General features: G+C 50.3%; 4 protein-coding genes across 4 annotated transcripts in view; 3 read left to right on the top strand and 1 right to left on the bottom strand.

Moving 5' to 3' along the window:
• Positions 1–4,276, top strand: part of USE1 (unconventional SNARE in the ER 1) — a 19,199-nt gene extending 14,923 nt beyond the window's left edge. Inside the window, exons 5-8 of the mRNA XM_043979286.1 lie at positions 631–649; positions 2,500–2,530; positions 3,315–3,477; positions 3,925–4,276. Of these exons, the coding sequence (XP_043835221.1) occupies positions 631–649; positions 2,500–2,530; positions 3,315–3,477; positions 3,925–4,107 (396 nt within the window). The 3' untranslated portion in view covers positions 4,108–4,276. The remainder of the gene's footprint in view (positions 1–630; positions 650–2,499; positions 2,531–3,314; positions 3,478–3,924) is intronic.
• An 8,259-nt stretch (positions 4,277–12,535) lies between these two features.
• Positions 12,536–20,849, top strand: OCEL1 (occludin/ELL domain containing 1). Its single transcript, XM_043990398.1, is given in 13 exon segments — positions 12,536–13,046; positions 13,048–13,163; positions 13,166–13,251; positions 13,253–13,285; positions 13,287–13,334; positions 16,372–16,491; positions 16,494–16,553; positions 17,231–17,392; positions 19,110–19,186; positions 19,258–19,297; positions 19,777–19,840; positions 20,015–20,107; positions 20,110–20,849. Coding segments are annotated over 13 exon segments (1,122 nt in total). The 5' UTR covers positions 12,536–12,849; the 3' UTR covers positions 20,136–20,849.
• Positions 20,850–29,928: 9,079 nt separating this feature from the next.
• Positions 29,929–43,612, top strand: LOC122737050 (occludin-like). Its single transcript, XM_043979474.1, is given in 12 exon segments — positions 29,929–30,585; positions 31,355–31,498; positions 31,501–31,817; positions 31,819–31,861; positions 31,864–31,986; positions 31,989–32,035; positions 35,405–35,563; positions 39,743–39,885; positions 39,995–40,165; positions 40,480–40,651; positions 42,908–42,949; positions 43,204–43,612. Coding segments are annotated over 11 exon segments (1,449 nt in total). The 5' UTR covers positions 29,929–30,585; positions 31,355–31,368; the 3' UTR covers positions 43,306–43,612.
• Positions 43,613–44,859: 1,247 nt separating this feature from the next.
• On the bottom strand, positions 44,860–59,063 carry NR2F6 (nuclear receptor subfamily 2 group F member 6). The gene is made up of 4 exons (XM_043969953.1): positions 58,787–59,063; positions 50,229–50,323; positions 46,173–46,709; positions 44,860–45,824 (listed from the first exon to the last, which is right to left on the bottom strand). Exons 1-4 carry the CDS (start codon positions 59,059–59,061, stop codon positions 45,550–45,552), a joined length of 1,182 nt encoding a protein of 393 aa, XP_043825888.1. The 5' UTR covers positions 59,062–59,063; the 3' UTR covers positions 44,860–45,549.
• Between the last annotated feature and the right edge of the window lie 10,422 nt (positions 59,064–69,485).

The raw sequence follows: 69,485 nt of genomic DNA, 5'->3' as shown, positions 1-69,485 counted from the left end.
CTACTACCCACCAGATGGAATTCTCATGATAGGGTGTCTGTCAGCCTGGCACTAACTGGGCTCTGTTCAGAGTGATTCATTATCGAGTTGACCCCAGGAAAAGGAATATTTTGCACACAGCAAGCCTAGAAGACCACCTACTTAATCTACAGACGGGCTGCAATCTGCACCAATGAATGAAATAGCCACACTGATGAACTTTCAGCTTCTTGATGTATAGACTTGTTGACCTTTCCCCATTTTTCTTTTCAGAAAGACCTCATTTCAGAGGTGCAGCCTATATTTGGGGGAAGTCTTTGTTGGGACCAATAGGGTAAATGTTTATGGAAGTGGGTTAAGTGACGGAAGCTCAGGGCCTGCCTGGATGGGAGGATAGCCAGAGTGAAAGCAGAGATGGGCTTTTGTGCACCTGGGACCAGAATTCCTCCTTCCCAGGGCCCTCTGTTAAGCCTTATGCTGGCCCCAGCTAAGGCCACACCTCTCCAGAGGGACCTTGGCCCATCAGCAGCAGAAGTGGAGGAAGGAGACTCAGTCTTCCCCCTCTGACCAACTTCTCAGCCTGGGCTCGGCGCGAGGTCAGTCAGTCAGGTCATGGGGTGCACTTTCTCATTGTAGCTTTTCTCCCCTTAGGAGTCCTCGTCAACCAGTGGTGAGTAGACACAGTCCCTCCAAACTGTTTGCTTTGGGCCCTGGAACGGAAGCCCCAGGCCATTCAGCCCAAGCTGCCCGTCTTCATTGCTGAGATGGAAAGTCTCCAGCTACCTGGAGCTGGCACCATGGAGAAATGGAAAGAACACTGGCAAAGGAAGCAGGTTCAGATCCTGGCCCTGCTGCCTGCTGCTACCTGTGCGACCTTGAGCAGGCCACTTCCTCTCTCAGGGCCTCCTGTGCTCACGGGCCAAACAAGGGGTCACAGCAGAGGCTCTCAGAAATCCGGTTCTAAATTCTTGGTCTTGTGACCAAGCACGGGTACCAAAAAGCAATTCCCAGCAGTCTCTCTGCCTGGATTGTTGCTCTCCCCTCAGAGAGGGACAAGAAATGACCACTGTCTTCTCAGTCCTAGAGAGCCCCACTTCTGGCTCTTCCCTTTCAGGCTCTCAAAAGCCAACAGCAGGGGGAGCCTTGACCCACTCAAGGGACTGATTGAGCCTCACTGGAGACCAGTCTCACGGAAGAGAACAAGCAGACTCTGAGGAGCCTTGCTGTGTGACCTAGAATCAGGCATCTCCCTTTTAAACCCACAGGGTTGCACTTAAAGCCTTCCCCTGATACCTCACCATGAGGGGGGAAGTAACCAGGATCTTAAAATCCATACTGGCCAAGCAACCAGTCAGGCAATCAGCCAGCATTTATGAAACATTTACCATGTGTCCAACACTGCGCTGGGCACTGAGTGTACAAGTACAAAGGAGGAAGCCATCCCTACCCTCAAGGAGCTCACATTCTAATGGAGGAGACAAGTGTGATGGGGGGGGGCATCAATATAAAGGGCAACTGTGTGACCCTGGGCAAGTCACTTAACCCTCATTGCCCCACAAAAATAAAATAAAATAAAGGGCAAAAGCTGTGGCCAGTTCTAAATTCTAGTCTGTGTCCTGTGGCCAAAGCCCCACCTAGTTTAGGGCACAGAGGCCCGTCACCAGGTTGCCTTCAGCCTGATGATTTTTTTTTTTTGGCCAAAGCATCTCTCTGTTTATTAAGTCACTGAGGGGTTGGGATGAGCTCTGGTGGAGCAAGTACACACTCTGATGAAATCATAGATCCTTCATGTGGCAGGATGGGAGGGAGGGTTTGGTCTCTATATGATGTCCTGGTTCCTAAGGCCCAGAATGTCAGAGCTGGGAGGGCCTTTAGAACCTAGAATGTCAGAGCTGGGAGGGCCCTTAGAACCTAGAATGTCACAGCTGGGAGGGCCCTTAGAACATAAAATGTCATCACTAGAAAGTACCTTAGAGATCATCTAGTTTATCCCCCCTCATTTTGCAGCTAAGGAAGTTGACCCAGAAAAGAATCAGCTTACCAAATGTCACCCAGGTAGCAAGTGGCAGAGCCATGATGAAAACCCAGATCTTTGTACCCTCAACCAGGGATCTTTCCAAAGCAGGAAAGGCCAAACAAAGGCTGTGAGGGAGACAGATGAAGAGGGCTCCCTGGCGGCTGAGTGAGCTTTCATGACAAGGGGCTAGACAGAGAGGAGGTCAGGGAAAAGCCCCACTGGGGTCTCAGGCAGTGTCTACCTAGCACTTAGCATTTTGCAAATGGTTTGAGCAGAAACAATAAGTGAGGAAAAGGGACGGCACTGTAATTGGGGCGGGCTGAAGTACACTTAAGGTGTGCTTAAAGATTAGGATTTTCTGTGGGCCCCAGACTGTAGAAATTGCAGGAATACTTGGGAACCTTGGAATGAACTTTATCTGAAAGCTTCGCAAGGACGAACCCCGTCAGTGTAAGAGAACAGTAAAAGCCTGCAACTGACAAATGTCTCTATTTTGGCTCCAGGTTCTGGGGACCTAAACTTAAGGAAACGAACGTAAGTGACTCATGTTTGGTACTGTCTCTTCATCTCATGTTGTGGGGGCCCCTAGAGTTCACAGATGGATGGAGCCTTGAAGGCCATCCAGTCTAACTCTCATCTGAAACACGAATCCCATCCCTACAACAGATCCAACAGATGAACAGCCCGCCCAACTTTGCTACCTTCAGTGCTGGGAAACTCACTATCTCCCAAATTAGCCCATCGCACTTAAGGACAGCTCTCACCTCTAGAATATTTTCCCTCCTATCCAGCTGAAATCTGCTTTCCCTGTAGCTTCTACCCATTGTGCTGCCTTTTAGAGCCGAGCAGAACAAGTTAAATTTCTCTTGCCCTAGACAGCCCTTCCAATACCAGTGGACAATTCTTACTTGGCCCCTTAAGTCTGGTCTTCTTGAGGCTCGGCATCCCCAGTAACTTTAACCAATGTTCTGGCTGGAACTCTACCTTTGTCAGCATCCTACTTATCCCTCCAGAGAACTAGAGAAAGTGACTTAACTGATGCAAATCCTGTCCTGAACAGATGCTTGGAATCTATTGTTGCTGTATATAAAAAGGCCTGTGGCTATTATGCAGAAGCCTTTTTCTGCTTACATATGTGGAGTCCAGGCCATAGTGTTCACTCTGGAGCTATGCCAGTAGCCAGGAATAAATAGCATGATCACCTGTCTCAGGGGCAAAGGGAACAGGCAGTTTTTCCTTTCTGCTGGTTTGGATCTTTGCTCTTTCCAAACAAACTTCCCGCCCCACCCCCACTCACCCACCTCCTCTGCACACCCAGGGGCCTTGGGACAGATGAGAAGCAATCAGCTGCTGAGCTCGATGCTGTGTTACAGCATCACCACAATGTCCAGGAGAAGCTGGCCGAGGAGATGCTGAGTTTGGCCCGAAGTCTGAAGAACAACACTCTGGCGGCACAGAATGTTATTAAACAAGATAATCAGGTAGAACGACAAGAAACCCGAGATGCCCAGCTGGCGTCTCCAGCTGGTAGAGCCACAGAGCAGCAGCTTGGAGGGGGAGGGGAGTACTTAGAACATGACAGCTGGGAGGGCCCTTAGGAGACAGAATGTCAGAGCTGGGAGGGCCCTTAGAACACAGGATGTCAGAGCTCCTTAGAACGCAGGATGTCAGAGCTGGGGGGGCCCTTAGAACACAGGCTGTCAGAGCTGGGAGGGCCTTTGGAGATCATCTACTCCATTCCCCTTTTTTGATAGATGGGAAAATGAAGACCTCTGAGGAAAAATTATTTGCCCAAGGACATAGAGCTTAGCAACAGGGCTTGGACTAGACCCTAAGAGGTCGGGGTGGGGATGGCATGGCCTCTAAGCTTCCCTGGCTGCTGGGACAGAGCTAGCCCCTCACCCTGTTCTGCCTGTGCTTTCCCACAGACGCTCTCCCACTCCATCAAGATGGCGGATCAGAACTTCGAGAAGCTGAAGACAGAGTCGGAGAGGCTGGAGCAGCACGCCAAGAAGTCAGTCAACTGGCTCCTGTGGATTGTGCTCATCTTCGTCTGCTTCATCTTCATCAGCATGATCCTCTTCATCAGGATCTTCCCTAAGTTAAAGTGAAACCAGGGGCTGGCCAACTGGCACATGGACAAGAGCAGGGAAGCAGTGGGGACAGGTCTGGGCTTAAGAAACAATCATTCATCTCCTGCAGTTTCCTTCCAAACACTAGGGAACATAGGGCAGGATGGTCTTCCTCAAAGGGAGGAGAATAAAATGGCATTTCCATTGTTTGGATGAATGGTCTGTCCTTGGTCCTGCCACTTTCTCACCGTATGGCCTAGAGCAAGCCGCAGCCCTCACTCTGGTCCCACCTCCTCATCTGTAACATGTTCTGCAGCTCTGCTGATTCTGTAGGCTACGGGTGAAGTCCTAGCTTCAGGTCCATACCCAAGGAAAGCCTGGCTCCAGCCTTCTCAGTGCCTTTGATGAATTAAGCTCAGCAAACTGTGATTAAAGGCATTTAAGGTACAGGACCCAGTGCTCAGCACAGGGGACTCAGACACTGAAAAATGACACAGTCCTTGCCTTCAAGGAGCTTACAGTCCAGCTGAGGGGTAAGATGTGCCCAAGCACAATACACCATGGAAGATCAGGCAGAGACAAGCATGGCGAGTGGTAGAGGGTGATGGGGCATCAGAGGTCAAAAAGAGGGATGAGGGGTTGGGAAGGGAGGGATTGTTTCTGGCCAGGGCACCAGAGAAGGCTTCGTGGAGGAGGTGACAGCAGAGGCACCGGAGTGGCTCTGAACCCCACAAAAAAGTAGAGTGATGCAAAAGGCATTCTTCCCTCTCCCCCATCCCCAACCTACCTACCCAAAATCCACTCACATAATCTCACCCTAGATCAGGCCCTTCTCACTTCTTATCTAGGCTATTTCCTTCCTTTGTCTCTCTCCATTTCAGTCCAGCCGATGCCAAGTTAATATTCCTAAAACCCAGAACTGACTGTCCCTCCATCCCTCAAACAACTCCACTGGAACCCTATGGCCTTTTCCTGAATTTGGAAAATCCATTTATTCCATCATAAGCACTTACACAGTTAGTCATGGACAGTAACAGTCTGCTGGCTGGACAAGTTACTCCAAAGCACATCATATAAAATGAGTAAGCAAGGACTAATTGGTGTGGAGTTTGTTGGGGGGGAGGGATGTTTTTAAAGAAAGAAAAAAGGAAGAAAAGAAGCCATCCAGAATTAATTTTAAAGCACATGTCAGCTACTGACTATTCTGTTTTCAGATTACTGGGCAGTCTATCAGTGGTACATCTGTCAGGTAAAAACATACACTTTCGGGGCAGCTAGGTGGTGCAGTGGATAAAGCACTGACCTTGGACTCAGGAGGACCTGAGTTCAAATCTGACCTCAGACACTTGATGCGCACTAGCTGTGTGACCCTGGGCAAGTCACTTAACCCCAACTGCCTCACAAAAAAAAAAACCATACACTTTCTTTATAACTTGAGGGTCCCAAGTTTTTTTTGTTTTTTTGTTTTTTTGTTTTTTTACTTTTCGGCGGGGCAATGGGGGTTAAGTGACTTGCCCAGGGTCACACAGCTAGCAAGTGTCAAGTGTCTGAGGCCGGATTTGAACTCAGGTACTCCTGAATCCAGGGCCGGTGCTTTATCCACTGCGCCATCTAGCTGCCCCGGGTCCCAAGTTTTTAAAAAAATTTATAGAAAGGAAAGAAATAATATCAAAACATGGCTCAAGAAATCCACTAGACAGCAAACCTATATGGGAAGGTGAACAAAAATATTTTGTAGATATGTAACATTTTACATGGCCGTTTGACCCTTACTTCTAAGGGCCTTCCCAGCTCTGACTTTCTGTGTTCTAAGTGTCCTCCCAGCCCTGACATCCTGTGTTCTATGAGCCCTCCCAGCTCTGACAACCAGCAGGTAAAATAGAAGTTGAAAGGATTCACCAATCACCTCCTAAAAGAGATCCCCAAATGAAAACTCCCAGGAATATTACAGCCAAATTTCAGAGCTCCTAGGTCAAGGAGAAAATATTGCAAGTACCCAGAAAGAGGTAATTCAAATATTATGGAGCCACAGTCAGGATAACACAAGATCTAGCAGTTTCTACATTAAAGGATTGGAGAAGTTGAAATATGATATTCCAGAGGGCAAAAGAGCTGGGATTACAACTGAGAATTACTTACCCAGCAAAACTGAATATAATCCTTTGGGGGGGGGGGAGTGGACATTTAATGAAATAGAGGGATTTCGAGCATTCTTGATGAAAAGACCATATAGCTGAATAGAAAATTTGACTTCATACAAGACTCAAAAGAAGGATAAGAAGATAAGTCTAAAAGATAAATCATAAAAGATGACATAGGGGGCAGCTAGGTGGTGCAGTGGATAAAGCACTGGCCCTGGATTCAGGAGGACCTGAGTTCAAATCTGACCTCAGACACTTGACACTTATTAGCCTGGAATGCGCACCTTCTTCCCTTCTGCTCCTTAGAATCCCTAATTGCCTTCGAGGCTCCACATACATGCCACCTCCTACATGAGGCCTTTCCTAAATCTCTTGGTTGTTGGAATTGATAACCTCTTCCTCAAATTACCTTGTCTATATGTATCCCTTAATACATTAAATCTCCCAAGTAGAAGATAAAGTCTGACATGTTGGTAACTCTTTTTACTGAATCACTGGGGCCTTGCACATCACACAGTAAGGGGTTAATAAAGGCAGATGGGCCTGTATTGAATTGAAACTTAGGGCAGTGGTCAGAGCATTCACTGACTCTTTTATTTGTTTGTTTTTGTTTTTTGCAGGGCAATGAGGGTTAAGTGACTTGCCCAGGGTCACACAGCTAGTAAGTGTAAAGTGTCTGAGGCCGGATTTGAACTCAGGTACTCCCGAATCTAGGGCCGGTGCTTCACCACTGCGCCATCTAGCTGCCCCTACTGACTCTTATAGTAGCCTTGCCACTAATTAGATGTGTGATCTTGGGGAAGTACAACGTGGCAGGAAACACTAGGGCCTAGGAGGTTATCACGTTCTACCTCAACTGCTTCATAGTCAAGTGGTCTTGGGCAACTCACCTTACTTCCCTGGGCCTAAGTATCCCCATTTGTAAAGTGCTCTTTGTTCTAAGGTCCCTCTAAACTCTGACATACTATGTTTAATGTCCTAAGGGCCCTCCCAGTTCTGATATCCAGTGTTCTAAGAGCCCTCCCATCCTTGACATTCTTTTTTTTTTTTTCATCCTTGACATTCTGTGTTCTAAGGGCCCTCCCAGCTCTGATATCCAGTGTTCTAAGGGTCCTCCCAGCACTGACACTCTGTGTTCTAAGGGCCTTCCCAGCTCTGACATTCCCTGTCTAGGGGATCTCCCAGCTCTGACATCCTGTGTTCTAAGGGCTCTCCCAGCTCTGACATTCTCTGTTATAGGGGCCCTTGTAGTACCCAGTTCTGTCTCTCTTATGCTCTAAGGTCCCTTCCAGTTCTGATCGTGTATAAATCTGAGTCACTTCCTATGTCTAGGCCATGGACCCTCTACCACTAATCACTTTACTGTCACTATCTAGATAGCCCACTAGGGGGCGTCTCTTCCTCTCCTGTGGAGCCCCTCTGCCTCCCAACTGCTCCCTTTCCTGGGACCCTTGACTATTAGTAGAAGTTTTAGGAAGAAGTTTTTGCTACTCACAAAGTGGCTATATTTTACCTCATCTAAGTTATAATAAATTCTTGTGGGACTTCCTAACCTCATCAGCTCAGAATCCATCTTTTATGGCTCTGCCTGATTTAGAGACCCTGAAGGCCCCTAGGTAGCCTACTATGAGGCCACTTCTGGCCTAGGAAAGACTACTTGTCTTGGGCAGAGGTTCACAAAGCCTACTTCCTCAAGCATGTCAAAAGCTGCTAAGGGGTTATCCCAGACCCTCAAAAACCAGCAAAGTTTTTAGTTCTTTCCCCACAGTCTTCCCTGTACAGGCTTTCTGAATTGTCTTCCCAAAGCCCAGCCCTGGACACATCCCTGTCATGCTCAATTACCTTCAATGGCTCCCATGGCCAAAGGATAATGTCCAAATTTCTCAGCCTGTCTTTGAAGACCCTCCACAAAACCCTCTAATTTCTTCTACCATTGTATTGCCTACTTCTTACTCTTCAAATACCCTACACTTTGATTCCTGGTTCCCCAAACAATAGCCTTTCTTCACAGCATTCTGAATGGATTCATAACTAGATTGCCTCCCCTACCATCTCCATATATTAAAATCCTACTTGACGGCTATCAAATGCTCTTTCTTCTATGATTCATCTCCATTCTGAGCCCTGATAAACTTTTTTTTTTTAACTTGCCCAGAGTCACAAGGCTGGTTAAGTGTTTGAGGCTGGATTTGAATTCAGGTCCTCCTGATTCCCATGCTCCATCTACTGTGCCACCTAGCTGCCTCAGAGAATTTTATTTAGTAGTATTTTTTTCAGTTATATCTGACTCTGTGACCCTATTGGGGTTTTCTTGCAAAGATACTGGAGTGGTGTTGTCATTTCCTTCTCCAGAGCATTTTGCAGATGAGAAAACTGAAGCAAACAGGATTAAGATGACTTACCCAGGGTCACACAGCTAGTAAGTGTCTGAGGCTAGATTTGAATTCAGGAAGAGGAGACTTTCTGACTCAAGGTCCTGGCATGCTATCCACTGCACCACCTACCTACCCCTGCTGAACTTTTCTAACATTTAAATTCCCAAAACACAGAAGATGGGGGGGGTGCAGCTAGGTGGCATAGTAGATAACGCACCAGTCCTGGATTCAGGAGGACCTGGTTCAAAGCTGGCCTTAGACAGCTGATACTTACTTGCTGTGTGACCCTGGGCAAGTCACTAACCCTCATTGCCCCACCAAAAAAGAAGAAGAGGAGGAGGAGGACGAGGAGGAGGAGGAGAAGAAGGAGGAGGACGAGGAGGAGGAGGAGAAGAAGAAGAAGAAGAAGATCTCATTTTAGAAGTGAAATTTAATAATTTTTAATCGTTTGGTTTTAGGTTTTTTTAAAGTTTGTTTAATGAATAAAAATAATATCCTTTAAGACTGATCATTCAATAAATGTTTGCCTTCACAACAAATAAAGTTTTCTGGATGCACACCCTAGTAAAATGTCACATGCTCATGACTAGCAGTATGAGTACAGGCAAGTCCCTTAATCTCATAGTGTGTCCCAGGTACCTCTCTGGTTCATTTCTAGGGCCTCTTTCTTGCTATTATTTCCTTAAGGAGTTACTTTATGTGTCCAGAGGTCTCTGATTTCAAGGGTAGGGGCACCCTTCCTGGTAGCAAAGTTCCCAATGCTACAAGTCTTTGTTAGTGATGTTTTTAATTTTTTTTTCCAAATAACAGGCATTTATTTTCTCTCCCTCTCTCCTCACAATTATTTCTTTAAAAAAATTTTTTTTTTAATTTTTGTGGAGCAATGAGGGTTAAGTGACTTGCCCAAGGTCACACAGCTAGTGTCAAGTGTCTGAGGCTGGATTTGAACTCAGGTCCTGCTGAATTCAAGGCCAGTGCTTTATCCACTGAGCCACCTAGCTGCCCCCAATTATTTCTTTTTTTTAATCTTAATAGTATTTTATTTTTTCCAATTACATGTAAAGATAGTTTTCAACATCTGTTTTTATAAGATTTTGAATTCCAAATTTTTCTCCTTCCCTCTCTTCCCTCACCCTTCCCCAAGACAGAAAGCAATCTGATATAGGTTCTATATGTAAAATTATATTAAACATATTTCTGCATTAGTCGTGTCTCACAATTATTTCAAAGAAAAGAAAACCCTTTAACAAAATTTGCAGAGGCGAACCAAAAAAAAAATCTCAAAATCAAAAATATGTGTCTCTATTTGCCCTCTATCTGTCTCTGTGTGAGGAGATAGGCCGCATGCTTCCTTGTGGGTCATCTGGAATCATGGTTAGGCTTTTCCTCAATCCGAGTTCTTATGTCTAGAAGCCATTCAAATTTAAAGTGCTCTTGAAACAACACCACTTAAGAATAATTTAGGTAGGGGCAGCTAGGTGGTGCAGTGGATAGAGCACCGGCCCTGGAGTCAGAGAACCTGGGTTCAAATCCAGCCACAGACACTTAACACTACTAGCTGTGTGACCCTGGGCAAGTCACTTAACCCCAATTGCCTCACTAAAAAAAAAAAAAAAAAAGAATAATTGAGGTAACTGAAAAAATACATTTTAATTAAAAACAACGGGCAGCTAGGTGGCGCAGTGAATAGAGCACTGGCCTTGGAGTCGGGAGTACCTGAGTTCAAATCCAGCCTCAGGACACTTAACACTTACTAGCTGTGTGACCCTGGGCAAGTCACTTAACCCCAATTGCCTCACTAAAAAAAAAAAACCAACAACAACAAATTGTTCTCTGCTTCTGTTCATTTCCCTCTGCATTAGTTCAGACAAGTCTCCCCAGGTTTCTCTGAAGTCTAGTGCTTTTCTTACAGCACAATTGCATTTCATAACATTCATATTCCATAGTTTGTTCATCCACTCTTCCCAGCTGATAGCACCCCCTCAGTTTGTAGTTCTTTGCCACCACAAACAGAACTGCTACAAATATGTGTGGACATATTTTCTTCTTTATTTGAACTCTTTGGCAACCCTGTGAATCATAGCAGACAGCTTCCTGATTTACTGTGCTCAAGAAGATTTGTTCTCTTGGAACCAACCTGGCCATGAGTCTCTGTGCCCTTAACCCTGCAGCTCCTCGAATGCTAGGTACATAGCCTTGGAACTTTGGAAAGCCTGCCAGAGTTTGTGTTTTGCTATGAAGGGAGTCCTTCAGGCTCCAGGATCACTTCCACATATGGGTCATATGAGGAGACATTGGAGGACATGGAGCATTGTGGGGAGGGGGCATCACTCAGTCAACAAGTATAATTAAATGCCTGCCATGAGAGAGACAGAGAGAGAGAGAGAGAGGACAGAGACAGAGACAGAGACAGAGACAGAGACAGAGACAGAGACAGAGAGACAGAGAGAGAGAGAGAGAAGAAGGGAGAGAGAGGAAGAAAGAGAGGAAAGAAGGAAGAGAGAAATTAGAGAGGAAAAAGGAAGGAAGGAGGGAAGGAAGGAAAGAGAAAGAAAAGAGAGGAAGGAGGGAGAGGAAGAGAGAGATAGGAAAGAAGGGAGAAAGAAATAAAAGAGAGAGGGGAAGGAAGGAAGGTCGAAAGAAAGAAAGAAAAAGGGAAGGAGAAGAGAAAAATAGGAAAGAAGGAAGAAAAAGAGGGGGACTGAAGGAAGTAAAGAAAGAAAAGAAAGATAGAGAAAGAAAAAGAGAGGAAGGAGAGAGAGGAAGAGAGAGATAGGAAAGAAGGAGGAAGAAATAGAGAGAGGGAAAGGAAGGAAGGGAGAAAGAAAGAAAGAAAGAAAAAGGGAAGGAGAAGAAGAGAGAGGAAAGAAGGAAGAAAGAGAAATAAAAAGAGAGAGGGGAAGGAAGGAAGGAAAAGGGAGAAGAAAGAGAAAGGGAAAGAGAGGAAGGAGGGAGAGGAAGAGAGAGGAAAGAAGAAAGAGAAATAAAGAGAGAGGGAAAGGAAGGAAGGAAGGAGGGAGGAAGGGAGAACATTAAGTGATGAATATGTTCCAGAACAGAAAAACACCTGTATTTCCAAAGCTACTCCAGGGACTCTTGTGTGTGTAGCCTGGTCCCGTGCCCCTATGTCCCTGCATTCATTAGTCTCTGTGCCCTTCTGCCCCACGTAGCCGGTCCTGTCGCCTCCCTGTGCTTTGATATCAGTGTACCTATGTATCCCTGGCTATGCGTGACCTGTCCCCGTGTGGCTGCCCTTCATGCCCTTGTGCCCACGCATCCCCGTACCCCCATGTCCTTTGATCCCTATCTCCACATTTCCCTTTGTCCCTGTGTCCCTCATTTCCCTGTGCCCGCACATCCCTATACCCTCTGCCCGTGTGGCCCTATATCCGCACAGAGAGAGGCCCTGCCCTTTGTGTGTGAGTTCTGGCCAACATCCTGGCTCCCGACTTTGCCTGTGATCCCCTGAGACTTTGGCTGAGGCTGGGCTCCCAAGAGAGCTTGCCTACCAGCCTTCCCCCCTCCCTCCCTCCCTGGGCCCGCCCCTCTCTCCCCTGACTGCCTGGGTCCTCCGCAGCTGCCGAAGAAGGGGGTGGGGTGGGGGCAGGAACTGAGCCTACCCAGGCTGGTTAATGTATAACCAGCCCCAGCCCTTGTCCAGGAGAGAAGTACAGAGCAGGCCAGGACTCCCAGGACTGAACATCCCAGCTAGGCTGGGCCAGACAGGTAAAGGCTCTAGCCCCTCCCAATCAATGGAGAAAGGGGCAGGAGCCTATGCCGGTGGGCCTGCCTGCCTTGCACTGTGGGGATGGAAGAGAAGCAGGGCACCCAGGCTCTCCCTAGAGTCCCCAGCTGCCAGGACCCAGTCTAGGGGTAGTTCTTTCCCCCTGGCACTGGGCTGGGGGCAGGGAGCGGGGCTAAAGGGAGGGGGGCTAAAGGGAGCGGGGCAGGAAGCCACCAGGCAGAGGGGGCCCCTCCAATACTGAGCCTCCGAAAGGGCCTCTTCCAGGCAGTCACCAGGAAGAAGCCCTGGAGAAGGCGGACTCTTGACTTCCTGCCCAAGCCCTGCTGGCCCAGTGGAAAGAGGACAGTGTGTGCTGGGGCGGGGAGGGGGCATGGACGCTCCCTGTCCTGTGGAGGCTCCAGAGCCAGGCCTAGCACTAGAGAGGGGCTTGTCTCTGTAAGAACAGGGCGTTGTTTCAGCTAACCTGAGGGGGCCCAGCCAAAGGTCCACAGGACCTCTGATTCTAAGCTAGCAGTGGGCCATGCAAATGAGAGTCAGACATGCAAATATATACAAAGCTGCTGCCAGGCCTCCTGAGCCACAGATTCAGAAATGCTGGGAGGGGCAGGGCCACCCACGTGGTATCTGCTCCCAACCCCATCCCCCCCAGGTGGCAGGTCCAGTCTATAGTGCCCATGCTCCACGGAGGGATGAAGGCAAGCCCCAGGTGCCAGGGGGTTGTCCCCAGCGTCAAGTACTCTATGGCAGAGAAGTTGAGGGCACCTCTACCTTCCCGATCAAGCCAGGGCATCCAGGGCTCAGGCCAAATACCACGAGGACTGGGCTACTCCCCCAGAGTCCCAGTAGTCTCCAAAGGCCAACTCCAAAGGCCATCATTCCTGGCTACCACTTTGTCCCACAAACTGGGAAGAAGTTTCTTCATCAAGACAAAGAGAGGAGCCCCCAAAGCCTCTAGCTTGCCCACCAGTCACCTACTGCTTGCCTGTCAGGCCCAAGAACCCTGGGGTAAGTCCCTGGTCCCAGAGTTGGGGCCCCATGAGCAAGAACAAGGACTAAATGGGAGTAAGTTAAGGGAGAACTGAGGAAGACAAGATCTCAGCATAGAGGAAGAGCCAGAACATATGGGCACAGGGATGAGATTGGGCTCTATGGCTATGAGTGACATAGATGTGGGCATAAGGGACATTAAGGAGTATATGAGGAAAAGGGGGAGTGGGATATGGGAGCATAGAGGGCATGTGGTTATGGGGCAGGATAAGCTGTGAAGACAGAAATAGAGTAGACGAACTATAGTCATGAGGGGAAAACAGGGCGGTAGACACAGGAAGGGACTAAGGGTATGAGAAGCAGCCAGAGTGGCTCTGTGAGCATGGGGCAATGGGATATGGAAGCAAAGGACCAAGGGAAAATGAGATATATGGGTAGAGGGGGATTGGGGTTTGGTCAGATGGGGCAATAGAGGCTCTGGGCAAAGGAGGGGCAGGAAACTCTGGGCACTGAGGAAATGAGGTTTATGGGCATGAAAGATATGTCTGTGAGGCACAGGTAGAGAGTTTATATAGGCATGGGGTGTGGGAATCAGGGGAGACAGGTTGTGTGGGCACAGCAAGAGAGGTGTCTCTGGGCACAGGAATGGTGTGTGGGCACAAGAGGGGGACAACATCTTTAGGTCCAGGGTGATAGAGTGAGTAGACACAGGAAAGGATGGGAGTCTGTGGACATCAAAGGATTGGTAGGTATAGACTTGGGTGGGAGTCTGGGCATAGGGAGGAAGAATTATATAGGGGGACTGGTTCTATAGGTACAATGATATTACATCTGTGGGCATTTTTGGGAATGGAATCTCTGGGCATGGAAGACTTGTTTGGGGACATGGAAGACAGAATATGTGGACACAGGTGGGGCTGGGACAGATGGGTCTGCTCTCCTCCAATCTCTTTCCTTCAGGGAGTTTCCACCCTCCATCATTCCTTTTCTCTCACCTTCAATTTATACCTCTCCTTTGGTTCTTTCCTTGTTACCTGCAAAAATGCCTAGGTCTCCCCCATCCTTTAAAATCTCCACTTGGCCCCTGTCATCCCCTCAAGTTATCTTCCCTTTCCCAGATGGCTAGGTGGCACAGTGGATAAATTACCAGCCCTGGATTCAGGAGGACCTGAATTCAATCCGACCTCAGACACTTGACACTTATTAGCTGTGTGACCCTGGGCAAGTCACTTAACCCTCATTGTCCCGCAAAAAGAAGGAAGGAAGGAGAGAGAGAAAGGAAGGAAGGAAGGAAGGAAGGAAGGAAGGAAGGAAGGAAGGAAGGAAGGAAGGAAGGAAGGAGGAAGGAAGGAAGGAAGAAGAAAGAGAAGAAAGAAAGAAGAAAGAAAAGAAGAATAGAAAGAAAGAAAGAAAGAATCATCTACACTCCATGCCTCCATAACCCAAAGGCCTTTTCTCCATCCTCCATCCTCTTTGGCTTCTCTAGAGCATTTGCTACTGGCCACCATCCCTTCCCTCTTGGACACTCTCTCCTCTCTTAGTTCTACTACATTTCTGGACTGTCCTTCTCAGTTTCCTTTGCCAGATCAATATCACCACTTATCCTGCAAGCTTCTGTCCTGCACTCACTTCCCTCCTTTCTCTATACTGTCTCCCTTTGTGATGGGTTCAATGATTATTTCTATAGAGATGTTTCCCAGATCTATATATCCAACTTAATATCCACCTTGGGTTCCATCTGCCTACCACATGTCCACAAGCCTCTGCAACTTAACATATTCAAAACTAAATTCATTATGGTCCATCCCACCACACTCCCATCCTTTCACCCAGGGTAACTAGGTAGACCGTAGAAAGAATTTGGAGCCTGGATTCAGAAGGCTCATCATCCTGAGTTCAAATCTGACCTCAGAAACTCACTAACTGTATGACCCTGGGCAAGTCACTTTACCCAGTTTGCCTCAGTTTCCTCATCTGTAAAAGGAGGTAGAGAAGGAAAATGGCAAAACCCCTCCAGTATCTTTGCAAGAAAATCCTGGGGTAGCTAGGTGGCGCAGTGGATAGAGCACCGGCCCTGGAGTCAGGAATACCTGGGTTCAAATCCGGCCTCAGACACTGACACTTACTAGCTGTGTGACCCTGGGCAAGTCACTAACCCCCAATTGCCTCACTAAAAAAAATAAAAAATCCTGAAGGGGTCATGAAGAGTTGGACACAACTGAAAAATGACTGAACAACAACAGGAACCTTTTGACCCAAATCCACCCCTTCTGCAGCCTTTCGTTACCCAAGCTTACAACCTCATGTTATCTTTTTTTTTTTCCATATTATCTTAATGAAATAAGCACTGGTTACTTCTGACCACCTCAGGCAAATCACAACTTCCCTCGTCCTCAGTTTCCTTATCTGTAAAATGAGGGAGTTTGGAGGTGCCTTCCAGCTCTAAGTGCCCAGGTATATGGGCACTTAGGAAAAGGAGGGATGATGTCCTGGGCAAAGCAGAGGATGGTGTCTGTGGGCACACTAAGTGTGCCTACTATGCGGTGAGTGGCCTACATGGGCTATGGCAGGACAGGAGGGGATGAAATCCCTGGGTACAAGGGAACAGGAATTTGTAGGCCAGCAAAGGTTCTTGGGTATATTGGATGTGTGGACATGGGACAGGAGTCAGTAACCATTTGTTAAATGCCTATTGTGTGAAATGAAAAAAAGACAGTTTCTCGCCCTCAGAGAGCTTACAGTGTAACAAGGCAAGACAGGACACCAAAGGAATGATATAATGATATAATGAAGTACTCTGTAAATGTTTATTATTGTTGTGTTTCTGGGTACAGAAAATCTGTACTCAATCTATTCCCCCAAAGTCCCTGGTGAATGAGCCCCCAAAGCAGCTAATCGGAGCAGTGACAATCCAGATCTGAAGGCTGGGAAAGCTGCAGTGAGGCACTCTGGGTCCCTGAGGAAACCCCAGCGGCTGGCGTCCAGGGCCAGACCCCCTCCATTCTCACAGGGCCCTTCACCTCTCACTTGCTCTCATCTGTCCTCACGACACCAGGCTTGGGGTCAGAGCCAACAGAGGCCCAAGAAGATTGTGTTTGAAGATGAGCTTCCTCTTAAGAACCCTAAGGTGACTCCTGGGTTGGGTCCTCAGCCGGGCAAGGGCCCCACAGAGTTCTGGCCAGCCCTCCACCTGAGCGCATCCCCCAGCCTCCACTGGTACCTGACTATGTGCTGTGAGTCTACCTTTTGTGGGGCATTGGAGGTGAATGGGGGAACACTGGGAGGAGGGAGGGGCAGGGGAGAGGTTCTAGGCAGGGTTCTGGCATGGGGGTGAGAATGTTGGGAGGGGCTCAGGGGCATCAAGGATCTTCGGGGGAGATCCAAATACTGGGGAAGGGGGCATTGGAAAATTCCTGGAGGAGCATAGGAGGTGAGGGGGATGATAGGGGTCCCTGGAGAAGGGTCTTTTGGGGAAACATTAAGATTCAGACATCCCTCAGCAAAGGGTTTTAAAGTGGGAGGGATGGAAAGAGGTCTTTGGGGCTCCTTGGGTTCAGAGCTAGGAGAAACTTCCAGTTTTGTAAGATGAATGGAGGAGACTTTCCTAAGGAGAAACCCCTCCTCAGCCCCCTTCAGTCTTCTCCCCAAGCCCCACGGCTGAGAACACAACAACTTGTATATCTTTCTGTATATGGACCAGTATTCTGTGTGTCTGGGTAATATATGGAGGGGAAAGAGTCCAAGTAAAGGTTCCAGAGGTCTGGGTTTGAGTCCCGACTGGCTCTGCTGCTGGACTGTGTCACCTTGGACAAGTCATTGCCACTTCTTAAGCAAAAGTTCCAGCTGTTCTGGGCTCAGCACAGGCCTGCTTTGAGCCCAGGCTGAGCCCCTGGTGGGTTCCTCCCTGGCAGGAGATACCAGCAATCTATAGTGAGGTGGAGAGGCGCCGCTACAAGGCAGTGTTTCAAGACCAGCATGCTGAGTACCAGGAGATCCATCAGGCAGTGGCCACAGCCAAGGCCAAATTCCAGGAGCTGGAAGCCCTGCTGGCAACACTGCCCCAGCCAGGCCCCAAGGTCCAGTGGCCACCCTTTCCAGCTCCCTCTAACTCCCTTTTTGCTCCCAAATACCCGGGCCCTGAATGACCAGCCATCCTCTGCCCTTCTCTCTAACCATTCCCTGGTTCTAAAACTGATGCCTACAGGGAGCCCTCTATGATTAACCCCACACCACGTTAACTGCCTCTCCAGGACCTCACCATGCAGGTGGGGGGACAAAGGATGGAGGCGTGACCCCCTCCGATGAAGAACCCAGTTGAGAGCAGGGAGACACAGCCCGACCTAGAGAGCCTTTGACCAGGGAGGGAGGTGGCTGCTGCTCTCAGGAAGCTCCCAGTCTGAAGGGAAAGGGGAGGGGACACCTCAGTCAAGACACAGTGATGAGGTCCAGTGGAGGCCAATCATGGAGGGCTGCCTGTAGGAGATGGGCGGGGAGGAAGAAGAGGACTTGGGGAATATGCATAGGGGGCGGGCACACCTGGAGGACTTGGGTCTGCACGTGTTCCTAGGGGTCTGTGGCCATGGGGAGGTCAAGGTCAGGCTCTGGCCTGGCCAGGAATCCTGTCTGAGAGACTAGTGGGGAGGGGACAGGGTTGGGCCTTCCTGTTGTGGTGGGAGGAGGAATGTGAGAAGGGAGGAGGGCAGGGGAGCAGGTGGGGGATCCAAACTACAAACATTCCCAAATCCCTACTCCTTCCCCGAGGAGGCATCGCCCAGAACAGAGGAGGGGGAGGAGGGGAATTCAGGAGGGTGGGCAGAGGGGTGGCCTTAGAGAAGGCTGGCTTCCAGGACTCGGGCCGTGTTTTGAAGGGCTCCCTGGGGACTCCCGGGTCTGGGGGCAAGCTTGATTCCTTGGGGCTCCCAGTCTGTGGCAAAAGTCATTCAGGCCAGCCCTCGGTGGGGGGTCCTGGCACGTTGGAACCCCTACTCTAGGCTGGGCTGCTGAGGCTTTCATGTGGCTTGGGAGGAAGGGTGGGAAAGGGGAGGCAGGCAGGGGGCCATCCTCTCAGCCTGCCCTGGATGGGGAGAGGGAGCTGGTGCAGACGTGACCCAGAACCAGTCATTCCCTCTCCTCTCTCCTCCCTTGTCCCCCTCAGGCTACACTAAACTCCAGTCTCAGGACCTTTGCCCTGCTTGTACCCCATGCCAGGCATGCTCTCCCTCCTGACCTCTTACTCCTAGCTTGCCCTGCCTCCCTGAAGGCCTTAGCTAAGAGGCCACTTTCTGTCAGAGGCCTTTCTCAGCTCCCTCCCCTGCCAGTGGATTCCCTTGGATATTGCCTCCCATATTTGTACTGTATGTATCTTGTTTGTAGCTGTTTGAACGTTGTCACCCCCATTAGACTGGGAGCTCCCTGAGGCCAGGGACTGTCATTTGCCTTTCTTTGTATCCCAAGAGCTTAATACAGAGCCTGGCACATAGTAGCTACTTAATAAATGCTTGTTGAGCTCCAGCCTGTGCTATCCAGGCAGCCCTGGAGGTCCTGCTCTGACGGCAGAGAAAGACACTTCTGATCGTCAGATGGCAGCAGGGACATAGTGGCCCTTCTGGTCTTCTGGTCAATCCAAGCAGGCTTCCTAGAGGTGATAGGGTAGAAAGTGCTGTTTTAAGCAGAAAATAGTTGGTGACTTGAGGGTGAAAGGCAGATAAGATGGGCAGTGGGTGAAGATCTCCACCCAGCACAGACTCAGTTCTCTCCATCTGCCTTTCCTCTCCCCCTGCCCCCCCCCACCAGGAAGAAGCCCGCCTTGCCTGGGGTCCGGAGGGAATTGGAGAGGAAGAGAAGGTGAGTGAGGGACTCCCAGGACCTTTGTTAACTCTATAGGACCCTCCTCTGAGTCTAGCTCTTCCCCCTACCATTCTTTCCCAAAGGCCCTCCCCAGAAGTCATCCCTCTCTTCCCTTGCCTGGGAATCACCCTAAGGTAATTCACTAGAGAGTGTAGACTGTCAGAGAAATCAAATAGAACTATATATGCTCCCATTTTACAGATGGTAAAACTAAGTCAGACTGGGAGGAAGGAAAGTGATTTGGCCCTTGAGAGAGAATGTGGTATTTTCTCAGGCAGGAGTCTAACACTTCTCTTCCACTGCACCTGCCAGAGACACAAGAAACTAAGTCTTAGCGGTAGCTGATGTCCTGGGGAGTCTTTGGATACCCCAAATAAGGGAAGGAAGGATAAGGCTCAACCTGTGGGGAGGAGAAGGTTGCACACATTGCTGAAACCTCCCCACTCCAATTCTGGGACCAACCTTGAAGACCCTGAACAATCGGGATTAGAATTCATTTTTATTTTGTGCCCTAACTTTGTAAATCACTGGGGTCCTGGGTCTGTACAAAAAGAAGTCCCAATTATTGGGAGGCTGGATGACTGCCCAGACTTCTACCCTTGGGTCAATCTAGGCAGGCTTCCTAGAAGAGCAAGGCCAGGGTGACAGTTTCATCAAGGAGTTAGGAGAAGAGTTTGGTGAGTCAGAAGAAGGAAGAAGGGAGAAGTAGTCAGGGACGAATATCCACTTTTAAAAAATAGAAATAAATTGGCCTGGTATTGAAGCTAGATGGAACGAAGCACTTTCTCCTCCATCAACATTTGACCAGGCTGAGCACTGGCCATGAGATTCTCGGCTCTCCCCTCTGGCAGGACCCGTTTTCCTGGAGAAGCAAGCCCGCTGTGACTACCTGAAGAGGAAATTGAGGCACCTCAAAGCACAGATCCAGAAATATGATGAAAAAGATTCCAGGACGGCTCCGTTTATTTCTGAAGCAGATATTGCCCATGCCCTGGGGCAAAGACAGTAGCCATTCCTGCCCAAGCCAGCATCAGTACGTGGGTCAGGATGCTGCTTTGAGATGCCAGGGACTCCCTGCAGTCCCCTCTTCATCAATGAAAAACAAGGCTGCTTTAGCTAGGCCTGGAGATAGGGGTTGGCCTTTTGGTAGTGAACGTCACCGAGGGCTTTGCCCATGGGCGGGACACCCGTGGGCTGGGGGAGCAAGTGAATGCCTATAGAGAAGAAAGCATTTCTGAGAAGGGGCAGCAAGTGGGAACCTCCTCCCTACAAGGGGACAGATGGGCTGGGAGTCAGGAGACCTAGCTTCTAGGCCCTGTGGTGCTGTTGACTTGGCCTGACCCTAGACCAAATCCTTTCTCCTTTGTGCTTTCCTTGTCTTCTTCTGTTTCGTTCCTGTATAAGATGGAGTATAAGAAGACATGGACTATTTGAGGTCCCAAATTCAGCTCTGACCTGTCTTCTAAGAGACCTCCCTCTAGTCCCAATGTAGGGGCCAAATTTAATATGGGGAAAGTTAATTGGGTGGCTCGCTGTAATACTGGGAGAAGAAACTTTGGAGCTAGAAGTCCCTCATTATTTTCTGAACCCCAATATTATGGCGAGCCACCCAATTAACTCTGCCCATATTAAATTTGGCCCCTACACCAATATTCTATGCTCTATAGTCCTTCTAGCTCTGACATTCATTCTCTGTTCTAAGGTCTTTCCCAGTTACAGCATTCTGTTCTAAGATCTCTCCCAGCTCTGACATCCTGTATTCTAAGGACCCTCCCCAAACTCTTACATCCTGTGTTCTAAGGGTCCTCTTGGCTCTGACATTCCATGTTCTAAGGCCCCTCCCGGCTCTGACATTGTATTTTCTAAAGGCCCTCCCAACTCTGACATCCTGTGTCCTAAGGGTCCTCCTAACTCTGATATGTTCTGCTCCAGGGGTCCTCTTAGCTCTGACATTCCATGTTCTAAGGGCCCTCCTAGTTCTAACACTTTGTATCTAAATTCCAAGAACAGCATTAAGGCACAGTGGATAGAGTTTTGGACTTGAAATCAGAAAGACTTGGGACCAAATTGCTCCTTTGACTCTTCCCTGTTGTTTGAACAAGGACACATTGAGGAGGTGACAAGCCTCAGTTTCCTCATCCATAAAACGGTGATAATCATAATAATACATGTATTACCTACCTCACTGGGCTACTGTGAGGCTCAAATGAGATAATGCTTGCAAAGTACTTTGAAAGTCTTAAGTTCTCTATAAATAAATGCCTATTATTATTACAGTTATCATCATCATGACTACCCTTATTACTGCCCCAAAATCCAGATTGGTTGCAAGCATAGTGTGAACACCTGATCACCTCAATCTAATGTAGCTCAGAACTCCTAAACTCCAGCAATCCACCAAACTCGACTTCCCCAGAATAGGGATTACAGGCATCCACTACAACTTCTGAACAATGTTTTGAATGCATAAAGTACAAACACTCAGAACGATGTTTTTGAATATATAAATAAAATACAGAGGATTACAAAGAAAATAAAATCTATTGAAATACAATTGTCAAGGGGGCAGCTAGGCAGCACAGTGCATAAAGCACTAGCCCTGAATCCAGGAGGACCTGAGTCAAATCCAACCTCGGACACTTGACACTTACTAGCTGTGTGACCCTGGGCAAGTCACTTAATCCTCATTGCCCTGCCCCCCCCCAAAAAAAAGAAGAAGAAAAGAAATACAATTGTCAAATATTAAATACACACACAAACAAACAAACAAGTTCATAGATCCCAGGTGAAGAACACCTGGATGAGAAACACAACCAGAAGAAAGATGGAAGGGTGGTTCATCAGTACTGCTCAAAGAGATAAAGAAAGGAATTGGCCGAATTGGTTTTTATTGCATATCCAAAGGCAATGAGAGATGGGAACATGTTCATGGGACATGTAGCTGTTTCCTATTTCAGTGCCCACAATAAGATGTGTTCCAAAAGACCACCATCATAAATGAGAGATGACAGCCATACTCTATAACGTCTTTTTAAAATCTTTTTTTTTTATTTTTAGGGGGATTTTGTTTGTTTTTGGTTTTTGCAGGACAATGAGGATTAAGTGACTTTCCCAGGGTCACACAGCCAGTTAGGTCAAGTGTCTGAAGTCGGATTTGAACTCAGGTCCTCTGGAATCCAGGGCCCGTGCTTTATCCACTGTGCCACCTAGCTGCCCCCTCTGTAATGTCTTTAGGCTATATAAGCTCATCTAGAATCTTTGGGGAAACAGTAATGGAAGAGTAGAAGCAATAGCATTTCCTAAAGCAATAGGATGTTTTGGTATTGTTTGTTGTTTAGTTGTTTTCCGTTGTCTCCAACTCTTTGTGACTCTTTTAGAGGTTTTCTTGGCAAAGATATTGGAGTGGTTTGCCATTGCCTTCTCCAGCTCAATTTCCAGATAAAGTCTATAACTTTCAACTTTTTGGGGTTATAGAGTCCTTTGGCAGTCTGATGAAGTCTATGAACCATTATGACTCTACAACCCAAAAAAGGTGAAGAACTGTTTTTGTATCTTAAGTACTTAGTACAGTGCCTAGCACATTGTTATTGTTCATTCAGTCATGTCTGATTCCTTGTGATCCCTTGGGGTTTTCTTGGCAAAAATACCAGAGTGACTTGCCATTTCTTTCTCCATCTCATTTTACAGATGAGAAAACTGAAGCAACAGGGTAAAGTGACTTGTCCGGGGTCACATAGTCAATAATTATCTGAGGCTGGGTTTGAATACAAGTCTGCCTGACTCCAGGTCCAGCACACTATCCACTACTGAAGTGTAAAACCAAAAAGATTAATGGGAGAGCCAAATTAAGTAAAGTCATCCCAAGAGCATTTAATGAAAAAGATGGATGGAAGACAACAAAAGAAGAAAAATGGAAAAGATCTCCAAAGATTTTTATAACAAAACTGTTTTCACTGTCAAGGATAATAGCTCCGGGGCAGCTAGGTGGTACAGTGGATAGACACACTGGCCCTGGATTCAAGAGGACCTGAGTTCAAATCCGGCCTCAGACACTTGACACTTACTAGCTATGTGACCCTGGGCAAGTCACTTAACCCCAATTGCCCCCCCCCAAAAGGATAATAGCTCTGGGGCAGCTAGGTGATGCAGTGGATAGAGCACTGGCCCTGGATTCAGAGGGACCTGAGTTCAAATCTGGCCTCAGACACTTGACACTTACTAGCTGTGTGACCCTGGGCAAGTCACTTAACCCCAGTTGCCTCACCAAACAAAAGGATAATAGCTCCACCACACTTGGACTCAAGCATCATGGACCTGGATGTGCTCAGCAAGGAGGTAGAAATGGCATTAATAGAACAAAGGTAGAAAAAAGCAGTTGGGCTAGAACATAGAGGAGATCTATGGGGGTGGGGGTGGAGAATTATACAACTGTGTGCTTTGAGGGATCAAGTCACAAAATGCCCAAAGAAGGGGAAGATAGCAGAGGTATGAATAAAGTCCCAAGACCTTATTAATCCAGAAAAGGGTAGGGAAAGAACAATTACTGACCTATTTTCCATCTAAACAAAAACATTATGAGAATCATCTCCACATGTATCAATGATGTCCTCAATCAGGATATGAGAAGGGCTTTTGCAATCAATATTCAATAGTGAGTTATATCTTCACTATCACACAACTGACTAGAATGTGTGCAAAACATAGGATACTCATTGTACTTGATGTTTATCAATAATATTTGCCTAGGATTTGATTTGATGGAGCCAAAACACCACCTGAAAGGTTCTCTCTTCAGCAAAATGCATCAGAATTGCTAAATATTCCTTGAAATATATAATAGGGATAACCTACTTCAGCAATTATAAACATCAGGTGAGGCATAAAACAGGGAGAAGTAATTGTTTTTGGGTGGGGGGTTGTGTGTTTTTGTTTTTTGGTTTTTTTTTGCAGGAGCAATGGGGGTTAAGTGACTTGCCCAGGTCACACAGCTAGTAAGTCTCAAGTATCTAAGGCTGGATTTGAACTCAGGTACTCTGAATCCAGGGCCAGTGCTTTATCCACTGCGCCACCTAGCTGCCCCAAGAAGTAATTGCTAAAGGTGTTTGTCACTATGATGGAAGAGTGCAGGATTCAACTGAAGAAGAGACTTCCAGAGGTGAGGTCTTCCAGAGGTTCCTATTTAAAGTCAGTCATTACACATTTATTAAGTACCTACTATGTGCTGGGGGACTGTGCTAAGCTTGGGGAAGCTAGATGGCACAATGGAGTCAAGAAGACCTGAGTTCAAATCTGACCTCCGACACTTACTGACTGTGTCACCCTGGACAAGTTACTTCACCCTGTTTGCCTCAGTTTTTCTCATCTGTAAAATGAGATAGAGAAGGAAAAGAAGCTACTCCAGAATTTTTGCCAAGAAAACCCCAAGAGGTCACAAGGAATCACGACTGAATGATTGAACATTAACTATGTGCTAGGCATTGTACTAAGTACTTAGGATACAAAAAGAGGCAAAAGGTAATCCCTGCCCTCAAGGGGCTCACTCTCTAATGGGGGGAGACAACAAGCAAGCAAATATGTATAGACATGCCATATACCGTTATAAATAGGAAATAATTAACAGAGGAAGGTATTAGAATGAAGAGGAGTTGGAAGATAACAACATGCTAGTTACATCAAGACCTGCAACACTACAGAGCCTCCTGAAAGAGGTTCATAATCAATGAAAATAATTTGGCCTTACCATCCACACAGGAACAAACAAATGGATGAAACTGTCCATTGCCAAGATTATGATATACAGCAGGATATACCACCTGTAAAGCTTATATATCGGTATATATGTGTGTGTGAGAGTGTGTATAACACTCACATGGAATATACATCTATAGATACAGATATATACATAGCTATTTTTAGCTATGTATAAATGTGTAATATGGGATATGATATGTACATACAGGTGTATGTGTACATGTGATATATGCATCTATACATACATTTATGTATATATACATACATACACATATAGAACAGGCTAATTGGGTCTGGAATTAAACAAGAGCAGGAGGATGGACTGGATTCCTTCAGAAAATTGTGAAGCTCTTTTAATTACCCCAAAATTCTCTAGGAAACAAAGCTCTGTCCTTTTAATACCAGTTTTCTACTGACTTAGCTATATGGCTGTGAGACATGAAACATGGTCTCCTAAGAATTGAAAATGGATATGAGTTACAGAGAGAGCCATGGAGGGGAACATGGTGCTAAGTGAGCAGGCTGCAATGTCTAACCAATGGGAAAACTTTGAAGAAAAAAAAGTAGATTATTATTTGAGGAAATTAATGATGGAAAAAAAAAGAGGATAGATTGGTAACGTGAGGAGGGCAAGGGATGACAGGCAGGAAGCCAGTGTATTGATTAGACCCCTTGAGACAAACTTATGGTAAGATTTGGACACATGAGATGGGCAGAAGGACAGGTGGTGGTCTGCCTTGCTAGAGGGAAAACCCAAAGTGATGGATGAGATCACGGATCTACTTCAGTAATTAGGCATAACTGCCAAAGTATCTTCCATCTCTGACATTCTATCTCCTATGCTCCCAAGACTCTAGAGAAGCAGGTGTTCAACTGATAAATGCTCTATATCAGGTGAGTGGAGATGTCAGTGTGGGCATGGAAGTCATGGAATTCCTGGAGTAATAATAAAAGAAAGAAAAACTTTTTAAAAGCTCCTAAAGGAGGGAGGATTATAATTGAGCCTTGGGGAGGGGACAAGAGGGGAGGGCAGGAGAAGGAAATCATTCCAGAATTGAGCAGAGGTGCAGTGGCTTGGAGATCTTTTGGTGTAGGTGGAAGTGAGTGGCATGCCATCAGTGCTATGTGACCTTGGGAGAGTTGCCTGACCTCTCTGGTCCCCTATCAAAATGAGAAAAAAGGGAAAGGGGGTCGGAGTGGAAACTAAAACCTAATTCTTCATTTTAATAAAGAAATGTGGGGCAGCTAGGTGGCGCAGTGGATAAAAGCATCGGCTCTGGATTCAGGAGGACCTGAGTTCAAATGTGGCCTCAGACACTTTTACTGGCTGTGTGACCCTGGGCAAGTCACTTAACCCTCATTGCCCCGCAAAAAAACCAAAACAAACCAAAAAACCCCACCAAAACATAAAGAATGTGAATTACTCAAACTGATGTCTCCTACTATAGTGTATTTTTATCTATATGCTAGATTGTAGGCACGTTCAGTGTTTTGGAGATTTCCTAGCCCAGAGAAGGAAAGCAATGGAAAACCCATCCCAGGGTGCTTAACAGCTTGCCCTTCCTCCCCTTTTTTCACTTTACATAGCTCCTTTCCCCTATTCCGCACTCTGCTGGGCATGAACTATCAGCCCTCACACTGAAGGACTGATGCAAAGCTTCACCTAAGAAGAGCTGACCCTACCTTTCCTAAGCTGCCCCCATATAACTTCACATTTCGAAGTTCTGGTTTAAATTCTTGCTATCTCCTGACAGGTTGCATTGGAATAAAAATATCATGCCCATAAAGGGCTTTTCCACAGAAAAAAAAAGTGGAAAGTCCTTTTGGAGTAAAAGCAGAGAAGACAGGCAGTAGGCAAAATCCCCAGCTCAGAAGCTGGTCCTTGCCAGGAAGACTGCCCTTAGTCTGGATAATTCACCTCTTCAGATTTCCTAAATGAGGTCATCTGTAAACTTCAGTAAACTCCAGAACAAAAACTCCAGGGGGAAGGACTCTCTATTCAACATGAACGTCTGGAAAAATTGGAAAGTGGCTTGGCAGAAAATAGGTTTTGAGGAGCCTTTTACACTATATGGGTGACATAATAAGTTCCTGGATGGATCTTATTACTTAAGTATAATAGGTCACACCAGAAAAAGATGAGGGGAGAATTAATCCTTTTCATAAATAGTAGACAGTCCTAATCAAACAAAGGATAAAATTGATCATAAAGGAATAAATGGACAATTTCAATGACATAGAATTTTTAAAAGCTTTCATATTAATGATCCAGACCATTCTGGAGAGCAATTTGGAATTATGCCCAAAGGGCTATAAAGCTGTGCTACCCTTTGCACCAGCAATACCACTTTGGGTCTTCTTCCCAAAGAGATCATAAAAAAGGGAAAGGACCCCCATGTACAAAAAATATTTGTAGCTGCTCTTTTTGTGGTGGCAAGGAATTGGAAATTGAGAGGATGTCCATCAATTGGGGAATGGCTGAACAAGTTGTGGTATATGAATGTAATGGAATTCTATTGTGCTGTAAGAAACAATGAGCAGGAGGAATTAGAGAAACCTGGAAGGACTTGCTGGAACCTGATGATGAGCAGAACCAGAGAACGCTGTACACAGTATCATCAACCATTATGTGTTGATAAACTGTGATAGACTAGATTCTTCTCACCAATACAACGGTACAGAAAAGTTCCAAAGGATTCATGATAGAAAAGGCTCTCCAATCCAGAAAAAAAAAAAAGAACTGTGGAATATGGATGCTGATTGGACCATACTATTTCTTTTGGTTTTGGTGCTGTTATTTTTCTTTTTTGAGGTTTTTCCTTTTTGCTCTGATTCTTCTCTTAAAACATGATTAATGCAGAGATATGTTTATGTTGTTTTATATATATGTATATATATTCTTCTCTTATAACATGACTAATGCAGAGATATGTTTAATGTTATATATATATATATACTATATATATAATATATATAAGATTACCTGCTGTCTAGGGGAGGGGGGGAGGGAGGGAGAAAAATTGAAATGGAAATCTTATAAAAAACAAATGTTGAAAACTATCTCTCCATGTAACTGGAAATAATAACATACTTTTATTTTTAAAAGTTTTCATATTAAATAAAATTCATTTAACTAAGAAAGAAGGAAATTATTGTGGAGGGCATCTTTACATAAAATATCTCTGAAAGGGAGGCTATCCAGGTCTGAGAATATATGGGTACCTGCCCTTAGGGAGCCCCAATGAGAGGTGTACATGGTCCCTTCCCCTCAAGAAGCCCCTGAGTGGGAAGTTTGAGGGGCAGAGCACAAGGTCATCCTCTTGGGAGTGGCAGTTCCAGTCTCAGAGATTGTTTCTATGCTCAGGGTCTGGGGAACAAAACAAGGCTCTTTTGCTCTCAGGGAGCCCTGGTTAGAGGGGGAAATATGATCCCTCACAGCAAGAGGGAAAGCTCAATCTGGAACTCTGCCCAAACGCCTATAAAACTGTGATACCCATTAACCCAGCAATACCACTACTAGCTCTGTTTCCCAATACAACAGTGAAAAAGGAAAGGTTCCATATGTGCAAAAATATTTATAGCAACAATTTTTGTGGTGGCAAGAATTGGAAACTGAAGGTGCCTACCAGTTGGGAATGGGCTGAACAAGTTGTGGTATATGATTGTTATGGATTACTATTATGTTATAAGAAATGCAAGCAGGATGATTTCAGAAAACCCTGGGAGATTTATACAAAATGATACAAAGTGAAGTGAGCAGAACCAAGAGAACATTGTACACAATAACAGCAACATTGTATGATGATCAACTGTGAATGACTTAGCTAGTCTCAGCAACACAATCTGAGACAATTCTGAAGGATTTTTGCATGAAAAATACTATCCATCGTACAGAGAAAGAACTGATGTGAATCTGAATACGGCTCAAAACATATCCTTTTTTAAACTTTATTCTTCTTCTCGTTTGTTTTTTTTTAATTTGGTCTGTGTTCTCTTCTGCAACATGACTAATATGGAAATATGTTTGCCATGACTGAACATGTATAATCTATATCAAAGTGCTTGCCTTCTCAATGAGAGGGGATGGGAGGGAGAGGGAATTTGGAACTCAAAAATTGTTTTAATAATTAATGATTTATGATAAATTGACTAATAGTAATTAATCATTCCTTTTTTAAAAAAGGAATGTCAGAACTGTGAATGACAACTATTCTCAGCAATACAATGATCCAACACATTCCCAAAGGACTAATGATGAAGCATACTATCTACCTCCAGAGAAAGAACTGATATTGATTGAACACACAGACTGAAGAATATTTTACTTTCTTTTATTTTTTTCTTTTATTCAAGTTTTCTTATACAAAATGACTAATATAGTATGTTTTACATAATTGCACATGTACAATCCACATCAGATTGCTTACTGCTTCAGCAAGGAGGGAAGGGAGGGGAGGCAAAGAGGGGTAAAATTGGAATTCAAACTTAAATAAAAATGTTTATTATTTTAAAAAAAAAAGAAGAAAGGAATGCCAAAAATTGTTTTTACATGTAATTGAGAGAACAGTGAAATAAAATTCTTTTTAGAAAGAAATATGTAATTTTTAAAAGGGATACTGAGTAAGAAGAGGGAGTCATTGTGTTTTTTTCAGGGAGTCCCTAGTTTGGAAGAAAACACGGTCCCTGGACTCACCCCGGCTTGAGGAGGAGCCAACCCTGCCCTAGGTCCCTAGGTCTAAACGAGAGGAAAGCAATTTGGGCTGTGTCCCCATATACTGAGAATACTTGGGGTAGCTGGGAAGAGAGTTGAGGGTGGGGCACAGATGGGGAGGTAACGGTAAAGGACCCTCCTGGCGGAGGAAGGTTTTAGCCCATGAAAACACTATTTGGGGAGGATGTTCCTGTTTCCATAAGCCAGGAAGTCTTAAGGAAGCTCATGTTTGGGATCACATCCTAGTCGGAATCCCCCCCACCCCACCCCTCAGAGCTGGAAGGGGCTCCCGAGGCTACCTTGTCCAGATATCCCTCTACCCTTCTTCTATGCCAGTATGGGGGACTTTTAAGAGATGGGAAGTTCTGCTTGTCTTCTCACCATAGGCCCTTCAGCTGCAACCTTTGTGCAAGGAAAGGAAGAGGGGACGGCTGCCTGGGCAAGGGCCTGGCCCTCTTCTGACCAGGACAGCTCTCTGCCCGAGCGGCTGTGGAAGAGAAGGGGTTAAGCTGCCTAGGCTGGCTAGGTCCCAAAGAGGAACCTGTGGGTCCCCACCAAGAGCTGCCTGCCTGCCTCTCTGAGCAGCCTGTGCTCCCGCCGAGCACAGCCCTGGCTAAAGTTGGGTAACTCCCGTGTGGCCAGCTTGTGGTTTTTCTCCTTTCCTGAGTCTTTGTGTGTCTACTAATGATTAATCCCTGCAGCCATTTTTCCAGGGACAAAGAGGGAGGGCAGGCCAAGGCTGCCCGGGGGAGCCAGGGGACCCCACCCCTTAGGTTTCGGCATCCCCTCCCTACTCCAAGAGCCCCACTGTTCACCTTTCCTGTGGGCAGCCACTGAAGGGGAAGGCAGGGGCACAACACATTAGGACGACAATCAGAGCTGGCTCCCGGAGCCTGGAAGTGGATCCCTGGAGAGAGGAGGCAGCCAGGCGGAGCCTGGGCAGGCGGGCTCCAAACTCAGGTAAACGGCTCTGTCCCCACAGGAGACCTCAGAGCAATCCCCCCCGGGACCTTGTTGGTCGAACCTGAGGAGGAGTCTCTGCTAGCAGGGGGAAGGCAGTGCCTTGGGACCAGGCAAATGCCCTGGTTTGAGGGTGAATGGGCAGGAGGGGCACAAAGCCAAAATGAAGGGGGGTGGTCTATGGAGTAAAGGGAAGCTAGGAGCATGGGGAGGCTCTGAGTGCCATTCTCCTCTCCCCCACCACCCAGTTCCTGGGACACCTGAATTCGGTCCTCTCAGAAACCCCCAATAGCTGGGGAGAGCCCATGGTCTCCAGATTCTCTCTCTTAACCCTACATCTCTTTTCTCCTTATTTAGAGGATGGGAGATTGAGGAACTGGTGATGGAGCTGGTCTCGTAACAGGTGTCAGCAATGGGAGGTACCTTGGAACATAAAACAGATTATTGGAGCTGGAAGATAACATAAAAGACAGAATATCAGAGTTGAAGGGGTTCTGAGAACCGAAGTGTCAGAAGTGGGATACAAACTAGAACGTGGAATGTCAGAGATGGAAGGTTATCTTAGAACCAGGGATGCTGGGAGCTAGGAAGGAATTTGGACCATGGAATATCAGAGATGGAGGGTATCTTAGAGCATGGAATATCAGAGCTGCAAAAGACCTTAGAACATGTAGTGTCAAGACTGAAAGAGATCTAGAACAGGTATGTCAGAGCTGGAGTGATGCTGGAATGGAAAGGGGAGGAATGAGATGTATATGCTCTGTTCCAGGTAGCCCCCTGCCCATGATGTACGAGAAAAGGTCTTACACAGGCTATGGCCACCCCAGTTCCCGCTATGACTATCCACCTCCCTCTGGCCCTCTTGGCTCCTTCTACCTGGCAGATGTCCCTCCCCAGCATTTCTACCAGTGGCGGTCCCTCCAGGCATCATCCGCATCCTGCAGGGATTTGTGGTCTTCCTATGTTTGACTATCTTTGCCTGTGTGGCCTCCACATTAGCCTGGGACTACTATGGCAGTGGCAGCGGTCTCCTGGGCTATGGGGGTGGCCTGGGAAGCTACTATAATGGCTACTACGGTGGCTACTATGGTGGCTACTATGGTGGCCTGACCAATCCACGGGCGGCCAATGGCTTTATGATCGCCATGGCGGTCCTCTGCTTCCTGGTGTCCCTGGGGCTGCTCATAGCCAGTCTGTCCAAAGCATCGGGGGCCCGCTCTCGCCGCTTCTACCCTGCTGGTCACCGTGCTCAGTGGCCTGCTAGCCTTTGTGATGCTCTCGCCTCCATTGTCTACGTAGTCGGGGTGAACCCCCGGGCAGGGCTGGGGTCCAGCTCGGGGAGTCTCTACTACAACCAGATGTTGATGCTCTGCAACCAAATGATGTCACCAGTGGCAGGGGGATTGTGAACCAGTACCTTTACCACTACTGCATGGTGGACCCCCAAGAGGTAAGAGTCACAGGAAGATCACACAATCCCAGAATCCCCCGGCACAGCCAGAAGGAAACTCAGTGGGCCAGTGGGCAGTGAATAGAACTCAGAACTGGGAGTCAGGAAGACCTGACACTCAGTCACTTATCAGCTGTGTGACCCTGGGCAACTCATTTAAGGAAGGGATGAGAAAAGTATTTATTAAGCACCTTATTATGCACCAGGCACTGTGCTAAGCACTTTATAAATTTCTCATTTAATCTTTATCAACTTGGGGAGGTAAGTGATATTATTAATTAAAACTCTTTTGGGGGGGGCCAGGGCAATGAGGGTAAGTGACTTGCCCAGGGTCACACAGCTAGTAAGTGTCAAGTGTCTGAGGTCAGATTTGAACTCAGGTCCTCCTGACTCCAGGGCTGGTGCTCTATCCACTGAGCCACCTAGCTGTCCCCTAAGGAAGGATTTGAACTCACATCATCCAGATTCTAGTCCCAGTGTTCTATCCTATCCAGTGGGCCACCTAGCTGCCTTTGTAGTGCTTAACCTTTCTGTACTGCTGTTGTGAGAGCCATCTATCAATAATCCCTTATCTACATGATGGCTTGTCAGTTATCTGAGACAGTGGTCTTATTTTTCCCCTCTTCCCTCAAAACCTTCTTCTGTTCAATTCCATTGGGGCAGCTAGGTGGCGCAGTGGATAGACCACTCTATAACTATAACTTCCACTATATGACTTCCAGTCATTTGTAGATTCTCTTTAAACCTCAATTGTCCTATGACAAATAGGAAGACCCATCACTCCCACTTCTTAAAATAATTCCATATTGGGGCAGCTAGGTGGCAAAGTGGATAGAGCACCAACCCTTGAGTCAGGAGGACCTGAGTTCAAATCCGGCCTCAGACATTTGACACTTACTAGCTGTGTGACCCTGGGCAAGTCACTTAACCCCAACTGCCTCACACCAAAAAAAAAAATAGTTCCATGTTTTTCTCTCTCCCTCCCTTCCATCCCCCCTCCCCAAGATGGCAAGTAGTCTGATATAGGTTATACATGTGCAATCATGTAAACCTATTTCCACATTAGTCATGTCCTGAAAGAAGAAACAGAATAAAAGGGGAAAGCCATAAAACAAACAAAAAAAAGTGAAAATAGAATGCTTCAATCTGCATTTAGATTCTATAGTTCTTTCTTTGGGTGTAGATAGAATTTTCCATCATGAGGTTTTTTTGAATTATCTTGGATGATTGTATTGCTGAGAAAAGCTAAAAATCTATCACAGTTGATCATGGCTCAGTGTTGCTGTTGCTGTGTACAATGTTCTCCTGGTTCTGCTTACTTCACTCCGCATCAGTACATGTAAGTCTTTTCAGGTTTTTCTGAAATCTGCCTGCTCATCATTTTGTATAGCACAATACTATTCCATTACATTCATAAACTATAACTTGTTCAGCCATTTCCCAATTGAGGGCATCCCTCCAATCCTTTGCCACCACAGAGAACTGGGTCTTTTTCCCTTTTTTTATGATCTCTTTGGGATAAGAGACCTAGTTTGTTTCCACTTTGGGTTTTTTGTTTTTGTTTGTTTTTGTTTTGTTTTGTTTTGTGAGGCAATTGGGGTTAAGTCACTTCCCAGGGTCACACAACTAGTGTCAGGGTCTGAGGCCAGATTTGAACTCAGGTCCTCCTGAATCCAGGGCTGGTGCTCTATCCACTGCACCACCTAGCTGCCCCCACTTGCACTTTTAAAGTTGCCTCAGATGCAAGTGATTGTGAGATTCCGTTGGCAAGAGAACTGAGGCATTGTGGTAGATGGTCTGAAAAGGGCTTGGACTTTGGGTCAAATCCTCACTCTGACCCTGGGTAGCTGAGTGATCCATGGCAAATTGTATAACTTTAAACTGTTGTTGAAATGTGAATTATTATTGTTATGTTACTATTATTATATGATTAATGGTAATTACTATTAATATTATTACAATGCTACATTCCCGATCTATTTTAACAATAACAATGAATGATAACATTACTCTGTTAACAGAGCTAGTGTTGTAATGACAGTTCTTCTGAGCCTTTGCTATCTCAGTCAATCTGAACTCGACGTGCTAAAACACAGAAATTAGCCACAGCCATCCTAATTACCCACAAGTGAGATGAGAATCTCCTGATTATATGGCAGGTGTACAAAACCAGTCGTGGTCTTATTAGGCTCTTCTGTTGTGTGCAAGGTTGAATCTGATAGCAGCATACTCTAAGAACATTGGCCCCATCATCAAGTACATTATGATGATCTGTTGTTGGTACAGAAATGTCTATCAGCATGACAGCTCGCTTCTCAATTGGGAAAATAAGGATAAATCTCATCTGCGGAACAAAGGGTTTGGTCTAGAAAACCTCTGAATCTGTGATCTGAAAGCCAGAGTTTAGATAACAACGATGCCAATGAGGTGGCAAGGATGGCAGCGGTGGTGGGAGGAGTGACAGGGATGGGGTGACGGTGGCTGTGAGGATGATGCTGATAAAGAGTGAGGTTGAGGAAGATGGAGAGGAGGAAGAAGAGGTGGTGGTGAGGAGATGGAAGATGGTGGCGGTAGTGGTCGTGATGGACAGGACAATGATGAGATGGGAAGAGCAATAATGGCAGGGTTGATAGCAGTGGTTAGGGCAGCATGGCAAATGGGAAATGCTTGGCTCACAGGATCATAGATTTAGGGCTGGAAGGAAGCTTGGAAGTCACTGAGTCATTTATAGATGAGGAAACTGAGGCACAAAGAGATCTGTCTAGTGGTTTTCTCAAGACCACATCATAGGGGGCAGCTAGGTGGCACAGTGGATACAAGCACTGGCCCTGGATTCAAGAGGACCTGAGTTCAAATCTGGCCTCAGACACTTGACACTTACTAGCTGTGTGACCCTGAGCAAAGCCACTTAACCCTCATTGTCCCACTTTTAAAAAATGCCTACTATATGCCAGGCACTGTGCTAAGCACTTGGTGATACAAAGAAAGGCATATAGTCCCTACCCTCAAGGAGCTCCCAATCAAACAGGGGAGGGGGGCACTAAAAAGTGGGGCAGGAGAGAAGTGCTGCCTGATGAACTCGTTCAGCTGAGGTGGGAAATGATCTGAGGAGATGTGAGTTTCCAAGCTGATTTCACCTTACAGAATTATGAGTTTCCAGAGATGATGAAGTCCAGAAAACTAGCCAGGTAGGTGCTGTGAAATGAATGGGCAAGAACCTGGAGACAGGGAGTTTGAAGGAGATTTGCCAAGTCTATCCTCAGAGTGGGAGTCTTCCACTGCTGTGATTTCTAACAATGATCAGCTATATACTTCGAAGTCCAGAGGGTAGCCCCAATTGTGAGCCCACATTCCCCCTTTCTCCCCCAGGCCGTGGCCATTGTCTGTGGCTTCCTCATCGTTGTCCTCCTCTGTGTCATCTGTTATTTTGCCCAGAAGACCCGTCACAAGATCTGGAAGTATGGGAAGCCCAACATCTTCTGGGACAAACCCCTGGCTACAGTGGAGGGTCCCAATGTGGAGGAGTGGGTAAGCAGGCTGGGGGGGGGGCAGTGTGAATGAGTGGGTAAGCAGGCTGGGGGGGGGGGTCCCATCAAAGAGCTCAAGTGATTTACCTAGTATCACACAGATCATAAATGTATGAGCCATGAATTGAACCCAGATCTTCTGCTACTGAGACCAATGTTTTTTTCTCCATTCCAGTCAGAAGATCTGGGTTCCAAGCCCTTTTCTTTCCCCACTTATGCTGTATGAGCTTGAGCATAAATCACTTTTCATTTCTGTGCCTCAGTTTCCTCATCTGCAAGAATGGGAGAGAGAATATCTACCTCAGGGGGGAGGGAACAATGGCAGTAATAAGAAAAGTGAGATGGTACAGTGGGTAGAGTTGAACTGGGTTCAGAAAGATCTGAGTTCAAATCCGACCTCAGACACTAGCTGTGTGACCTTGGGCAAGTCACTTAACCTCTGTCTGCCTCTGCTTTCTCATCTATAAAATGGGGAAGATAATAGCACCTACCCCCTCCTCCAGGGGTGTTATAAGGATGAAATGAAATAATAAATTTGTCATGTGTTTTGTCATACAAATACTAGCTATTATTAGGCGGATCCTAAGAATAGGGACAGGACTTGTGACTTCACTGACATCGGGAACTCCCTAATGGGGAAACTCCCTGTATCAATACAGGTTCTTAACTTGAGTCTCAGAGACTTGCCTAGTGTAGTGACAAGTGAAATGCTTTGCCCAGGGTCCCAAAGCCAGTAGATGGCAGAACTTGAATCCAGGTCATTTGATGGATCCAAGACCAGCTCTCTCCCGGTTATTACCTCGCTGCCTCCTTAGAGAAAAGGTATTTTCAGCATTCATCCCCCTGGAGCCAGTCTGCCTGCTTTGGCCTCAGCGCCGCCCAGCCTCAGCAGGGAGCTTGGTGCCAGGGTACCAGGCCTGTCCCCATGTGTCCCACCCTTCCATTCCCTATTTGCTCAAGATAGTCTAAGTTTCTGTAGGGAGAATGATTAACCTAGAGCCTGGTCAGCTGGCCCGGGGGGCAGAGCCAGAGAAAGGAGCAGGCAAAGGTGGGTGTGTGGCTGTCACGTGCCTGGCCCCTCGAGAGCTGTGGGGGGGGAGCGAGCTGGGGAGGGGAGCATGCTTGGGGAGTCCCCCCTCCATGGGGAAACAGCCTCTCAGAGCCAAGTGCTCCCAGATTGCTCTGAGACCTGCTGGCCGGGAATGTGCTGGCCAACGCCCCTAACAAGTGGTCGTGGAACCTCCTCTTGAAGCCTTCCAGAGAGGGGGAGCTCACCACCTCCCAAAGTAGTTCATTTCATTTTTGGATGACGGCTCCAATTGTTTAGAAGGTTCTTCTGCTATGGAGTCTAGGTATGCTTTCCTCCACCTCCCATTCCTGGCTCCCAAGGGGCAGGGGTTGGGGGGTTGGGGGTGAGGTGGGGGGTGGAGACAGGACAGAATAAATCTGCTCCCTTTTCCACAGGGCAGCCTTTCAAAAACCTGAAGGCAGTGATCGGGTCAATTCACCCAGACCCATGACCTGGAGAGAGAGAGAGAGAAAGAGAGAGAGAGAGAGAGAGAGAGAGAGAGAGAGAGAGAGAGAGAGAGAGAGAGAGTGTGTGTGTGTGTGTGTGTGTGTGTGTGTGTGTGTGTGTGTGTGTGTGTAGGGAAGGGGTGGGGTGAGTCCCATCCAGGATGGGACAATGGGACTCACACCACTGGAGGTCAATGAATGACTGAAGCTGTGTGATGGAGGATGGAGTGTGGAGTCCCAAATTCAGAGTTGTAGGAGGTCAGAGAGGCTTCCTGGAGGAGGCAGACCTTGGAAGGATTTGGAGAAGCAGAGGGACAATAGGATCAGAAATTGAAGAGCTAGAAGAGGCAGCAGAAGTTATCTAAGCCCCCCCCAACTTAAAATTGAGGAACCTGAAGCCTAGAGAGGTTAAAGGTATTGCTTAAAGTCACATAGCTAGTAAGTGACAAGAATCAGGATTCTAACCCCATTCCCTTCACTTCAAATAAACTTTTTCTTTTTTTTTTTTTTTGGTAAGGCAATTGGGGTTAAGTGACTTGCCCAGGGTCACACAGCTAGTAAGTGTCAAGTGTCTGAGGCTGGATTTGAACTCAGGTCCTCCTGAATCCAGGGCCAGTGCTCTATCCACTGTGCCACCTAGCTGCCCTTCAAATACACTTTTGCAGAGTTCTCACTGAAAAAAAAAAAACAAAACACACACACACACACACACACACACAAAACTGGGCGGGGGGGGGGGCGGCGCACAGAATCAAAAGACTTCAGGAGCACCTAGGTGGCACAGTAGATAAAGCACCGGCCCTGGATTCAGGAGGAGCTGAGTTCAAATCTAGCCTCAGACACTTGACACTAGCTGTGTGACCCTGGGCAAGTCACTTAACTCTCATTGCCCTGCAAAAAAAAAAAAAAAAAGAATCAGAAGACTTCAGTTTGAGTCCCAGCTCCAACACCCCATCCCTGTGCAACCTTGGGCAAGTTCTTTGCCTCAACGAGCCTCAGTTTCCTCTTCTGCAAAATGGGGCCAACCTTAAAGGACTATAGAAATGGAAACTGCTTTTATTATATGGAGTAAGGGAGGAAATAAATGTGCTGCAGTCAGGGAGCAGGCAGCTCAGTGGAAAGAGAGCCTGGGTCTGAATCTGAACTCTGGCACTGCCTAGCTGTCACTTTGTGACTTTGGATAAGTCATTTGACTTTTCTGGGCAACGGTGCGTGGAGGTGAGGGGGGTGGTTTGCCTCTTCTGCTAAAAGAGGAAGATCAGAAGCAGAGACTGGGGAAGCAGGGAACTAGAGACCGTGCTCCGGAAGTGAGGATCCCTAATTCTAAAGGCACAGACTCCACTCCATCCCAAGTCTTTTCTGACTGACTCTTTTGTGCTTTGTGTGACTAGAGGGCTTACCCATGCCCGGAAGCAATGTTTCCTCCAGGGAGAATTTTAAAGGACACATAGGGTGGGGAGCAAAGACAGTCGTGTCCTTGATGTGTGGCTGGATGCAAATAAACCCAGGACGTGCTTTTCAAAGGGTGGGGGAAGGGTGAGCGAAATCTAAGGTTTATGGTTTGGAGTGGGGATGGGGGTGGGGTGGGATGGGATATAGTGCAGGGAGGAAAGAGAAATCGCTGAAGGAGAGAGGACTTGAGGAGGTATCACTGATAGAAGACACATTATAGGATAGTTACAAGTTGTGTGACCCACAATTTCTGCAGGGTGGAAGCTCTTAGCCCCATTTCACAAATGAAGAAACTGAGACCGGAGGTGACTTCCGGGGGCAGTGACTGTCGGAGCTGGGACCGGATCCCAGTCTCCAGATCCAACATTCTTTCTGCTGGGTCACAGGAAGGCACTTAATCTTAACCATTCCTCCTGCTCTCAAGGAGGGGCAGGCAATCAACCTTCTTTCAGGGGACTGATGGTGTCAAGTTTTCGGGAGAGTCAGAGATAAGGAGGCAAAAGCCAGGGGAGGGCTAGTGGGGCTGGGACTGACTCAGTGTCTCAGACTGGTCCTTAACCAGTTGAGTATGAAGTCACTCCCCACCCCATCCCACACACAAAGGCACATACACCCACTGCCAGGTCTGAGCCTGAGGACTTGTTCTCCTCTTTTTGGCTGAAGCTCTCAGACTCCCACCCTCTTGGAGCTGGAAGGCACCAGTCTTCTGCCCCCAAGCTCCTCTCAACCTGGCTCAGCCCCACTCATCTGCCAGGGGCAATTGTACCTACCCAGACAGGAAGCTGCAAGCCCCAGCCCAAAGTCCCAATCTTCAAGCCCTCCACCTTGCCTGGCTGCCCAAGGGCTATCACTAGAACCCTGGAGGGCCAAGCTCTGGCCTCAGGGTTGAGTTGCAAGGTTTGAGTCATTTCCTTTTACTGTGTTTCCCCATCAACAAAATGAGGGAAAACAATCTCTAAGCGCCCTCTCAACTCTAACATTCTCCATTCTAGGGTCTCTTCAAGCTTCTATGTTCTATGTGTGTGGTTCTGGGTTCTAAGATCCCTTCTAGTTCAGACATTCTATGATTCTATGGCTTAATTCCTCTGTGCCTCAATGTTCCATACTGCAAAATGGGCATAGTAACAGCCAAAGGGCCATTGTGAGGATAGGGCTCTTTAAATTCTCAAGAGTTTTCAAAAATGGGAGCTCTCCCTGCTTTTATTGTTTCTAGGTGAAGAATGTATCTGGTGATGCAGGGACTCAGGATGAGACCGCCACATTGGCATACTCAGAAAAGCCCACCAGCCCCCTGACCTCTGCTTTCCTGCCAGCCCAGGACAATGGCTACGTCCATTCAACCCCTTCCAGCCCCAGGTGGACATGGGCTCCCTGGGGGTGGGCACTTTAGAGGCCAGAACCTCTACCCCCTCCCACTGGTCCCAGCTAAGGCACAAGAACTCAACCTTCTCTGACCTTCTCCCAGTGCCCCACCTCCTCCAGAAGAAAAAGACAAAGGGCCTGAGAGGCTGCGCCCCACCAGGCGGGGCCAACGCCAAAGACAGCGTCCAACGGGCCTGGAAGAAGCCCAGTGTGAGACAGATTATACCACAGCGGCTGAATCCGGTGAAGAGTGGGACCAGAATGACTGGGCCAGGTGAGGCGAGGTGGGCTTCCATTGGGCTGAGGGCCTCCGGAGGCCCAGCATCCAGAGGTGCCTTCCCTTGAGAGGGGCCCTCCCCCACCCCAGGCTCTATGTAGACCTCCATGCCCTTGATAGAGAAAGACTGGTAAAAGCATCTCCCAGAGCCTGGGAGCCATTAGCTCACCCTTGTTGTCAGGTGGGCATATGTGTCCTTTGTATGCAAACCCTTGGGAATCCAGGGAGAGAAGAAAGGAGGGAAGTAGAGACCCAGGCTCTAAACTCCTCCCACTCCAGTCAGTACCCACAGCCCCTGTCCTGCCCGCAGCCCTCTACCCAGCTATCACCTCGGATGCCATCCGCCAGGCCTACAAGGCAGAGTTCAACAGTGACCTCCAGCGTTACAAAGCCCTGTGCTCTGAGATGGACGACATTGGAGCTCAGCTCACACAGCTCAGTCGTGAGCTGGACCACCTTCCAGAAGGCAGCTTACGCTACCAGGTGAAGGCCCCTGAGGAGCAGGGAACAGAAAGGGCAGGACAGAACAGGGGCTGGAGGTCAAAGGGAGCAAGCATCATTTCATTCTCTGTGCAGCTGAGTGTAGGTCCTACACATCCCAGGCGAGAGGCTGGCACCCTGCTATCCCAAGGGTTTTTCTAATACCAGAACCCTGAATGTGGGAACTGGGAGGGCCCTTAGAACAGAGGATGTCAGAGCTGGGAGGGCCCTTAGAACCCAGAATGTCAGAGTTGGGAGGACCATCAGAACACAGGCTATCAGGGCTGGGAGGGCCCTTAGAACCCAGGACATCAGGGCTGGGAGGACCCTTAGAACCCAGGACATCAGGGCTGGGAGGAAGGACCCTTAGAACAGAGGATGTCAGAGCTGGGAGGGCCCTTAGAACAGAGGATGTCAGAGTTGGAAAAGGCCTTAGAACCCAGGACATCAGGCTGGGAGGGGCCCTTAGAACAGAGGATGTCAGAACTGGGAAGGCCCTTAGAACAGAGGATGTCAGAGCTGGGAAGGCCCTTAGAACCCAGGACGTCAGAGCTGGGAGGGCCCTTAGAACCCTGGACATCAGGGCTAGGAGGGCCCTTAGAACCCAGGACATCAGGGCTGGGAGGGCCCCAGGTCCCAGAATGTCAGGGCCTCTGGAAAGCACTTCCTTGTCTCAGCACTTCTATAGCTGTTTAAAGTTTAAAAGTGATTTACAGACATTACCCTATTTCATTCTTCACAACATGCCCCATTTTGCAGATGAGGATGCAGAAAGGTAACTCACCTTTGCTCAAACAGCTAGTAAGACTGGATCCCATCCAGGTCTCTCCTGATCTAATGGAATCCAGGGCTCTTTCCACCAAACCTCTCACAGAACCTAGAACGTGGAATGGCAAAGCACCTTAGAAACCATCTAAGGATCAAAGGAGGTCATGTTTGCAGAGTGCTTAGCACAGTGCCTGGCACATAGTTGGCTCTTAATAAATGCCCCTTCCCACCCTTCCGTACCATCTAGCCCAACCCCTCCTTTTGCTGATGGGGAAACTGAGGCCCAGAGAGGGGAAATGATTTGTTCCAGGTAACATCACAGCGATAGAACCAGGACTGAAAGCAGGGTGGTCCCCTCCCCTCCCCCACCCAGGGTGGTCCCCTCCCCTCCCCCACCCCTCCCCTGCACCATCTGGGTCAGCCCTGCCTCCTCCTGTTTCCCCAAGGCCAGGCAAGACTTTAGCAGGAAGCTGACAGGCCAACCCCTCCCCCGGCTGCCCAGAGAACTGGTTTGCCCAGGCCTAGTCACTTCACAAGAGGCCTTTGTTCTCCCACCTAAGCCCCTTCCCTCTCCAACCCACCAGGCAGCCCCTCAGACCTTGGGTTCCCAAAGATCAGGGACGAGCATCCCGTACCCTCTGCCCACCAGGTCAGAATACGTGCGTAGGCAGAGCGTTATGGCTCTAGACAATCCCACCGAACCCCTCAGCTTCCTTTATCAGGCAGGCCCCATGAGGAATGTCCCACAGAGGGGGGGGGGGAAGCAAGAATGACAGTGTGGCCTGATCCTAAGAGCCACAGACAGCGCGCCTGGGTCCTGGGTTCCAGGTGTGCCTTGGTCCCTTCTCTCTGAGCCTGTTTCCTTATCAATCAAATTAAGGAAAAAATAATCTATTAAATGTTTACTATGTGCTGGGTGCTTTGCTACAGATGAACAAGGCAGTTCCTGCCCTCAAGGAGTTTACATTCTAATGGGGGGGAAATGACCCAAAGGAAGAAGGTAGGGGTATCCGTGTGCCTGAAGTGGCACCGCTCAGAGATGGGAAATGACCAAGATCACATGCCCCAGATCAAGAGAAGAAAGCTTGTCAATCAGAACCCTGGGCCCCAGAGGTGAAGGGCAGAATTCCAAGGAGAGGAGGCTGGTCTTGTAGGCTGCATGGGTTGGAGATGGCCAGTGGGCCCAGCAGGTGATAGGGATTAATAATGGGCCAATACTGGGGCACTTAGATTCCCCAGGAAAACACCAGCCCTGGATTCAGGAGGACCTGAGTTCAAATCTAGCCTCAAACACTTGACACTTACTAGCTGTGTGACCCTGGGCAAGTCACTTAACCCTCATTGCTCACAGAAACAAAAACAAATGGGCCAATACTTACAATACCTACCTCATAGGATTATGGGAAGTGAACTATTATAGAGGGGGGGGCAGGCACGGGAGAAGGGGTTCCTGGTGGAGTCTGAAGCCCCCCCCCATTCCTTCCTCCTCAGGGTGTTGCGGAAGAATACAACCGGCTGAAGGACTTGAAGAGGGTAAGGTAGCCAAGGTTATCCCTGGCAGTCCCTTACCTCTATTTCCCCAGGAAAGTAGGCCTGTCCCCAATTTGGAAGCACCAGGACATCAAGCTTGGGCTGCTTGGAGCTCCCTTTCCCTGGTGGGAGCGATTTCTGGGGCTTGGGGAAAGGAGACTTGAGCAGGACACTGGGTCCCTCGCCCAACCACCGCTGCCAATAAGGCCCGTAGATTCGTTTGCCGTTTTGCCCATTTCCTTCTCCCTTCCCACCAGAGTCCAGAATACCAAAGCAAGAAAATGGAGACCCAGGACCTTCGAGACAAACTCTGCCATATCAAACGAATGGTTGGAGCCTACGACAAGGTCCGGAGCTGAGGAGGAGGAGGTGGCAGCTCAGGCCCTCTGGGAGCCGGGTTCCTGGGCCCTCGGTCTAGGAACCGTCTTTACATGCCATGGAGAAGATTGGGTGCCCTCCTCCACCCTGTGGTGGGGCACAAACCTCCCCAAGGTTTCCTATGAACTGCTCTGCTGGGCCAGGAGCCAGGAGCACCTCAGTGCCCAGAAGAGAGGCAAGGGCAGCTAGAACGGGTGGCCCCAGCCCTGAGGAGGGTTGAGGGCAGCAGGTGGAGGCTGAGCATCCTAAAGCTGATTTCTACATCAATAAAGTCTTCTCTGCTCTGTGGGAAGGGACCTTCCCTGCTGCGGGGAAGGGGGAGGGAGCAGGTGGCCTCGGTCCCCAAGGTCCAGTTGTCCTGAGAACTCGAGAAGGCAGGCCTCCAAGAAATCAGGCAGCGGATGCCACAGGCCGAAAAGGGATCAGATAGTGGGCCTGAAAATGAAAGAAGGAAAACCGGGAAGAAATCCCTAAGAAGTGGGAAGGAATCTGCTAGGGGGCAGGAAAGAAATGGACCTGCTGGAGTGCACGTCTTTCCTGGGGTAAGGGGATGGGGCCCCTGGTGTCTCAGCTCTCCTTACCTAGCCCAGCCTCTTCCTCTTCCAGCCGGCTGAGACACACAAGGGGAACTCCCTATACCCCTTCATTCCTGCTGGGGTGGAGGACGGGGCAAGGATACCTCTGCCCACTCACACTCCCTTTAGATGTGAGAAGCAGGGGACAACAGCCCTTTCTGCAGCAGTTACCCTTCCCCCACCTTGGGCCTTCTCACCCAGGGATCATCTAGAGCACCCAATCTTTGGGGGCCTTCACCACAAGAGGTGTCAGATAGGACTTGTGTGTGAGAACAGTAGCAGGGAGAGTAATGGGCGGTGGGGGGGGGGGGGCGGGGTAGAGAGAGACATTGACAGAGACACAGAGATCACAGGATTGAGAGATGGAAGGGACCTTCTCATTTTACACTGTAAAATGTGAAACTCAGAGAGCTAGTAACTTGACAAAGGTCACGTGGCTCATTTTAGCACAATACCAGCTACCATTGCTTCCCCAGAGGAGATGGAGGGAGAAAGATCAAATGATGGGAGGGAGAGGTGATAGCAAAGATGGTACAAAAGAGAAGACTGAGAAAGGGGGAGGACGAAGGTTAATTTGTTGAGTCAGTCACTGGGCCCACAGCCTCCCCAGGCCTCCATTCAGGCCACACACCGGGTGGCCTGTGGTTGGGTCCCAGCATGAAAAGGGTAGGACGACTCTCCGCATTTGGGAAATAAAAAGTAGGCCCAGCCTTGGTCAAGGTTACCCGAGGCACCAAGTGGGGAGATGGAAGAACTTGAAGAACCCAGGTCTGCTTCTTTGGCCCAGGCCCCACAGCCTCTCTGCTGTCATTCCTGATGGGACCCTCATTTCCCGACCTGGGCAGGATTAATAGAACCCATGTCACAGACCAGGAAGCTGAGCTCGGGGCCATGACTCGCCCAAAAGCAAGGCCTTCCACGGTGCTCTGCTCCCCACCCCCCCAATGAAGGAGCCACCTCTGTGGTAAGAAACATCTTTATTGGCTTTAGGTCATTCATTTTGTAGTGTCCAGCATGGATTATATTTTTAGAGAATCAATCTAAATTATACATACATCCCCCCGGCCCCTGCCCCAGGCCAGGGACCACCCCCCCTTCTCTTTCCTCGATGCCCCCCACCCAGCAAGCAGAAGGAACTAGGAATCGAGGCATCCATTCCTGCCTCCAGCTGCCAACCTCGCCTCAGCCCCTGGGGTCTGCCAGGAGAACCGGGCCTCCCTGTGCCAGCTACATTCTCTCTAGCCTTGGTCACTCTGGGATATGGCCCAGGACATGCATCTGGGGAGGCCAGGAAGAGCCAAGAGGAGTCAGGCTGGGGCATCCCCACACCTTGTGGGCTTCCCTCCCCCCTAGGAGGCTTCAAAGGCTGGCTGGTTCCTGAGCACAGATGGACGGAGGGCACTGAAGGGTAAAGGAGGGGCATCTGTGCCACCAGGCTCCCAGTCCGAGGGAAGGAGGGAGGGGCTTTTTGGTTTTATGTTGTCATTTAAAAAAAAAAAACACAAAAAGACAGTGATCTCATTTGCCTTCTAAAAAGTAACCAGTCTTGAGGGTCCGTCCAGTGCCCAGGGTAGAGGAGGGCGTGTGGCCTTCTGCGCTGGTCCCAACATGCGAATGGCAGAGGCCGTGTTCCCACCCTAGCCAGGGCCCCTACTGCCCAGCGGCATAGGGCCAGTTGAAGGTGCTGCCCGATAGCAGCATGTCCCGGATGAGTGTCTCGATGGGCGTTTTGCCCACGAGGCGCATGAAGAAGAGCTGGGAGATGAGGGCGGCGGGCACAGCCCTCAGGGCAGGCAGCCGGAGGAGTAGGCGGCCGAACCGCTGAGGCTGGGAGGGGTACTGGGCACGTACATACTCCGTGAGGGCCACCTGTGCCTTCTCTTGCAGGCTCTCCACGTGCGCTGGGTCCGAGAGGCCACAAGCATCTGCCGGGGATAGGGGGCCCAGGCCCCAGCCTGTCAGACGCTGGGCCTGGAGCTCTCCACCCCCACCATCCCCTCACCCCATGATGGATTCTGCTGCCTTCCCCCACCCCAAGAAAAAGGTGGAAGGTAAAGAAAGGCACAGGAGAAACAGAGTCTACCCAGAGTCCCCAGGGGGTCAAGGCAAATGGAAGGGGCAGCAGACTTGATGGACCCACCCAGGGCCTGGAGGCCCTTAGAGGCAGGCTACATGGGATCCCTGGGGCAGGGAGGAGTCAGAGGGGGGGATGGGGGGGATGGGAGGGATGGGAGGGACGGGAGGGCAGCCCCAGGAACCCAAAACCAACCCACCTGGAGTGAAGAGGGCAATGGCCTTGAGACAACTGTACTCTGCGGAGTCCACCTGCAGCCGGTTCAGCTTGTCCACCTGCTCCTGAAAGACGCGGATCTGGTCCATGAAGGAGACCACGCGGTCGGCAGCCATGGGTGCGGCGTGGAAGCCGGCTGCAGCCAGCAGCGGGGCCATGTGCAGGGGCAGGGCAGACTGGGCGGCATTGAGGACGAAGAGCTCGCTCCAGCTGAGCCTCAGCAGGGCCACCTGGTCTGCCACGGGCAGCTCGGGAAAGAAGGGGATGTTCCGGGCCCACTCCACAGTACTGAAGAGGAGGCGGGCCGCCAGCTCACAGATGTTGTCAATGCCCATGACGCTGCCCTGCTGCTGGGCATACTGGGAGCCATAGCGGGCTGCTGGGTATGGCTCTGCCCGAAGTAGCTGTGAGATCAGCTCTGATACCGGCTGCCCGTTGAAGTACTCCCCACCTCCACCTCCAGCCAGGGCGGTGGGGCTGCCCCCTGAGTGCGTGTGGGGGATCCGGCCCCGCTGTACCGCTGTGGGGAGATGGGAGTAAAGGGGACACAGAGGAATGACAGAGGGGGGTGTGAGAGGCAGTGAGAGGTGGAGATAGGGAAAGGAGGGAGAGGGAGGAGGAGACAGGAGAGACAGAAAGATAGGCACAGAGAAACAGAGAAAAAAGAAGAAAAAGAGAAAAAGGAAAAAATGAAATTGAAAGAAATTGAGAAAATGGAGGGACAAAGATGAGATCAGGTGGGGTTGAAGGGGGCAGGAGAAAAAGAGAGAAGCCGGTGGGGTCAGATGGGGAGAAGGAAAAATAATTTCCTTAGAGTGAGTAATGTCAATTTCCACTAAGTGCCCCTCTCCCCACCCACCTCTAGGCTTAACAGTAAAGGCTGTCTCCCCTAGGAAGACCCCTGGAGGGTATCAATACTGGGGAGAGGAAACTTCCAAGCCTGCCAGTAGCAGGGACTGCCCTGCTAGAAAGGTTGTAGGAGGAAGGAAGGAGGCAGCCTTGAGCATCTTCATTTTGAGCAAGGGGTTGGAGAGTAGGTCAGAAGACAGGGAGGCCCCCAGAGTGCTCGGAGGCCCCTTCTCATTCCTCAGCAGGCACGCGCACGCGCACGCGCGCGCGCACACACACACACACACACGCACACGCAAGCACACAGGGGCACGACAACCCCAACCCTCCCAACACATACAGAGAACCCTGGGGGAGCCTGCCCCCCCCCCACACCTCCTCTAGCCAGCCAGAGAGATGCACAGGAGCTAGCCTAACAAAAGAGAAACAGGACAAGCCAGCCCACACAGCTGCACCCAGAGACTGGAGATGCAGCTCACTCCTCCCCCTGGTGGGGCAGTGGCCCAGGGGGGAACAGGGCAATTATCTGTCCCTGGCCTGGGACTATGGGAAGGGCTCAGAAGGAGGACAGGGAAGCAGAGAATGAATCCTAGTCACTCACTCCCAAGGAACAGACCAGAGCACTGGAGGGACAGGGGAGGCTGGGACCAGGTCACTGGACAAAATGGGGGAAGGGGGTGGGGTGGGGCGGGAGAACCAGGTGTGTGAGAAGCAGGGGAATATTTTCTGTTGGGGCTGAGGGCAATTCATCCTCGTAGCTGGCTGGGTCTGGGAAAAATCCCCTTCATTTTAGGTAAGGAAACCGTGGCCCTATCAGAGATAAAGGAGGGTCACACAGTGAGTGTGAGGCAGATCAGAGCCTAGAACTGGAGTCTCCGGGCTCCCAGCCTAGGCCTCTTTCCCCTCTACTGGGCCACCCCCCACCCCCACTCCCAATCAAGGCAGGTCAACATGCCTGGCCCCCTCCCCCCACCAGTCTGACTGGAATGGCAGCTGGGGTTGGGGGGGGGGGGAAGCAAAGACTTCGATAATTTCCAGCCCAGCCCAGCCCACCCCTCCTGAAGAGCTCTGGGGACAGAAGCTTCCAGGCTAGCAGAAAGGCCCTGGAGATCAGAGCAGACACACCCCTGCCCGGCCCTGCCCTGGAGACTTGGGGAATTGGGGACCACAGGAAAATGAAAAGAGGGAGCCAGTTCATCTCTGGGCTTGGGGTGGGGTGGGGCATGAGAGTAACAGCCCCTAATGCTCCATGGGCTTTCTAGGGTTTGGAGGAGGCCTTGCTGATCCAGAGAGCTTACATTAGCAATTAGTGCAATGGTCTCATTTTATAGATGGGGAAACAAGCCCAGAGAAGGAAGTGACTTGGCCCAAGGTCACAAAAACACCAGAGGCCTGAAACCTCCAGGAAACACTCCTGACCTCAGGGCTGCTCCCAGCTAAGGGGCCCAGGGTCAAGGCCAACCTTCCCTAGCTGGCAAGTCTCCAAAGGTCAGGCCTACCCTGCTCCTGCCCCACCCCCAGAGGGCCCTCAGGACTTGGCCTCCACCCAGAACCAGGGGAAAGGACAAACCAATCAAGGGGAAGGGGATTTTTCCAAGGCCCCCTGGGAGGGTGAGGGTTAGGATTAAGGACTTCAGTGGAGAAAAGGGAAGATCCTGGGTCAGTGGCAGACAGTGGGCCTTAATAGGCCCAGAAGCCAGGAGGGAAATGTGTGGTGACCTTGGAACACTAACAGTCCCTCCCAGAGTCCTCCCCACCTCCATCCAGGGGAGTTTGGAGAGCCCAGAGGTCAGGCAGCTGCTGAGCTGGGTGGGGACTTGTGCCCTGAGATCACATGCCCTGGCTCAGGTATTAAGGAATGAGAGGGACAAGGGCTCTTTCTCACCCTCTGGCCTTAGCCCTGCCCTCAAGAAAACTGGGCCAGTGCAGGGCCACTGAACTCCAACAATAGGCCCCCTACCAGGCCTGGGAGAACTGGGGGGCCTAGAAAATCTGGGTCTTACTCTCATGGAGAGCTGGGAGCAAAGAACCAGCCTGTAGTGTTTGGGCATCCTAGCACCATCACTTTACAGATGAGGAAACTGAGGCATGGAAAAATTAAGTGACCAAGTCAGGTCACACAGCTAGGGAAGGGTGGAGGCAGGATTTGACCCAGGTCTTCAAGCATTCTATCTGGCTCAGACCCAAAGGCTGCAGGAGCAGACACCGAGGTTCTATTCTAGAATCCTAAGAATCTCTGGCTCTGAAATTCCTCGATGCTATTCTAGAATTCTCTGTGTAGCCTGAGTCAGTAGGCATGACTAGAAGCCCAGAGCTCCTCCAGCTGGGAGAAGGGGGGAGGGGGAGGGGGAGGGCGAGGGCTAGGGGGAGGCAGAGGTGGCGGCAGCCGAGATGCAAGCAGGCTAGCTTGCTAGCAGGGCACCTTGCCTCTGCAGGGCATGCTTCCTGCTCTGGGCAAACACTGGGCTGGCAGAGTGAGTAAAAGAAAGGGCCCTTGTAAGAAAACAAAACAACCCTCCCCCAGGCTGGAGATGGGAAGGTCAGAGAGACCTGGGCAGGGTGACCAGGAGAGGTGAGAGGGAGGCCAAAGGCTTGGAGAACCTCTGGGCAATCTTCCTGCCCAAGGGCCCTTACCAGCAAGGAGAGAAATCTGAAAGCCCCCTCCCTTTCTCCTTAGGGACTGATCCCTCGGGACGGCTAGGCTCCTGCCCAGCATGGCCAGCTTGGCAGGCCCAGGCTACGGGCCTTGGGGAGTGGCCAGGAAAGCCAAGGAACAGATCTGATAGCACCCGGGGGGGACTAGATTCTTCAGTCCCTTCTTCCTCCCACAAAACCCCCTCCTCAAACCAAATCCTCAAAGATGGGCACTTGCCCCCCACGCCAGACTCCAGCACCTCTGGTTACCCTCCCTGCTTTCTCACTTGGCCTCAGGACTACAGAATGGGCAGAGTCTGGATCCCAAGTCCCAGCTGCCTCTATTGTCTCATAGTTGACCTCAGACGGGCTGATGGACAATTCCCAGCCTCAATTTACTCACAAAGACCAAGCCCTCCAATCTCCCACAGATTCCAGGCAGGCAGTGAAGCCCAGACTTCCCAGAAGGCATTGAGGCCACCTCCCTTCACAGAAGGGGTAGTGGGCCCTGGATGCTGTTGGTGGTGAGGGGAGGGGTGTCCTACCCCAGCCTTACCTTCCTTTCTCATGCCGACCCGGAAGCACTTTTTTAAACGACAGTATTGACACTGGTTCCGATGGTGTTGATCAATCTGGCAGTCTCGGTTGGACCTGGGGCAGGGTGAAGTATATGCCAAGGTCAGTAATCAAATCAAAGGTTGGAAATGTGGGATGAAGGGGGACTCTAGGACTACTCTGCTCAGATACTGACTGGCTTCACAACCCTTGGCAAGCCCCATAGACCTTCTGAGCCTCAGTTATTACTGTTCCCATCTGCAAAATGGGGACAACACACTTGCATCATCTCCTTCCCTCCCAGAGTTGTTCTGAGTGGAAGCCTGACCCTGGTCAAGTTATTGCTGAGTGAAGGATGAAGCAGCATGGACGCTGCCTTGCTCGTCCCCCACTCCCCACTTGCCTAAGAGCCCTGGATTCAACTGATCTCTGAACTAACTCTCTGTATGAATGCGGACTGGTCCCTCCCTGGGGCAAGGGCAGATCTGATGGGGGGGACTCCCAAAGACCTCAGTTCAAAGCCCAGCTCCATCACTTCCTATGAATAAGCAAGTCAAGTCACTCCCCACGGTCTCATTTCTCTCACCTACAAAATGAGGGGAAGGGACCAGAGAAGTGCTGGCATCTCTCTCTGAAATTGGATACTCCTCCCCTGTTCTAGGCTGGGGGGTGGGGGTGGGCAGAGGTATCTCCAAAGGCTGCCCCGCTGTGAGCCCTGGTGAGCTTCATCAGCAGGCCCGTGTTCTGTGCTCTCCCAGGAGCCAGAAGGAAGGTGGAGAACAGAAGTCTCTCCTTTGGTCCTGTCTGATCTGTGGACGGAGAAGCCCCTATGCAGGAGGCACAGAGGGATTTGATCTCATAGATGGGTTTTTTAAATTGTCCCCTTGTTTCGGAATGCCCGGGTTGTGGCCTCCCCAAATCAGCACAGGCCGGGGAGCCTGCTGCCCCATCCTGCTGGGCCAGGCACAGATGCCCAGGCCAGAGGCTTTCAGGCAGGGTCCAAACAGGCTGCCTAAGAACCTGCCAGGCCCCACACAGGTCCCAGGTCTCCAATGGACGACAGCAATCCAAAGGCTAGATGCCTCTTAATCGGGATGAACAGTTACCCCCCACCCCGCTTGGCTCAGAGCAGCCTGCCATCATCCCCTGTACCCTGAATCCTGGCTCTGCTGGGGCCCAAGGGGACCATGTTGAGAAAAGCAGGGCCTCCTCCGACTCCTGCGGGGTCTCAGGCAGCCCCTCCAGTGTCAAAGACCTGAGGCACCTGGGCCTCCTTTGATCAGTCCTAGAGAACATCAGCTGAAACATGAGATGGGGGTGGGGGAAAGAGGGAGGGAAGAACAGTGGGCTTTGAACTCAGAAAAACCCAAGTTCAAGGCCTTGTTCCAACACTTCCTAGTAACACGACCTGCATCACTTAACCCCTGTACCTGTTCCCTCCTCTGTGAAACAAAAATGCCTCTAGCCTGCTCTCTATCTCTTAGGATCCTCCCAGAGAGGAGCTGGGTCGTCATAGGACCAAGCTTAGGATGAAGGGTGAGCCCAAGGAATGTTCTGAAGTCTAAGGTCTTGTCCTAAGGCTCTCAGTTCTGGAAGCAGCAGCCCCCACACTCCATCCCGCCTATCATACTTGGTGCCGGAAGTAGAAAGGGTCAACAACACTGCGGCCGGAAGACCTTTGTCTTTCTTTTGGACTCAGATGGTACCAAGACTGGCATGCAATAGGTGCTTAATAAGCGCCTGTTCGTTGGTTGACTGACCTCTGAACTTCAGGACCGAGAAGGTAGAAATGTGGGCAGTCCTTGGGCAGAAGGGGGGAAGGGTTGGGGTCTCCGCTATTTTGATCTCCCCTTCTTCCTTTCTACTTTGCCCAGAGCTGGAAAGGCACAGGAGGAAAGAAGAGACAAGAGACAAGGCAGACCAGGGCCGGGGCCCACTCTTAAGGCTAAAAGAGGGAGTTTAAGGACAAACCAAAGCATGTCCTACTTCCCACCCAGGGAAAAAAAGAAATGGAGCTCATTCCCCTGAGCAGTGACCCAGGATAGAGATATAAATAGGGTGGCTGGAGAATTCTGTGGCTGACAGATCCCCAACAGGGCGGTGAGGAAAGTGGAGGGGCACAGGAGGATTCTCCCCTCCCCCCCAGACGTGCCTCCCTTCCATGTTACCTCCTCTTCTCCCTGCCCTCCTGCAAATGTTCTTTCCGAGGTCACAGAAGACCTCCTGGCCTCTAAACCTACCTCAACCTCCCTACGTCACTCATGGCTGCTGACAACGCCCCTCCTCCTGGAAAAGTCTCCCCCCAACTTCAGAGACACCCTCTTCTCTCCCCTTTCCGACCCTGATGAGCTCATGCCCTCTTTTCTTTTTCTTTTCTGTTTGAGGGGCAATGAGGGGTAAGTGACTTGCCCAGGGTCACACGGCTAGTAAGTGTCAAGTGTCTGAGGCCGGATTTGAACTCAGGTCCTCCTGAATCCAGGGCTGGTGCTTTATCCACTGCACCACCTAGCTGCCCCCATGCCCTCTTTTCCCTGCTTCCTCACATTCCTCCTCCCCAGATTCAGCCTAGTCACTCTGGCTTACCCTCTCTCCCTTGGTGCTCAACCTTTCCCATGGCTTCAGCTACCACCTCTAGGCTGATGTCACTCCCACATCTATAACTCTAAGGCAACACAGCTGATATTATATCGGGACTTGGATTCAGAAAGACCTGAGTTCAAATCTGACGCCAGACACTTAGTAGCTCTGTCACCCTGGAAGAGTCATGTCACCTGTCAGCCTCAGTTTCCTCCTCTGTAAAATGGGGAAGATAATTATAGCACACACCTCCCAGGGTTGTGGTGAGGATCAAAAGAGAGAACATTTGTAACCTGCTTTGCAAATCATAACATGTCAGATAAACGTTAGTTGTTCTATGCTCCAGACCTGAATTTCTAATCACCCCTAGGGGCAACCTCAAGTCCACCATGTTGGAGAGTAGACTCTTATCTAACACGCAGGAGAAGAAAGCACAGTGAGCCTGGCACCAGGAGAGCGGAACCCAAGGCTTGGTGATGCCACTTTCTACTTGTATTACTACAACTCCTGGCCTGCTTCTCAACGAGCCACTTTCCCTCTCTGTAAAATGAGAAGATTGGCCCAGTTTCTAAGATCTTTCTAGGTCTGATATTCTAGGTTCTAACGAGAGATACTGCAGCTTTCATGTAACCTTAAGGGACTCGGGCCACTGCAGGGTCCCCTGGCCAATGGCCCTCCTTCCTCTTGCTTCATGGCTGGCAACGGGGAACAGTTGGAAGTGCCCTAGGTTTGCAAGCAGAGGTCCTGGATTCAAATCCTACTTCAGCTTCTTACTCCAGATGCGAGTCACCCATGTTACATATCAATTCACCTCTCTGGGCTTCGATTTCTTCATCTGTAAAATGTGGGGGGTTGGATTCAATCACACACTGGATTTTTTATGCCCTGGATCCCTGTGGCAGTCAGTGTGGTGAAGCCGATGGGACTCCTCAGAATAATGTGTTTAAAGGCACAAATTAAAATACATAGCATTACCAAGGAAACCAATTAGACTCAAATAGAGTTATCAATTTTTTTTCAAGTTTTAGGGCCCAAGGGTAAGAACTATCAGACTTGCTAGTTTCTAAGGTGCCTCTCAGTTCTAGAACCTTGAGTTCTAACCCTCCCTCCCTTCTACCCACTCCCAGACCCCTAAATAGGCAAGTTGTAAGTGGGGTGGGATGAAGACTAGGATGTGGGGATCTCCCCCCACCTGCCAAGGCATCCCTCAGGTGATCCCAGACTTAACAAACTAGGATCATAAAGGTAGAAGGATGGGTGGGAGAGGGAGAGAGGGAGAGAGAGGGAGAGAGAGAGAGAGAGAGAGAGAGAGAGAGAGAGAGAGAGAGAGAGAGAGAGAGAGAGAGAGAGAGAAGGTCACCCCAGTAGACATTGTTCTGACCATGCCATTCATCTATTAACTTTTCACTCCTTCTCCCCACCCCCCAAAAAAGAAAAAGAAAATGTCCTGCTTCCTGGGAAAAGCTGAGCAATGGCCCTCAACCAGACCATACCAAAGTCAAGGGCCACCGTGCTCTGGTTTGGGCAAGATTTGAGGAGGTTTACTCTTGGGTCTGGTAGCTCATCTGCTCCCCAACCTCTGGAGTCAGGGGATCTGGCACTAACCGGGTCGTTTGGAGTGGCCTACAGCCAATGTGCTGGGGGCATGGGGGGAAGGGGAGAGCAATCAAAGAACTCCTTGTCAAGGAGAAAGGGCTTAGTGACAAGCATGGTGTGGCAGAGAGAGCTAGACCTGGCTTCTCTAAGACTCAGTTGCCTCATCTGGAAAATAGGAACGATTATTATCGCCCTCCATCTCACAAAATTATTGTGAAGAAAGAACCTTGTAAGCCTTGAAGTGTGCCAGAGATGGGAAGGACCCCTAGGGAATGCCAAGGACCCTACAAGAATAAAGAGCAGTGATGAGTTCAGGTCAATAAACCTGTAAGAGGCTTGGCAGAGCCGGCTTAGCCCTGAAAGTTCAAGGTCAGAAAGAGAGTAAAAGGGCCAAGACAAAGGAGCCCAAGGCTTGGCAAAGGAGACAGAATAGGATCTCCAAATCCTCGATCACAGGAGGGAGCCAGAGCTGCCCAGCAAAAGGGAGACTCTGAAGCAGGCTGACCCCACAGTGAGGGGTGGGACCAGAAAACGGGGAGAGGATCCCTAACAAATCCAGGCCTGAAGGGCATGAAGGCCTAGAGGAGGCCAGGCTGTGGAAAACCTAGTCAGGACATTCAACTTCTCCCTCTCCTTAGTCTCATTTCCTCCCTCTCCGGGGGGGCTACAGATGGCAGAGAAATCTTATGCTTGTTCAGATCCTTCAACATATGGATGATCCCTTGTCTAGGGTCCCAGAGATAGGAGCCTTGACAAAGGCCCCCATACTAACTAATAATAATGATGGGAATTCAACCATTGATGACTTCAGTCCCAGGAATAGTTTACTACAACTTTTGGCCAAGAGACGGCTCCTAGACCATGGGATGTCAGGGCTGGGAAGGTCCATTAGAAATCATTTACTGGGGGCAGCTAGGTGGCGCAGTGGAAAGAGCACCGGCCCTGGAGTCAGAAGTACCTGAGTTCAAATCCGACCTCAGACACTTAACACTTACTAGCTGTGTGACCCTGGGCAAGTCACTTAACCCCTATTGCCTCACTAAAAAAAAAAAAAGAAATAATTTACTTGAACTCTTCATTTTAGAGACAAAGAAACTGAGGCCTAGAAGAGATGGTTTGTCTCTAGGTCACACAATGACAAAACCAAATGAGGGAAAGACTAAGACGTTACATTGTCCACCTAGCTTATGCCTGTGGCCCGTTTGCTTCTCATATCCCATTTCGCCCCACAGTCACTTTAAGAGAGAGAGGCAGAGCTGATCCTGCCCACTGCCCCCTTGGGCCTCACAGAGGCTGAGTGACTTGCCCAAGGTCATCCGGCAGCAGCAGCACCCTCCAAGGACGAGGTCAGCAGCATGGAAAAGTTCCAGCTGCAAAGCTGCTTCGGTTCGTTGTGTAGCCCAAACAACACAGGGCAGAGTTAAGTCCCAGCCCCTTTGTCTGTGGAAGCAATGGGCCAAGGGCACTCCCAGGGACAGAAACACACCAGGCCCCCAGCTGGGTGAACTGGAGGGAGGGGACAGGGGACAGCATTAATGTCGCTGTAACACCTGGGCTCCTGACCAATGGTTAGCGCTTCTGGCTAATGAGGCCAAGGTCACTATTTGGAGGCCTTCGCCTGGCCCAATTATCTGGTGACTGCTGGAGCTGAGTTTCCTCTACCTCAGAATCTCAGCATCTGAGAAGCTGTGCAGACCTTGCTACCCTCCCGTTTAATGGTGAACCTGGAAGAGGGTTGGGCCAGACTTCAAACTCCCTTCATCCACCAGTCTCAGGCAGCTATCAATGTGCCCTAGGAAGTCCCTCCATTTTCCAAATACATGTTGGGCCCCAAGCCTAGACTGCCCAGGGCAGCAGCAGGGCCTCGGAAAAAAAAAAAAAAAAGGACAATGTTCGGGGAGCCCTGCTCACCTCCTAATTAGCAGGCCTACACCAAGCTGAGCCTGCCTGCCCCTCCTTGCCAACAAATGTGGGCTGGTTGGAGGCGGCTGCCAGAAAACAGGTGGTAAGGACAATTAAGTGCAGCTAGAAATGGTTTGTTTCCCCTTTTGGGGAGGGGAGGGGAGGGGAGGGCAGGGCAGGGCAGGCACTGGAGGAGGATTAGCCAGAGAACACAGCAGGCCTCTCCCCCCTTCCCCCCAACACTTTGCCCCTAGAGGGACCCAGGAGGCCTTGGCTGCCTGAGGGGCTGTGCTAGGGCCTCAGAGGGCTAAGCCCCAGGCCTGCATGGGAGTGGCCCTACGCCTGGGGGTCCTCCAGTCAGAGCCTGGAGAGGAGGGCAATCCCTCTGGCCCTAGGAAGAGAAGGTGGGCTGAGGCTGGGAGTGGAGATCTGGCCCACCCTGCATTTCTACCAGGCCGGGAGGGCAGAGAGTCCAGGTTCCTTCTTCAAGGGGGCTCCAGAGTACCCTCCGGATGGTCTGCTTAGCTCCAACCTCATCCTTCCCTCCCTTGAATCTCGCCTCCCCGACCCCTAGCTAGAAAACAAGAAAAAGCACCTCTCAATAACTGGGGAGGAGAACTTCAAAACATTTTCAACCACAAAAAACCAAGGCAAAACAAAACACAACGACCACTCCTCTCAGTCAATATCAACAACAACAAAACACCTTGGCATGTTACCAGGCTGCTGGCCAAGTGTGGAGCACCAGCCGGGAGCCCACAAAAGAGAGGGGGTTTCTATGATATCCTGCCCATAGGCCAAGACACCAGCCTAGGTCTGGGCAGGGAGACCAGCTCTGGGGCAGCAGCCTGCCAGGATGGGGAGAGCCCTCTGGAGAGCAGGAATCTGGCGTGTGCTCGAGCTCGAACACACACACACACACACACACACACACACACACACACACACACACCCCTCCTCAGACACCTCAGGGTCCCCTCTGTGGATCTTCTGATCCCTTAAGAGCGGAGACAATGTCTTATTTAACCTCCCCAGCAGGGAAGAGAGAGAGCTGGCCTAAAATTCAAGGAGGTCTGGCTGCATGACCCTAGTTGAGTCACCAAACCTCTCCAAGCCCCCAGACCACCAAAGCCTAAAGCTACAGAGAGGTGCTTACAGTTTGGCATTAGTAGAAGACATTTCTTGACTGGGAGCTTCATAGCATAGTTCTGTTCCCCCCTCCCCCACTAAAGAGGACCTATTTACTGGTAGTATTAATGCCTTTGATTAGAGGTTTATGGTCATTCTGGATCAGTATTTTTTTGGATTGAATTAAGCCCCAGTTTGGGTGATTCCCCCCCCCCTTATTTTTGTGGGAGGGGCTGGGGGGGAGGAAGGAGGAAGGAAAGAAAAGCTGGGAACCTGGAGGAGACAAGAACTCAAACTCCACAACGTAACTAACCTAGCTCTCCCACTTCCAGGGCCCCAAGACACCTAGGGGCACCCTGCCCCCGCCCACCCCCAGGCTGCAGACTTTGGAAAAAGAGGTTTGATTCCCAGGGCCTGCCCAGGAGAAGACAATGGTCAGAAGGTTCTAAGTTCTAACCCCAAAAGGCATTCCAAGTTCTAAATGCCACGTGGGGCCACTCCTAATGCTTTGAGAAAAGGGGTTGGGGGAGATAAGAAAGAGCAGGCCAGGTCTCTAACTCAGTGTCTGGGGAGGGAGAGAAGAGGGCTGGTGGCCTCCGGGCCAAGTCTTCAATCACTGCCTTGCAGCCACGGCCTCTCCCAGACCACTGTCCCGGGGAAGGGAAGGCCTGCTTCCCCAGCCCAGGCCACAGGGGTCACCGCCTCACAGATTCCCTTCCCCCTCTCCCTCCACCCCACCCGCATGCCAGGTTTCCTGGGCCCTGGAGGGCAGAAAAAAAAAGGTTAAATAAGGGCAGAAGGGACAGCAATAGAAGGGGAGGGTAGGAGGGAGGGTCAAAGATGAAAGGTCAGAGGCAAGAAGGGGGTTAAAGGGAAGGCATTCGTAGAGTCGGTAACAGCGCCCTACATTTAGATAGGATTTTATGGTTTACAAAAATGTTCTCATATCCACTGATCTCTCTCATAACAAGTCTGAGGCAGATAAGGCACTGTCTCCATTTCAATGATGGGGAAACTGAGGCTGAGAGAGGAGTGACTTGTCCAAGGGCATCCAGCCACTGAGGCCAAAGCCAGGCCTGCAGACTGCCAGTCCAGTGGTCTTCCCAAGGTGACAGGCTACAGCAACAGGGTCAGCAGGATCACTAAGGGCCGGGGCGAGCCCACAGAAGGGGAAAGCCAGAGCTTCCTAGGTTTCATGTGACAAGAGCTAGAGATCTCGTCCAAGTCTTCACACACACACACACACACACACACACACACACACACACGCCCCCTGCCTCAGTCCCCGGGGCTGCGGAGGCACCTCTGGCTTCACCTCGCTCCTCTCCCTTTCTCTCCTTTCCCTAACTCCCATACCTGCAGGTGTAGCTGAGGTTCCGGCGGATGCTCCGCTTAAAGAAACTCTTACAGCCCTCGCAGGTGAAGACGCCGTAATGTTTACCGCTGGACTTGTCCCCGCAGACCACGCAGTCCACCTGGAGCCCGGGCTTGTCTTCGTCGCCCGGCTCCGGGTCGCTGCCGCCGCCCTGGGGCGAGGCCGAGTCCTCTTCCGACGTGCGGGGGTAGCCGCCCTTCTCCACTCCGTTCGTGTCCCCGTTGGGGCCGCCCCAGCCGCCGGTCACCATAGCCATTCTCCCCTCCAGGGAGGGGAGAGAGGGGTCCCGGGCTTGGGGGTGCGGGGTAAGGGGAGGCAGGGAGCTAGCAGGCGGCGCGGGCCCGGCGCTGGGGGGCGCCCCCGAAGAGCATCAGGCTGCGCCCCCGAAATAGCCGCCGCTCCCCGGGCGCGGAGCGGGGCGGGGCCGGCCGGGGCGCTAGGGGCCCCGCGACGGGCCCGGAGACGAGCAAAGTTTGGCAACAACTTTCCGCGGGTCCCGGCCGAAGGCAGAACTGGTCGGGCCGGTTCCCGAGCCGGCAAGGGCTCCGGGGGAGGGGGTGGGGGGTGACGAGCAGCGGCGGCGGCACCACGTTCCCAGGCGGCTGGGCCGGGGCCGGGGCCGGGGCCGGAGCCGGAGCCGGGGCTAGCAGTGCGTGCCGCCTGTCCCCTGGCCCAGCGGCCCCGCGACTGCGGCCAGGGCAGGCCGGCCCGGGGACATCGCGCCAGCGGCAGAAGCAGCAGGGGCGGCTGCAGGGGCACCTCCCCAGCCGGCAGTCCCAAGGGCCGAGCTGCGGCCCGCACCTTCCTCCCAGCTCCTCCTCCCCTTCCTCCCCCTCCTCCTCCTCTCCGCGCCGGGAAACTTCGGGGCTCAGCCCCCACTCGTGCTGCTCCGCAGGCTCGGGCTGCTCCCTTCTGGCCCACGCAGGCCTCTCCGCCTTCCTCCCAGCTCCTCCTCCTCCTCCCCGCGCCGGGGAAACTTCGGGGCCTGGCCTCCGGGCGGGCTGTCCGTCTCCTCCCTCCTCCTCCTCCTCCTCCTCCTCCTCCTCCTCCTCCTCCTCCTCCTCCTCCTGCTGCTGCTGCCGCCGCTGCTCCCGCCGCCGCTGCTCCCGCTCTCCGGGAGCCTCGGCCCCGGGCGCTCTCCTCTCCTCTCCTCTCCGCGCCGCCGGGGGCAAACTTAGCGGGGCTGGGCCTCCGCGATGCCTCCGCCTCCTCCGGCTGCCCGAGCTCGGCGACAAGGAAAGTTTGGCTGCAACTTGAGGCGCGGCAAGTTCCCGAGCTCCGGCAGGCGAGCGGGCGGGTGCCCCTCCCTCCTCCTCCTCCGCCTCCTCCTCCTGCCTCCGCCTCCGCCGGGCTCCAGCTCCTCCGCTAAGGGAGGGGCAGCCGAGAGTGGCGCTCCGCGGCCTGGGTCCGGCCTCGGCCCCCGCCCTCGGCAGGGCCGGCCCACGCCGCAGCAGCTAGCGCGGCCCCCACCGCCGCCCCTGGGACCCGAGGGTCTACCCCAGGCTGTAGCCGCCGCGGCTCTGCCCCCGCAGCAGCCGCCGCCGCCGGGGCTGCTAATGCTTCTGCTGCCGCCGCCGCCGCTCCTCGGAGCTCTCGCGCTGCGGCCGGTTTGACACACAACGTTCCATTCGGAAGAGAAGGGGGGGAGGGGGGGGAGATAGAAGGACGGTTGCCCGGGCGACGGCCGCCCTTATAAGGACATGGGTGTCAGAGAGCGCGCGCCCGGCCCGGGCACGAGTGGGGGGGGGGGGGAGAGAAGGAGGAAGAAGAGAGGAGGAGGAGGAGGTAGGGAGGGAGAGAGAGAAAGAGAGAGAGGAGGGAGGAGGAATGTGCCTGCTCAGGCCTGACCCTCCCCCCAGGGCGCGAGCGGCTGCAAAGCCTTAACCCCTTCGCCACTGCATTGCAGCCCCAGCTCTTGCCCTCCACCCCCTCCGCCTTCATGCTCCTGATCCGTTGGTCTTCCCTTCTCTCCACTGCTGCAGCCGCCACTTAGCCGCATTCTTAACCCCAGGAATGGGGGGGGGGGAGAGGATGCTGCTGCCTTTATTGGGGGCAACGTGGCACAAATGGAGACCCAGGACATCGACCTCCCCCATCCTCCTCTAGCTCCGAGTCGTCCGGGCGAAACACGCGTCCAGAGGCTGCGCCCACAGCCCCGGCATTTCTCCCCCACGTTCCACAGAACCTCCCCAACGACTCCCTGCCTAGGGGTGGGAGAGTTGAGAGGGGGAGAGGACCTGGCCGGAGCACGCAGGCGCTGCACAGAGCTGCAAAACGTCCGCTCCCCGCTCCAGGCCCCCAGCACAGCCAGGGGACTCATCCCCACTTACCGCCTGCAGAGCACGCCCCCCACCTCCGCCTCCCCACCATGTGCAGTGACCCGAGTGGCCACTCCCCCCCCCCCATGGCCCCGCAGATCCCTGGGTTCTGCAGGGCAAGAGGCCAGACCAAAGAGCAAACCGGTTCCCTCCCCTCCGCCCTGCTCTGGCCTCCTCGGTGCCTGCCTGGACAAGGAAGGGGGCCAAAGTTGAGTTCTGTCTTTACCCCCCTTCTCCCTGCTTCTTTATTTTCTTTTCAAAAGCAGGGAAGGAAGGCTGGCCTAGGTCAGTAGAAAAAGGGAATTACAGATGCCCTGGGCCCACCTTGGACATCTGACCCTCAAACAGCTTTCCATTTCTCTGAACTATTTGAGAATCGTCCCCAATTCCTCCAGGAATCAAATTGGAGTGGAAGGGGAGAAGAAAGAAGGGGCAGGAAGGTACAGTAAGGGAGTGGGGACTGGGGATTCCAATGGGCATCACCTGTCATCTCTCCCTGTAATCCCAAGCAATGGACGCCAGTCCTCAAGGGCTCTGGGAGATCCATATCTGGTTTATCCTGCCTTAACCCTATTCATATCAGGTAATTCGCCACCCCTCCATCTCTGTTACCATCCCTACAGTATCTGCCCAAAGGGAACGAGGGGTTGGATTCCTGACATGGGAACATTTGCTTGAAGTTGTGATCTAGAGACATGAGTTCTGCTAGTCCTGTGTCTATTACCACGAACTACCTTTATGACCCTGAGCAACTCATTTCTATCCCTGGGTCTCAAGTTTCCTCATGGAGAAAATGAGGGGATCAGACTAGATCTGGTGTTTTTAACCTGGGGTCCCTGTACTTGGTTTTTCAAAATATGTTGGTAATTGTATTTCTTCCGCCCCCCCCCCAATGAGGGTTAAGTGACTTGCCCAAGGTCCCACAGCTAGTAAGTGTCAAGTGTCTGAGGCCACATTTGAACTCAGGTCCTCCTGAATCCAGGGCCAGTGCTTTATCCACTGCGCCACCTAGCTGCCCAATTGTATTTCAATATAGTTGGGGGGGGATGAATTTTATGTATTTTATCTTATACATTTAAAAACATTATTCTGAGAAGGGTCCATAGGCTTCTTCAGATGGCCCCTCCCAGCCCTGCCCATTCTTGGCTCTAAGGTCCCTTCCAGCTCTTACATTCTCTGATCTAAGAGCCCTCTCACTTTCCACATTCTCCATCCTAAGGACCCTCCCAACATTGACATTCTGTGTTCCAATATCTCCCCACCCTGCAACTTTATTATTCTATATTGCAATATCCTTCCCTCTGTGTTCCAAGGACCCTCCCACTTCTGTCATTCTATATCCCTCCCAGCCCCAGTATTCTATGCTCTAAAGCATATGCCAGGTCTGTCTTGAAGGCCCTCCAAGCTTTGACATCCTGCTTTGACCCCAAGCCATGGTATCTCCCCAAGAGGATCCCCATAGGACCATCCATAAAATGGGAGTTGAAATAGGGGTCCAAGAGCAGACTAGGCAGGAAGAAAGAGGTGCTGGGGGAGGGGCTTCCCCAGTCAGAGGAAGGCCAGGATGAGTTTTCTCAGGTTAATAAGTGCTGAAACTCCTGTTGGGATTCAGATGGGTGAGCCTGGCTTATTAGGCCTGCAAGCCTACTGGGTTCTGGCTGTCTGGCAGTCCTGCCCTGCTGGCCTGGGCTAGAGTGCTGGCATTAAAGATTAACGAGGGAATCAAACTTCAATTGGACCAGAGCTGGAAATGGGAAAGGGAGGAGAGGAGGACCTCCCCAGTGTTAATAAATTGATCTTTCACATACACCCCCATTTACCACAAGTCAGCCTGGAAGAGCCTTTCTCTTTATCAGAGAGAGAGGATCATAGAAATCTGTAGAAGAGGAAGGAACTTTATCGGCTAAATATTCCAACCCCCCCCCATCCCACCCCACCCCATTCAGTTTGCAAATGGAGAACCCGAGACCCAAAGAAGTCTCTTGCCCAGGTTCAGGCAGCAGGTGACAAGTGAGATTCAAGCCTCCGGCCTCTGGCTCCAAATCTCTGGCCCTTTCCCCTGGACTGGGATGCCTCTCCTTGGTCACTGACAGGAAGAGGTTGTTAGCAAAATGATTAAGTTGGTAGACCTGCCTTGCCCTGTCTTTTGGGTGCTATAGTCCTTTTGAATTACATTGGCAAAGCACTCTTTCCAAACCTGCTGTCTGGGAACGACCTGAGAAACTCCTTCCCACTGGGGACAGTTTTTTTTTGTTGTTGTTGTTTTTTTTAGTAAGGCAATTGGGGTTAAGTGACTTGCCCAGGGTCACACAGCTAGTAAGTTAAGTGTCTGAGGCCAGATTTGAACTCAGGTACTCCTGACTCCAGGGCTGGTGCTCTATCCACTGTGCCACCTAGCTGCCCCTGGGGATAGTTCTTAATAGTGATGGTAACAGCTCACTTCTACAGCTACAAAAGGTTTGCAGAGTACTTTCCTGGACACAACCCTCTGACAAGGTGGGGAGTGCTAGCTAGTGAGTTTCATTATCCCCAGGAAGAAATGGGTTTAAAAAGGTAAAGTGACTTGCCCAGGATCATGTAGCTGGGTGACTCTGCTACCCCAACTCGGGCAAAAGAAGAGCCACCAGCCTCCTGGAAGCCCTGTCCTTAACCTCCTGATACACAACCTCCTTGGCTTGGCTAGGGGGCAGTTTTGACCTAAATCACCTCCCATCTCTCCAGGGATTAGAGTCTTGCTGCCCACAACTCACTGAGCCTGGGCAGGAGGGATTTAGGTGACCTGTAAGCAAGGAATTTCTCTCCAAAGGGGGCTTCTCAGCAAGGGAAAAGGGCTTTGAAGAATCTTCTTAGAAGCCAGTACGTCCTTATGTCTTGTGTTCAGGGAACTTCAGGAGAGGAATTTCCAGTCTGCCCAGTGAGAGGGAGGGCAAAAACAGGCTCTGCTTGGCCAAACTGGGAGTGGGATCTAGAGGGGACACAATCCACTAGTCAATCAACAAGCATTTATGAAGTGGCTTCTTCGTGTCAGACACTGTATTAAGCAAGGTGAAAGCAAAAAGGAAATGATCACCTCCCCAGAGGAAAAAGGAATTATTGGCCCAGAAAGCGGGAGAAGGCAAGGCAGCTGGTTGTGGGGGAGCTTGATAGATTTGAAGTCAGGAGACCTGGGTGCTAATCCCAGAGCTGCAGTCACCTCTCTGAGCCTCAGTTTCCCCATCTGTAAAATGAGGATGGCAGTGCTTTGAACTCACAGGTTATGGTGAGGAAAGTCTTGTGCCAACCTTGAAGCCTATAAAAAGAAGTTTGTATTCATAAGGGAGCCTGGAGAGAGAAAAGAACCCCAACAGGTTCAAGGGCTCCTCTATACAGATTACTGGACTGAGGGAAATGCAGGGTAGGAGGAGGACACTGGGGGAGTGGAAATAGCACAGAAATGACTTCCCCGGGAGAATATAAGCTCCCTGAGGGCAGGGAATGTTTCTTCTAGTTGCTGTTTTTTCTTCATAGTCCCAGGGCCTGGTCCAATGGTTCTTCTCACCCTGGATGTGGAGCCATGTGGTCCCCAGGGGGGAAAGAGGAGGACCTAAGTGAAAGCATGTGGCCCCCAGCTGAAGGGACACTCTGCACACCATAAGGTGGTCCTGGGAGTTCTGCAGGCTCCCTGCTGCATTCAGTGTGCCCCACCCGATGTAGCCTCAGGCACCTAAGGTTAGCCCCCCACACATACACACACAAACATACATTCAATGCAGGCCCTCCCTCCCTTCCTCCCAAAGGCTGCCCAGGGATGGGAGGATTAAGTTTCAGCCTGAGCTGAGCCAAAGAATGGGGAATGTCTCTGATCTGTGTGTGCGCTGGTCAGCCCACGCTCCATCAGTACCTTCGGGAGAGGGGGGAAGGGCAGTCATCATCTTCCCTCCCTCATCCTCAGTCTGCTTCAGGGTCACCTGTTCAGGTGTGGGTTGACGTAGAGTAGCCTCTAAGGCCCCTGCCAACTCTGAATGTCCACTCATGCCTCATCCCCAAGTGCCTGCTAAGAATTCCCTCAGAATCACCACCACAGAATCCCTCTTCTAGAATATTCCCCAAAGTTTGAGTCCCCACCCAGAGTCCCCTCCCAACACATACACACACACACACACACACACACACACACCCCTCCCCAAGTCCTTCGAAGGACTTGCTGGAATCAGCAGTTTGAAGGAAAGGGCCCGGGCCATCTGGGCTGGTTCGGCACTTCTTGCTTAGGCCAGATCTCACATCTCCACAAAGGGCCTTGTCGCTCCCCCACCTTCAATCTTCTGATGTTAAGGAACCTCCCCCCCCCCCCAGCGGTGCCTGCTGGTACTACTATGTTCTCTGCTCCTGGGAGGAACTGAACTCCTAAAGACTAGAGAGAAAGGAGTGAGTTGATGGGTGATGGGAAATGGGGTTCACTGAGGGACTTGGGACTTGGAAGGGACCGAGGGCTCACTGGAAAGTCTGTGGGGAGTTAGAATTCAGGGTGTGCAGCCTTCATTGAAGGATGGGGGCTCAGTGAAGGGATGGGAGTTCCCTGAGGGGATAGGAGCTCAGTGAGAGGGTCAAGTGGAGGAGATGAGGTCTCAGAGAGGAGCTAGGGAGCTTTAATAAGGGGATGGGGGCTCATGGAGAGCTCGCTGATTTAGTCCTGCCATGGACTCATACACAGGCTTTCCTTACCCTGACCTAGGATGTTGGGGGGAGAGAAAACCAGGTCTCAGAAGGGGCCTGTTTAACCAGAATCTGTGGCTGAGGGCCAGATTCTGGTCATTCTTCAAGCGGGAGGGGACTTCACCCCCCTCCCCAACCCCCACCTCACCACATTCCTGCTGCCCTGGGGGAGGGGAACAGAGGGCAAGGAGTGTCTCAGGGCCTCCCTCCCCATCCTGGGCCTCTTCCCAGCCTGACCAATGGCCCCGCCCGCCCTTTAGGCTCCCCACTAGGCACCAACGACCTTTGGGCCCCAGGAAGGAGAAGGGGGGGACTTGAGTTAACATTTGACCTTGTGGGCTTGGTGGTGCGGCCCCGGGGGCTGGGGGCGGGGAGGAGGCTGGGACAAAGGCGCCTGCCAGGCCCATCTGGCTGTTTTAGGGCCCAGGCCTGTGAGAACTGCCAGCCAGACCTTTCTCATTCCCCCATCGGGGGAGGGGGGGGAGGGAAGTGACCCATGCTCTAGCCCCACCCCCTGGAGACCCATGAGCCCACAGACTCAGCATCAGAGCTGAAAGGTCCCTTTGAAAATTCTATCAGGAGTGGGAGAGACCTTAGAATACAGAATATCAGATCTGGGAGGGACTTTTGAAAATAGTGTCAAAACTAGGAGGGCCCTTAGAACAGAGGATGTCACACCTGGGAGAGCCCTTAGAACATAGAATGTTAGAGCTGGGTGGGGCCCTAGGACACAGGATATCAGAATCTAGAGGGCCCTTAAGACACAATATCAGAGGTGGGAGGGCACTTAGAACACAGAATTCCAGAGCTACAAAGAGACCATTTAATTTTACCTTTGGCCAAATTGAGACCCAAAGGAAGGAAGTGACTTGCCTATGGTCATACACAGCTAGTTAGCTGGGATTAAAAACTGGGCTCTAATGCCCAATCCAAAGCACTCTTTCCACAGTACATCCTGTCCTTATAATCACCCTCCACAATGTTATTATACCTACACACCCAGAACCAGTAAGAGTTACTCTGGAGGGCCAGGGACTTCGTCCCACTCCATCAGGTGACAGGATGAAGAACCCACCTGTAACCAGACCTCCCCTACCCAGACCTCTCGAAGTTGACCAGGCACCCTAGGAGTTGAGGGAGACAGCAGATAAGGGGAATTTCAGACCCTCCTCTCTTTTCTACTTACGTTCCCAAAGCTGAGAAAGGCTCAGCTGCTGTGGCTTGTCCATTATGGGAAAATGATCCCCTCCCCCATTGGCTCTAAGGTAGAGAGATTGCAGTTTGTCTCCTGGGCCCTCTTGCTCCCCTACTGTACTTGACCTTGGGACAATTAGCCCACCTAGTCTTGTGTCTTAGCACTGTCCTAGGACCTAAACTCTTTAATACTAGAAAGAATTTTTTTTTCCGGGTCAGAGGTCTCTCCCTCCAACCTCACAGATACACACCTTCTTTCTCTTTTCTTTCCCTCCCCTCCAGGGGGCCGCTTAACAAAGTATTGACCTCTCCAACCCCTGGAGACCTTAGATGTCCACTTGACAGAGAAGCTTGTAAACATTCCTTCCCAGATACAAGGTTAACATAGATATTCTCCGAAGTCTTGGGTGATTCAATTCAACAAACACTACTACTCCATACAAGGCAATGTGCCCTGGGGATAAAAAGACAAAAAAGAAAAAATAGTTCCTCACCTCGAGGAGTTTACATTTCTACTTAGGAACCCAGCTTGTGAACACCTAAGTAAATATCTGATCTTTTAAGGAGGATTGGAGCACTAAAGAGGAAATACTTCCCCTTAGGTGGTACCTGAGCCTTAAAGGAAGTTAGAGATTCCAAGAAGCTAAATTGAAAAGGGTGTGCTCTCATGGCAGGGCTGAGAGGCTTAGCCTACCCAAGGGGAGAAAGGTGACAGGTGGAATACTGGGTTTGGGGAATTTAAGGTAGGCCAGTTTTTCTAGGTATATGAAGGAGTTAACATGAAATAAACAGAAAGGGAGGCTGGAGCCATATTATAAAGCAAGGCTTCTTAAACTGTGGGTTGCTTCTTCAACTGTGGAGGTTGTGAAGAATTTGGCAACAGTCAAAGGTTTTGTATATACCTATATATCCTGGGGTTGGGTAAAAATTTCTCAGGTGAAAAGGGGGCTCAAAGTGGAAAAAGTTTAAGAAGCCCTGCTAGAAAGGGTTTCTTCTTTTTTTTTTTTTTTCCAGAGGCAATCAGGGTTAAGTGACTTGTCCAGGGTCACACAGCTAGTAAGTGTCTAGGGTCAGATTTACATTCAGGTCCTCCTGACTCCAGGGCCATGCACTGTCCACTGCACCACCTTGCTAGCCCTGTAAAGATCTTTAATGAACAGACCGAGGACTTTGTGTTTTATTCTAGGGTCAGCAGGGAACCACTGAGGATTTTTTTGAACAGAAGAGTGACATAGGATATAGATTTAGAGCTTTAAGGGACCTTACAGATCCCTTAAAGTGTTCCAAGAGAGGGAGGAGCATTCCAGAAATATGGGACTACCAAGACAACTCCCTCTTTTGAAAAAGAGGAAACTAATGTCCAGAAAAGATAAATAACTTGCCAAGGTCGTTTGTGATAGTTCAATCATTTCTAATTCTCCTTTTAGGAGTTTTCTTGGCTAGAATACTATAGTGGTTTGTCATTTCCTTCTCCAGTTTATTTTACAGTGGGTTAAGTGACTTGACCAGGGTCACACAGCTTGTAGGTGTCTGAGACCAGATTTAAACTTAAGTCTTCCTGACTCCAGGCCTGGCACTGCACTGCCTAGCTACCTTTGCCCAAAGTCATGCAGGTGGTAAATAGAGAGCTGGGGTTTAAACTCCGGTCCTGAGACTCCAAGTTCAATAGTCTTTTCACTGAATTAGGCTGTGTCCCTTTGCCAGAACTGTGCTTTTGGAACGTTATTCTCGATGATGGAGGATGGCTTGGAGAGGGGATAGACTGAGTGTGATTGCTGTGTTTTGTTGAGTCATGTCTGACTCTTTATGACCCCATTTGGGGTTTTCTTGGCAGAGGTATAGGAGTAATTTGCCTTTTCCTTCTCCAGCTCATGTTACAGATGAGGAAACTGAGGCAAACAGGGTAAAGTGACTTGCCCAGGGTCACACTGCTAGTAAGTGTCCGAGGCTAGATTTGAACTCAGGAAGAGGAGTCTTCCTGACTTTCAGACCCAGCCCTCTATCCACTGCACCACAGTGTGAGAAGGGATAAAGAGGGGCAGTTAGGTGTCGAGGTGGATAGAGCACCGGCCCTGGATTCAGGAGTACCTGAGTTCAAATCCAGCCTCAGATACTTGACACTTACTAGCTGTGTGACCCTGGGCAAGTCACTTAACCCCAGTTGCCTTACCAAAAAAAAGAGAGAGAGAGAGAGAGAGAGAAGGGATAAAGGAAAGAGTGAGGTTGATAGCTCTATGAAAGGAGAGAAAAGAGGGGACAGACATGTGGGGGAAGAATCTATGACATGATGGAGATGGAGGAAGAGAGAATAGTTAGGAATAACTCCCTTTGTGAATCTGGGTAAGCAGAAGGACGGAGAATAGTGCAGACTTAACAGAAATAGGGAAATTGGGAGGAAGGATAAGGTGGTTGGCTGGAGGAGAGGGAGAATACAGTGACTTCCATTTTGGCTCTGCTGAGTAGCAGTGCCTATATT

The sequence above is a fragment of the Dromiciops gliroides genome, chromosome 1, assembly GCF_019393635.1.
Source record: "Dromiciops gliroides isolate mDroGli1 chromosome 1, mDroGli1.pri, whole genome shotgun sequence".
In the NCBI taxonomy this organism is placed as follows: domain Eukaryota; kingdom Metazoa; phylum Chordata; class Mammalia; order Microbiotheria; family Microbiotheriidae; genus Dromiciops; species Dromiciops gliroides.
Note: the sequence above shows the minus strand (reverse complement) of the source record. Positions and strands in the feature narration are given on the sequence as shown.

Coding starts and splice junctions, on each gene's coding strand:
- NR2F6 (XM_043969953.1), bottom strand. CDS start 59,061: ATGGCTATGGTGACCGGCGGCTGGGGCGGCCCCAACGGGGACACGAAC. Junction 50,324..58,786: donor AACCTCAGCTACACCTGCAG/GTATGGGAGTTA, acceptor ACCCTGCCCCAG/GTCCAACCGAGACTGCCAGA. Junction 45,825..46,172: donor CATTGCCCTCTTCACTCCAG/GTGGGTTGGTTT, acceptor TATCCCCGGCAG/ATGCTTGTGGCCTCTCGGAC.